Genomic DNA, 72,089 nt, shown 5'->3' on the forward strand with positions numbered 1-72,089 from the left:
AACAGGAACTTAAATAGCACCAAATTCTAACACTCAGTGGGAGCTTGACATTGACATATGTGACTTTGAGGAACCCTAGCCGGCTTCAGCATCCTTTCTTGCTCTGCTGATCGATTTGGAAAGCAGAACAGTAATACAGTTCCAAGTGTTTTATATAAGTGCAAGGGAGGTAATAGGAGGGAAATTAACCCGGTTAGTTGCACTGTTTGGGCGTGGGGCGCACTTCCCGCCTGGTCTGGAAGAGACCATATATATATGCACCAAATATGGCAATCGCTGCCCAGCCGCACATCTCAGTGGCTCGGGAGAGTGGGGCCCTTGACGTCCTTCGAAGTGCAGGGATTACTAAATTAGGGGACATGTAGCGAAACAGCACATCTTTTTTTTTATCTCTGACTGATTTTCAAGCCAGGCAATCATATAAAGCAATTCACGGTTTCATATATGCCAGGCTGCACGTGGCAGTGCACTCCATTTACCCGGACTTTCCTCATGAACCATATGGGTTAAAGGCATTACAAGCGGTACTAAAAGGGGGTGAAAGCAGAGGGATGATTACCAAAATATATGGTGCTTCTCAGCGAGAGAATGAATGGTCAGATTCTTCTACGGTAGATAAGTGGAATGCTTTCCTGTCGGTCCCCCTGTCCCGGGAAAACTGGGAGGTCTGCTGCAAATTCAATGGGCGCCTGACTGCCAATTGTAATCTCCGTATTATTCATTTTAAATTTCATCATCAGATATATTACACCCCGTGCAATTGTTGAAGTTTGGGTTGTGGGATGATGCGAGGTGTCCTGATGCCGGCAGGATGGAGCGGATTTCAGACACTAAGCATGGGGATGCCCTGCTATAACAAATTTCTGGCAGAGGATAGAGAGGACTCTTATAGAAATGACACTGGAAAGAATTGAATGCTCACCGGAGGTGTGTTTGTTGGGGTTTCTAAACAGAATCACACCATGTAACTGACGCGTAGTTGCTATGGCCACTCTGTCTGCTAAGCATGCTTTTGCTATGCACTGTAACACCAAGGCAGTACCAACCTTGGTCAAGTGTATTACAGATCTCGTTTTCTGTAAAGAACAAATGAATGTCTATGCCAAGGAGCTACCAGAGGCCTCCAGGCCTAAAGACTTTCGGGCACCACTCACCACATACTTTTTAGAGCACCCTGACCTAATATAAGTGTATGTAATAAAGTTAGTTGTTGGAGATAGAACACTATGATAAGATATGAAGTTGAATTGCTGTATACTGTTGAACATGTGTCATATTGCTTTTACTCCCTAGCGGATCTGCCATGGGGTTTTTGGGATATGGGAGGGGGAGGAGGGTCGGAGTTATAAAAAACAAAAACACAGCTGTATATTATGTGGTTTTGGTATCGCTGCTGTAATATGATTGTAAAGATTGCTACTGTATGAACATGGTGATACAATAAAAAAAAAGTAATACAGTTCCAAGGTAAAACCTTTGACCAGTATGAATGATCAGGCTTATCCAACTACAGCTCCTTTGTGGTTGGACTGAAATCATACCTTGGTACTGTTCTACGTTGATCATTGTCTTTGATTGAAACTTTTATTTTCTTTGTGCTTTTTTCATTAAACCCTTACAAAGCACAGTTTTCCCTAATATGTTTGTATCCATTGTTTGTCGTTGTTCTTTTTGCATTTTTTTTTTCACAATTTGTTTGGGAATTTTGGGGCACATGCATCAACATAGACAAAAGCGATTCTTTAAATGCGATTATTGAGGAATCACTATTAAAGAATCGCTATTGCCTATGCATGTAGGAATCGCATAGAATTTTGCGATTCCTAAAAATCCCTTAATTGCGACTCACAAATAAGGAATTGATTCCCATTCATTCCTATGGGCTCAGAGGCCCATAGGAATGAATGGGAATTGCATTCGCAATTTGCGAGTACCCAATAGATACCAGCAAATTGCGCATGCAATTTCAAGGGTGCAAGTGTTTCAAAAGGATACCCAGTTGCACCCCTGAAATTCCCCTTTTTCCACATTTTGCGCACACACATGCCCCAAGGGCATGTGTGTGTGTAACATGTGACTTTGAAAAATGCACTTTAGTGCATTTTTCAAAGAAATCGAAAATTACCATCAACTTTAGATTGATGATAATTTGTGATTCATATTGGCGAAATCGCGAATTTCTGATTCCTTAAATGCATTTGCAATTTAAGTAATTGCAAATTCAGCGATTCCTCAAAAAGCGATTTTTGTATTTGGGATGATGCATCCCAAATGCAAAAATACCAGTCGCAAAAGGGCAGATTCTGCGAATCTGCCTGTTTGCGGCCGGTTTTTAGGTTGATGCATGGGACCCTCTATGTGTTGTGTTCTTATCTTTAATTCTTAAATGCTGTTTAGTACTGTTTGAGTTTAACACACATTTTGCCACCTGCTTGTGCTACAGCTGCAAGGGCCCAAGCAGAGTTTCTCATTTAACAATGTTGGGATCCAGTTTATTAAAGTAGTAGGGTCATCTTCTCCGAAATTAATAAGCCCAGTCCTGTGAGGAAACTACTGATATTTGATTGCCAACATGAGTAGTTCTGGCAACTGATATATTTTCCCATACCAGTATATTATGAGATCTTTACCCAGAGCAGACTTTATACTTTCAGTCATATACTTTGGCACACTAAACCTTGCTCCCTTCCATGACATTAGCAGAGTATAAGGTTGGCAAAATTTGAAAAGCATTTCTTAATTGGGTTTTATACTTTGGATGATACTGATGAAGTAGGAGGTGTCAATTGGCATGCCTGACAACGCAAACAGGGTTGACATTGAGCAGATGTCCTGACTGCCAGTGCTTAAAAGGTGAAATCACTTGTAGTTGCTCTTATGTTGACTTAGTGGTGTTACTCTGTAGCAAATTACCTTTCCTCTGTGGTAACCACAGATTAATTGCCTTTTTCTGGACTCTATTTTTACTGGATTTAGACCTCTGTGCACTTATCCTCTGCTAAACAGGAGTAAAGTACCTGTGCCCCTCTTTAAATATGATTAAATTGGCTGACCCCTGATCTACTTATTTAACTTGGCTTTAATTCCTTAGTATGTGGTGTAGTAAAGACTCTAAGGTCCTCACAGTTAAATGTCATATGTGGACTGCAGCACCTATTGTCCATTTCGCAGACTAACCCTGTAAAACGTGGCTTCAGGCCTACCCTATGTTGCCTTGCTGCAGCAGCCTGAAACCTGCTCTACAAACCTGTTAAAATAACCATTAGTGACAGGCAGCAAATCTTGTTTTTAAATATTTATTATTCACCCCAATGTACACTTTGTTGCCCACAAGGTAGATCACTTGATATTTAAAACTAGCAAAAATAATATGTGCATGTTCCTCCAGTGACTAGACACCAAAAGGTATTTTCACTGGCAGGGCTGTGGGTGGGTCCTAGACAATGTTTAAGTACAGATTCTAAAGTTAAATCTATAAGTTTTGACAGGAACCGCTTACAAAAGTCACTCAGACACTATTTTTAATATTGAGCACAAATCCAATGCTTTGCAATGCAAAGTCAGATTCTTTCTTAATATTTAGGAAAAGTAACTTTTAGAAAGTTACTTTTTACCTGCCTGAACATGCAGTGGGCTAATTACCATTAACCTACTGACTGCTGGTATCCCAGTGCTTAAACTTAAAGAGGCATTAAATTGCTCCGAAAGGAGGGGTAATACCTTAGGTGTAGGGAGTTGTTTTTCTTCCCCTGCAGGAAGGGCAGTTGGGTTGTAACCAGGAGCGTCATTAACTTGTTAAGGAGCAAGGTGAGGCCTGCTATTTCACGAGTAACTTTAAACTAAAATCTGGTGTCAGGCAAGCCTTTTGTCCCTCAGGCCCTCACCAGCCAGGCTGGCTGGCTACAAACCCAATGGGAAGGAGGTTCCCCCCAAAAACTAGCTTGGAGTGGACACACGTGAGGGGTCAGCTCATTGCCTGGCCATACCTCTGGATGGACACAAAAGCTCTGTACAATGGAAGAAGGGTGTCCCAATCTTGATTTTAGGAATGAGGTACACTGCGGCATTGTTTGTAGTAGGGCACACGGGAATTGCTGAAAAAGTGGGTATTATGCCCCCTGGGAACTTTTACCCTATGGTTAAGGGAGGAGCCAGGAGTCATGCCCATCCACGGACTAGTACTAATCATAAATGTGGCACCACAAAAAACTTTATGGGCCTGTGGAAGATCAGTAAAAGACCAAACCCTGCTTGCTGTAACCTAAGAGGAGCTCTGAAGGACTGGATCTGCTCTCTCTTGTACTAGGGCAAAGAAGTGGAAAGCAAGGGTCAGTGGGTTGACTTCCTGTATGGCTACAGGGACACAACAGGTTGAAGTGCCACTTCTGCATGGAAGACTAGTTCCCCACTGACAACTGGACCTGCACGGGGTGCTTCACAGGGCCTTTGCCTGAACCAAGCCCTGAAGTCCTAACAGCCCCGCTGAAGCCTGGGACCCTTATGTCAAGAGATGAGGAAAAGGCAGATTACTGTTACAAAGTTTTGAACCTTGAAAAAATTATGACTTCTAGCAGCCGGAGGACCAGGACCAAGCAACAAAGGTGATCCAGCAGAGATGTGACCCCACCAGACTGAAGAAACAGGTTTGTCCTGAATGGAGCTTCTCCGCAGCAACAAATCAATTTCAATGGGCCTTTGGCAAGAACGAATTCCACCCTGTGGAACCCTCTTTGAACACAGCCTGACACCTTGTGCTACTCGAGAAAAATCTGATCTCCATTTCAGAGAATAAGGGGCCGATTACGATGGCGGACAGACTTGAGTCCGCCCGCCATCGTAGCGGGTACGGGACCATGGCGGTCGCATCCAGTGAGCTCACATTGCGGACGGTGCTGCTGGCTGCAGCGGTGTAACAAATCGCATGTTGTGCATTTCCCTGTACAACGTGGCGGCACCATGCGGTGTCTGCCACCTTGTGCATTGAAATGTAGGGAGGGACCCATCCCCCGAGTGCACATACACCCTCCCCCACACAGAGGGGGCCCGTAACGGGCCCCCAAACCCATCCTCCGCCAGCCTTGTAATTTGGTGGGTGGTGCCTGCTAGGCACCGCCACCATTTTACCCATGCTGACCTCTCCGCCAGGCAATCGTGATGACTGCCTGTGGCGGAAGCGTGGAGGGCAGTCTTTGTGACCCCAGAGGTCATAAAGCGATTCCACCCGCCATCCTAATGTGGCCAGGATAAATGGGAGTCAGATGGTGGAGGGACCGCCACCGAACGGCTGGCGGTGGCGACCCCTCCGCCATCATTATCGGCCCCTAAGTGCCTGATTTAGATTTTGGAAGACGGGTTACTCAGTCACAACAGTGATGGATATTCCATCTGGTGAAATATAAATCCCATAATATCCTATGGGATTTATATTTTGGCAGATGGGATAGCCGTCACTGTTGTGATGGAGCAACCCATCCACGGAAATCTTAATCAAGCCCTAAGCCCCAAGGTAGAAATCTTGTCTAGGTGAAGGCGGAAAGTATCCAACCAATGAGATAGGGGCCCTGGGAGTAAACATGACTTTCTCTTTCACACCCAAAGAGAATGAGATTTTTGTTTATTTTATCATAACTCATACTCCACTTCAATACCTTCTATACCATGAAGAGTGAAATGGCCCACATGTCATTCCGTCCCTATGCCAGGGTTTGCCTACTTTCCTTCAGGAGTATCTAAAAGAGAATAGAGAAGACACCTCACCTGTCATTCGATGGAATGCTTCATTATGGGTGCCTTCTCTCATCAGGGTAGGTGATTGGCTCTACCAAAAGAGTTTTGAGAGCTTGAGATAAATGATCTGTATAGGAAAATATGACTTTTCCCGCTTAGAGCTTTTTGTGCCTAAATTGAGGCTTCAGCAGGACCTTTTTCAATGCCTATCCTACTTTGTGATAGTCTTCCGGATACAGCCTGCAGCTTTGCTCCACTGAGAGATTCTGACTTTCATTTTACAGACTAAGGGGTCGATTCCAATCCGGGTCGGACAGCTCTCCGAAAGCTGTTCGTAGCCTTACCTTGCAACCGACTCGTACCCGGAGCCAGTCAGTCCTGGCGATGAAGTACGATGCGTATAACTGACAAAAATCCGACCGACACGTAGGCTGTGATTCAAGCTTCATTCTCCGTCCGAGCCGCACCTCCAAAAGCTGAACCGAGTCGCCCGGAAGCAGTATCCATAGCAGTTTCCGGCCGGACAATTACGATGCGCAAATCACACGCGCCGGATGGGTCGCCACGTACGGCACGTCACAGTATCCGGAAAAGAAGCATATCAGGTATGATTCACGCCAGAACTCAATCCACGGCTACGAGAAGGACCAGCTTGCAACGGGTACGAGACGGAGCAACAAGCACCGTGTACGAGACGAACACATCATGAATCCCATCCCGCAGGTCATACCAGTACTGTACATCTATGACCGGATCAGGAACCGACACGGACGGCGCAGACAGACACCCACCACACAAACAAACGACACGTACCCTCAAAATGTCACACACACACAGGGGATCCATATCCTGGCCACTAGCAACAGGCCACCATAGGGGTTGCATGGCCAGCACCACTACCACCCACACTCATAGGGATTATGTTGCCCATCACTACTGCCACCCCCACTCATAGGGGACCTGTTGCCCATCACTCCTGCCACCCCCACCCATAGGGCTTATGTTGCCCATCACTACTGCCACCCCCACCCATAGGAGACCTGTTGCCCATCACTCCTGCCACCCCCACCCATAGGGAACCTGTTGCCCATCACAACTGCCAACCCCACCCATAGGGCTTATGTTGCCCATCACTACTGCCACCCCCACTCATAGGGGACCTGTTGCCCATCACTCCTGCCACCCCCATCCATAGGGGACCTGTTGCCCAGCACTCCTGCCACCCACACCCATACGGGACCAGTTGCCTAGCACTCCTGCCACTCCCACCCATAGGGCTTATGTTGCCCATCACTACTGCCACCCCCACTCATAGGGCTTATGTTGCCCATCACTCCTGCCACCCCCACCCATAGGGGACCTGTTGCTCATCACTACTGCCCCCCCACCCATAGGGGACCTGTTGCCCATCACTCCTGCCACCCCCACCCATAGGGGACCTGTTGCCCATCACTCCTACCACCCCCACCCATAGGGGACCTGTTGCCCATCACTACTGCCACCCCCACCCATAGGGCTTATGTTGCCCATCACTACTGCCACCCCCACTCATAGGGGACCTGTTGCCCATGACTCCTGCCACCCCCACCCATAGAGGACCTGTTGCCCAGCACTCCTGCCACCCCCACCCATAGGGGACCTCCTGCCACCCCCACCCATAGGGCTTATGTTGCCATCACTACTGCCACCCCCACTCATAGGGCTTATGTTCCCCATCACTCCTGCCACCCCCACCCATAGGGGACCTGTTGCCCATCACTACTGCCACCCCCACCCATAGGGAACCTGTTGCCCAGCACTCCTGCCACCCCCACCCATAGGGGACCTTGTTGCCCAGCACTCCTGCCACCCCCATCCATAGGGCTTATGTTGCCCATCACTACTGCCACCCCCACTCATAGGGGACCTGTTGCCCATCACTATTGCCACTCCCGCCCATAGGGGACCTGTTGCCCATCACCCCTGCCACCCCCACCCATAGGACAGGTGATGTGCCACACATCCATCATACACCAACATTAGGTATGTCAGCAAAATACATCCCCCTAACATCATGACAACAGTGTGTAGTCTGTGACAAATGCCCACAACAGTGATTATGACTTCGAACATACACTGTAACTGGCCTAAACAAAGCAAGCATCACTATAGCATTGTGTCAATGTAAAAATAACACCCCCTCACTGTGTAGAACAAAAGTTAAGCGTGTGGTTCCAAACTGCAACACATGTTGAGCATTGTGGTGATGGGGTCCAAAACCCCCCTCATCACAGTGACCAAAAGGTAAGTGTCATCATGGTCAAAGCTGCAAATGCCAAACAGCATGTATGATTCCTGGTCCCAACACATGAAACACTTTTGGGGCAAAGTAGTGGTTGTGTCCCATACCCACAGAGATGTGGTGAGGCTAACAGTGCTGTGAAACCTAACATACTTTCGGCCATGTGCAGACAAGCACCACCCGAGAGGGCTGACGATGCATACAGTGTACAATGACACAAAAGCAGAAGTGACCATCACAAAGCATACACACATCTCGAAAATAGACACACAAATCAAAACATCCTGTGTAGACTGTAGGTGTCAGGTCACAAACTCCCATTCCATGCCAGCAATGGGACTTAACAACCAGGCTGAATGAGCAGAATGATGTGATATGACTCACAGGGACAGCAGGGTAAATCACAAAAATAACATCCAGACAATGGCCCACAACAGCAATACCAATGCACTGGTGCAGATGCACAAACACAAACAGGCAACCTCACACTGCACATCTGACACAACATGTGTGTGTGTGTCTCAGTAACCCCAGGCAACTACACAACACATGAGGGTGGCTGAACCATAGTGAGACACATGTGGACACAGTGCCATACAAAAGTAAACCATCAATGGGCCCATCTTAGTGAGCAATCAGGCATTGAGAGAAGAGAGGAAGCACAACAGACACGTGACACAAGCTGGAATGAACAGTAACTAACACAGCAAGAGACTAACACACAAGAGCACTACCCCCAGGGACCAGACATTGGGGTGACACAAACATTCATGATACGTCCACTGTGCTGACAAAGGTAGATGTCGTACAAACTGTGAAACCCAGACATGTGTCCTGTGCCACAAACGTACATCACACCTACACAAACACAAATCACTCAGCATGGCCCGTCATCCATGGACAAACGGGAGATAGGGTCCCATCCATACAAACATTTACATCAGTCCACCCTCAACACCACACACCCTGAACTGCACCAATGTGCATCTGTGAAGCCCACATGGACAGGTGACATTGCACATGCACCCATGACAAACACAGTAATGTTGGGAGGAACTAAGGTGCACAGACTCATCACACAATGACAGTTTACAACCCTGGTGAATGACAGACATACTGCACAGTATGCGGGACATGGCCATGACGTCAAAGCTCCCGTAACCTTCGGAATACCTGCCACAGTCCCAGGACAATGCAGAAGCCAAGGAGAACCACAAGGCACACATGCTGACACCTGCAAACATTGCAGCCCTGAACCGGACAAGTGGGAGCAGTCACACACACATACACATGTCTCAATCACTGAAAGGTACCACCTAGGGACAACTACATGATATTGCGAACAAACAAGTGCCTTGGGGACCCCTGACTGTGTCCCATCTGCGTCTGACCACATCATCACCACTCAGAACTGACAAATCCCGATGATGAAACACCAATTAACAGTAGTGTGTCATGCACCCCCACATCTGGTAGCCCATGGCAACGTAGTGGGATGAACACAGTACAACTCAGCAAGCATCAACAACAGGAACATATCAAGGGAACACTGCTTGTGTATGAAAAGGGACACACATGCTCACACAACACACACCATGGGCCCAGGCAATGTCATGGAACAACACACCTACTTGAGGGGACTCAACTCCTGTGGAAGCTCAGCTGTGCCAAACATAGTCCCAGCAGGTCTCAGTCATGTCAGCAGAACACATGGTCAGTCAGCCATCAGTTAGCACACAATGAAGGCTCTGGTCACATACAGGCTGGGTATGGGAGTGTCCCTTAAGTCATCTGCACATACTCAATACATATGTCCAGCAAGTTGCACAGAGGACCCAGTTGCTCCTACCCCAATGATGCCAACACTTACATGTCCAGTGGAGATGCGCCCACAGTCAGGGAAATAGACAAATTGGACAATGGGAAGCACATCATATGTGCATATGTGCAAGCCACAGATGTGACCACGCAAATGAAATGTTGACAGAGATGTCCACAAATTGTTAATCATGACACACCCAGTTAGCTGCAAAGGATGATATGGATAACGACCAGAATAAGATACATATCTTATGGACCACATGGAGTACCTCACATCAACACCTCAGTATTCAACATTGGAAATCCAGCATTACAACTGCAAGGTCATGTTAAACATCATCAACATAATGTACAGCTAAATCAAATTCAAAAGGATAAAGAAAAATGCTTTATTCAGCAATTTTAAAATGCAAAGTCCTTTCAAAACAAAGGCCAATGGCCAGTCCATATCCAAATGACAAAAATGTAACTTGAGTGTCAACTGTCACACGTTTCTTGCCTGCACTGGTAAGGACAGGGGACATCCACTCGGAAGAGCATACATGGGGGCAGGCCAGGCACCGCAGGGACAGGATCAGGGTGCAGCAGAAGGAGGCAGTGAAGGGGTGGTGGATGCAGGAGAGTCACTGGCAACTGCAGTGGAGCTGACTGAAGTAGTGGGTGCAGTCACAACTGTGGGGCACAAGTCAGATGTGGTGGGTGCCGGCACAACTGCAGTGGGCAGGTCAGATGGAGTGGACTGGGTTCCCACTGCAGTGCCCAAGTCAGACGGGGAGGTCGTGGACTCCACTGCAGTGCCTAACTCAACGGGAGCGGAATGGGGTTCAGGTGAGGTCGGCAGGACAGGGGGGGGACATGGTCCCCACATCAGTGGCACAAACTGTCTGACCGGGGGTGGAAGAGCAAGTGGTGGGGGGAGGGTCTCAGCAATTTGGGGATGGTGTATCTGTGGGTGGGGGAACCTGGGGCAGGGTGTGGCGGGGGAACCTGAGGAGTGGTGGCCTGGGGAATGGAGGACGGAGACTTCGTCGTGGAGCTGCGGGGCAGGGGTGGGGTCTTGCTCTTCCGGCTCCGGGGGGACTTGCGGTTGGGGGCCTCACTCTGACTGTGCCTGGGGGAGGGTGTCCGGATGTGAGGGGCACTCCCCTCTGTGTGTGGGGACTTACTCTTCCCCTTGTAAGCTGGATCTGCTGGGTCGGTGGGGAAGTGGCCAAGGTCACAGAAGAAGAGCTTCTGTGGAGATGGGGTTGCAGGTGAGGCAAGGGAAGGGCTCTGGGAGGGAGAGGTATTGGAGGACTGCGGAGTGGTTGTGGATGACTGTGAGTGTGTCTGCAAACCAACCCCCTGTGAGTGTGGTATCAGTCCCCTGCGCTTGCTTGTTTGCCCGACTAGCCCTTCGTTTGGGTGTTTGTGTGCTGCCCGTGTCTGTGGGTTTGTGAGAATGTGCAGGTGTGTGTGCGCCTGGGACAGGTAGGCTGCTAGGAATTGTGGGTGGTGCAGGGGTAGGAGGGGTGCGGGACTGTTGAAGGAGGAACACTGCTGCTGTCAGGGAGGAGGCCACGGATTGATTGGTCCTTTGTAGGGCAGGCATGCCTGATGAAATTCCCTCCATGAACGACACCAGTTGTGTCAACAGACTGGTGTGTGCATGGAGGACACTCAGAATTGATGTCTGCCCTACATGGATCTGTCGAAGCAAGTCCACAGACTCCTCACTCAGGGCAGCAGCGGACACAGGGGCAGGGGGTGCGGTACCTGGCACAAAGGAGACATTCTCCCGAACACGGAGCCTCCACGGACCTCTGGGATGGGAGCCGATGGGAGTGCGGTGATGGTGGGGGTGGTGGCGGTGGCGGGGACAGCCTCACTAGCTGGGGTTTGGTGGCTGCTGACACCCGCCTCCACAAGGGAGTCATCCTACGAACTGCTGTGGCCCTCAGCTGGGGTGGATGTTGCTGAGGACTCCTCGGTGTGGCTCGACTCGCCCTCCGTGCCACTGGGTCCCTCCGACTCCTCGCCTTCTCTCCCAGTCAGGCTCTGTGGCTCCTCCTGGTCCGTGGAGCTGTCCTCTCCTGTGGCCGTGAATGTATCTGGATAGAATTAGGAAAAAGAGAACAACATCAGTCACCTGCACTGACTGCACACACCACAGTGAGTACATCACATCACAGGGCAAGCCCTGGCATCATCAGCTGAACACTGCTCAAAGTGCTCACACTGTTTAGAATAAGCCAATTGTCAGTCTCACCATCAACCATGGCACTCATATCCCTCCTGGACTTGCACCCATATGTCTGTTGCATGTTAGATGCTAATACCCCAATGTGATGACGTGCACCACTTACACATTTGTTGGACATGCAAGTGAACATGTAGGAGTATGTCACTATACACACATCACATCTCTTGCCACTGACTCAGTACAGGTGTCAGGATGAAGGGATGGCCAGAGTCTCATTTCACATGCTTGTGATGCATGCCAGCAACACACACTATGATGTTCTCATGTCCTGATAGTCAATGCCACAATGGGGTGCATGGAGCACATATGAACACAATGCAGGACCACTCATAGCAAGTTAAATGCCATGGCACTGGCATACCTGGAAAGTCAGTCAACACTGTCTCCTGTCACAGGGGCAGGGCATCCAGACAACAACATTATGCACTGTGTCACAATCATAGCTCATGGGTAAAGCAAACTCTGCAGCTGACAAGTGCACTTGCCCATCCCCTGCAAAGAACATATCCTGGACCCAGAAGACCCCACATCATACAAAACAGACGTATGAGTCTCGGCGAACACAACTCCCTGTACATTATCACATCACATTCTGCTGTGCATGTAACTCTGCTGCCTTAAGTGCACAGTTGCATACATCATTGTGCACTGTCAAGTGATCACACACCTATATGTCACACAGGTATTGTCTCTCATAGTCACATCTCAGATGTCCTGCTGACCCTCAAACTCATGAACGCCACAGTTGTACGGAAAAGGAAGCCACACCACAATGACGCACAGGCAGACACCTGAAGGCACATGTCACTAAGCACAACCTGTAAGTTGATACACAGGAGTGGGATTACAGAGTGTTTCTAAATGCCCTTGAGTAGGCATGACTGCCCAGGTGTACGTGAAACAGTGTATAGCCCTGGACAGCAGTCAGGTGGCTAAGCAAGTGTGACACACTTGATATACATACTCCTGAGGCACACAAATTGGAGTCCCCAGCTGCATGTGTTTGTTTGAAATACCCCAGCCACATGTGGCGAGTCAGACCAGCAATTGTAACACATATCAAGGGCACACACAGATCACATGTCAGATCTCAGGTATTGTGTAAACAATTGACCCACCCATGAAACACACAACAGAGTCATGGCAACAGATGCTGTCCGGAACCTGAAGCATAGCTGACTGCAGGGACACAGTGCCCTAGTGACACAAGCAACAGACTGTAGGGTCCACACCTGTGGATCAGATGAGGAGGGTGCATCACTCAACTGAGGGACCTGAATATTGGACTACAAGACCTACGTAATGTGGAAGTGTGACCAGGCCAAAAGACTGCAATTAGCATGTCAGACATAGTACACAGATTAGGCATGGACTTACCCCCTCCTTGCTGCTGTCTGGCCTTCAGCTGCCAATCCAGGTCCGGGAAGACCACCGCCAGGATCCTGAGCATGTGGGGGTCAGGGTCCAGTGCCCGCCCCTCCTGCGAGGAGGCGACAGCTTCAGCTGGACCCTTGCGATCCTCCGGGTCCAGCCCCGAAGGTCCTGCCACCTCTTCTGGCAGTTGTGGATCCGGCGCTTGTAGACCCCCACCGATCGAACTGCCCGGGCGATGGTCAGCCATATCTCCTGCTTCTGGTGGGCATCAACCTGTGAGGATGACAAAGTTAAAAGTCCATTAACACACATGGGCCATATTTGCGCTGCACACAGTTGGATATACATGTCATCATCACAAAGGGAAATGAGTTACACAGGTAGTGCACCCATGGAAAAGGACAAATGCCATGAATGTCTGACATGTTAACAATGCCTGGGAAGTTTAAGCTTGCACAAATGCACTTTAGCTGCAGAACACCTCTTCATTACATGTACCTACACACTTTGGGGGATGAAAGTACTCAGTGAGTATGCTTGCCACTGGTGTACGCACTGCTAGTACTGCTAGTCAGACAACATGCACAATTAGGAAGGCAGTGGACTGCACACTCACCTGCTCCCCTGGTTTCCCATACAGCTTGCTGTACTGTGGAAGGAGCCCATCCAGCAGGGCCTGGTTCTCCTCCTCTGAAGGCTTTGGCCCGCTCCAGAGTACGTGCCATAGCAGTAGCCAGAGGATGCAGAGACAGCAGCAGTGGTAGCAGGGATATGGTACAGTAGCATGTAGTGCAGGCAAGTGAGCTCCCTGGGGGCCAGCCAGCCTTATATCTGTGCTGCAGAGGCAGAATCTGTGCCATGTGTCCTAAGTGATAGGTCCAACACGGTTGCATTCTATGAATCTGGCCAATCCATGGAAATGTAGGACTCGTACACGTTTTCCGCATCGTTCAAATCTTCACCTTCATAAAACCCTAGGAATTGCAACATTGTTGTAGGCATCCAACTGAATTTCCAGTGCACGACTCGTACAAGTTTTGAATCTGCATCCGTCTCCATGACAGTCCAGAGCCAATGGGTGCGCCCGGCTCAGTCAACTGACTGTACAACGCGTATTTTGAAATTACACACGCACCCGTCTCCATACGATTCAATGGCCAAGGCGAACGCCGTCTCGGACCATGCCTGCCCGACGTGTATGCATGATAGTCCCCCGCATCGGGCCTCATTGCAGTGAATGGCTTAGAGTACGCACGGCTCGGTCCTGAACTGTGCAATGCATACGCATAGTTACCCGCGTCGGACCTCATTGCAGTCAATGGCTAAGTGTACGCACGGCTCGGTCCTGAACTGTGCAATGCGTACGCATAGTCACCCGCGTCAGACCTCATTGCAGTCAATGGCTAAGCGTACTCACGGCTCAGTCATGAACTGTGCAATGTGTACGCATAGTCACCCGCATCGGACCTCATTGCAGTGACTATTTGACGGCTTCAACACACAATTACTTGCCAGGGACTCAGGTGCCCACCTACCACACTACAGCATTGGCCACACAGTGTCCCATGGCATGTAAGGCTGCATTACCTGTGTGTTTGGGGGGGCAACATTTGGTTTGTTGTGTGGCACTTTTGTGCAGCCACTCCCAGGCTGTGCACATGTTCATGGGGACAGAATCCTTTGTGTGTTGTGCACATTACCACTGTGATGTGCAACTGTACAGTTATGGGCATGAGTCATGGACACAGTTTCAGGTTGGATATGTTTAGGACATGTCACATACACCCTGAGTCCTGGGGGTGATGGTATGTACGTCACAGTGAGACCTATAGCCACAATTCTGATGTACACCCACAGTCTGTGTGCATGTTATGTCTCAGATGTGTCTGATCAAATGTGCCCAATGTGAGACAGTCTCCACATCCATGTGGTTTGTGCATCAACATTGATGTTGTGTGTGTGTCTAAGAGACGTACATGTAGGGCCTGCAGAGACAACAGTGGCCACTACCTGTGGGACTCACGGTTGCCTTGTGGCGTGTACATGATACGCCATGTCATGCCAGTGTCCATGTGGCAATACAGGGACCCTGGGTATCTGCACGGCAAAGATCTGTGATGCCTGGGTGACATCAGGCCCCACTTGTCACTGTGGTGTGTGTTTGTAACGTCACAGCAGTACATAGGTAGTGTGACACAGCCCAATGATTGTTCAGTGCACTACATGGGACTTATGTGGACATGTGGACTTGAGATGTGAGGTGATGGGCATGTAGGTAACATATGTGTCCAGGCCCAACAGAACACACCTCAGTACATTGTGTATTGTCATGATGTATCATGTGATATTTTGCTTGGTCATAGCCACATGGGTGGATGAATCGACAATCTCCCTTTGTTCATCTCTGTTCTGCAGGGCACCAGCTGTCCATAGACCTTTCCCAGACCTTGAAACCATGCAGGAACGCGACTGCATCCGACGGTACCGCTTCACCAGGCCTCTGATTGAGGAGTTGGCAGAGCAGTTGGCACCACATCTGCTACCTGGCCGGACATACCCTACAGCACTGACCCCAGAGGTGAAGGTGATGGCAGCCCTGCACCACTTTGCTTCCAGTACACTGTGGCTACTGCTGGTGGTATGTTGCAAACTATGTTCAGTCGTGTGCAACGAGATGTCTTGGAGGGGATGTTGCATTTCCTTGACCTGTACATCAAGTTTCCTAGCCCAGGTCAACTCACTGAAATAAAGGATGCTTTTTATACACTGGGGAGGATTCGGATGCCGAATGTCATCGGATCTATTGATGGTACTCATGTGGCCCTGATACCATCACAGGCACATGAGCAGGCATACCGGAACAGGAAAAATTTCCACTCCATCAATGCTCTGGTAGTATGTCTTGCAGACATGTGTATCACACATGTGTGTGCACGTTTCCCCGGTTCTGCGCACGATGCCTACATCATGAAGAGTAGTCGCATTGCAACGCTGATGTCACAGATGCCAGACCAGCATGCCTGGCTTGTCGGTGTGTACTGACTGTTTACCATTGTGTGTGTTTGGCAATGTTGTATTCCACCCTCCTTCAAAACTCTGCTAATTGTTCAATTGTTTGTGTGTAGGTGACTCCGGATATCCCAACATGCCGTGGTTGCTGACAACCCTCAGGAACCCTGTGACACCAGCCTAGATGCTCTACAATGAGGCACATGTTCGGAGCAGGAGGGTGATTGAGCGGACATTTGGTCTCCTGAAAAGCCACTTCCGCTGCCTGGACAAGGCCGGAGGGGCCCTCCCATATGAGCCTGCAAAGGTGTGCAAAATTATCCATGTATGCTGCATGCTACACAACATGGCAGTGCGGAAGAAGTTGCCTCTCATCCAGGATGACGATGACGCCACCTGTGGAGGATCCAGGCCTGGGCCACGATGCCAGTGATGATGATGATGAGGATGACGTCCGCACACAGCTCATCAACAACTTCTTCACCTGAATGTGAGTTTACAGGGTTGTTATGTCAATGTATTGAGTTTGCCTGAAATGTGTTGGGGCTGCTCTGTTGCTGTTTGAGTGTGTCTGTGTGCCACTTGACTGGATGCGTGCAGTGATGTGTCCTTTCAGGTGGACTGTACTCCACAATAGGTCGAACTGCTACCTTGTTTCTGTGTAGGTTTATTTTGACATGTTTTGTGCATGTGTATTGCATTTCGCTCCTGTTCTGCTGTGCTTTTGACTGTGTCTTGTGTCTGTCCTTCCCAGGGTACTTTGACTGTTGTTTGGTCAACACTGACCCCCAACACCCAGAATCCAACACCAGGGTGGAAGTTGTCAATTCCCATCAACTGATGTGCCACACACCCACTTTGTGACCGTGTGTTCACTGTAACGTAAAATTACCTTGATACTATTGTGGAATAAACATTTTGCTGATGTGTAATAAACCTGTGCTACGCTTTGTTAGGTGAATTGTCTGTCTTCCCACATCTGACTGACATTTGCTTACCTCACCTGTGGACTTGTTACCACTGACTGTGGATAGGTGTTGTGTCTGTGCATACCAATGTATTTCAGGTCAACATCATTGTGTGGGATGAGTTACATGGACATGGTGAGTATGTGTTGTGGTGCCATAGTGGTGTGTCTCCCTCACACATGTTTCACATCACCATGACTCACATAACGGTGGTCACATTGATGTAGTATTTGGCATGCACTGTGTTGGTTAGCAGATCAACATCTCCATGACACATGACAAGTTGGAATCACAACAGAGGCAATGATGGTGTACTGGTGAGTTTATTTACAAACATGTGTGAGGATAGTGCACAGGATGGTGGGTGCTGTACATTGGGTTTTGAATCCAAAGTTCACAGTAGAGTTGGAAGTGTTGGTAGCTGAAATGTCCAGAGTAAAGTCCACAGTCATCTGCTGCATTGGACCAACATGAACCCTCCATGTCAAGTAGACGAGTTGTGTCAGATACGACAAGGTGAACGGGTTGCGCACAAAGAACATTGTCCTGCACAGGGTTAGAGGCCCTGGGGGATGTGCAGGGACATCAGCGCCTCACTTGTCCTTCTTCGGACGACCCCTCTTCTTCTTCGGGGGGATCCTCAGGTGCAGGCGTCTGCGATGCAGGGGACTCTCCACCAGAGTCATCCTCCCTCCCTGTGGCACTGGCAGATGGTGTGGCAACAGATGTTGTGGCCACACATGGAGGTGTGGACATGTTTGTGCTGATCTGGCAGAAGCATAGGAGTATGTCCCAATGCACCACAGTGAGTGCATCCCACTTTGCCTCCATGCAGGCATGGTGGGCTGCCTGCTCCTGTTGAATGTCCTTGAGGATCCCCACTACCTGGCCAAATCCTCCGGTGCTATCCTGGTACGCATCGATGATGCGTGCCAGTTGGGGGTCATCATGCAGTCCAGACCCCTCTGCAAGGCGCGCCCTCTGCCTACCACCCCTCCCAGCAACCCTATCCACACGGGCAGGACCTGCGGCAGCACGCACAGGTGACACTGGGACCCCTTGGGTGTTGATGCTGGTGGTGTTGTCTGTAGCTTCCTGGGGGTCCTGTGTCCCTGTGCTGTCGGTGTTCTGTGGCCTTGGTCTGTCCGTGTTGGCGCCCTGTCTGTTTCCAGATGCTGGAGGGGTGGGTACAGGGGGTGCAGATGTTGGTACTGATGGTGCTGCATGATGACTCACACCGGAGGTGGCAGGTTGTTCGTCATCATGCGAAGAGGACAGAGACGGATCCACACAAGAGAGCTGAGGGTCCACCAGAGTCTGGGACAGGGACTCCTCTTCATTTGGTGCTGTGTCCCCAGCACCACCTGTGTTTGGAAGAGACACACAATGTAAGTTATGTTTCTACAGGCATCAATGGTTCACATACATGATATTTTCTACTGTATGTCCGGATGCGTGCCTGTACACTGCTTTGTCCAAGGTTGTCACGGACAGAGATTGATAATGTTGTGGCACATTGCCCAGCCAAAATGACACATTTCAATGTGCATGTCGAAGTGTGTGTATGCCCAGCTCATGTATAGATTTGTCTGTACATGACCATTACTACTCAAGGGCCATCACGTTGCTGACACAGGTGTGTCATCCCTGTACACATGGGAGCATTAACAAGGACATACGTGCAATTCCACTGAGGATATGTTGTAAGATTGGTGCATGTGTGGTAGCAGATTTTGCTAGTCTTTGTGTGCCACATTGGTGTATTGGTACGACATGGTCACAGTCCGGTATGCCTGTGATCTCTTTGGAGAAAGTGTTTTTTTACAGTGTTCCTAGTTCCCATCTCATTTCATACAAGTGATGATGTCACCATTGTTAATGAGTCTGCTGCTGAGTTTTGTACGTGTCAAAGTTCTCCATGGTGACATGGATTGGGCAAGGTAGCACTCTGGCTTTTCAATGCACATGACAGTGAGGGCTGGTGGTGTGTGTGTTGCAGTTTGGCTGCTGTGAGTAGCATGTCTCCTCCAATGCAGTCCAGGTTAGACCTTGTGTCTACAGTGTCTATGTCAGTGAGTGGTGTGTTGTGTGAAGGATGCATATGTTGCAGCACGATGTAGGAGTGGAATGCAGCTCACAACAGCCCCGAGGGGGAATGAGACCATGCTATGTTGTCAGCTATATTGGTGTGTCCATTCCATTCACTGTCAGATGTCCCCTGTCAATGATGTATATGTGAGTTCCTGTGTGTTTTGTGCAATGTACCATATATGGCTCTCCACACTTGTCATCTGCAAGACACACCTCCCCAGCCAGGCCAGGGGGCACCCCTGGACACTGCATCCCCAGACAATGAGTTTGAACATATGGTTGCAATGGCTGTGTGTGCGACCGTGTTTTGTTTGGCCAGTGCATATGTGTGATTTTCAGCCACATCATTTCTCAGGCCCATGTGTCAGACATCTTGCCCGGGCATCATCTTTGTGAGTGACTGGTACCACGTGTGCAATGTGTTTTAGCATAGAAGGTGTGTGTATGGCCAGCATCGGTGTTATTTGTTTACAAGTCAGGCCCTCCTTCTCCCCCAGGCCAGTTAACCCATCATGAAGCGTGCCAACATTGCTGTGGGTGCAGGTTAACTTTCAGGATATCAGGCAGTGCAGTCCTGGTGTTTGTTGGTGCCCAGTTCCCAGCATGGCCTTGTGCTCCCCATAACAGAGCCCAGTGTCAGACATCTTGTCAATCCATTCCCACTCCCGGTGAGGCGAGCATGGTTCAGTGTGAGCTTGCTGGGCCATGTGGGTGGGTGGGGAATGTCTATGACTGCAACTCCCATCATGCTCTTGGCTACACCCCCTACCCAGCATACCCATACTTCCTTCCTTTTGACTCTGCTTCTCTGTGAGGGGATGTGACAGCAATGGCAAGATGGCTGACTGTGCAGTCCTGGTGTTTGTTGGTGCCCAGTTCCCAGCATGGCCTTGTGCTCCCCACAACAGAGCCCAGTGTCAGACATCTTGTCAGTCCACTCCCACTCCCTGTGAGGCGAGCATGGTTCAGTGTGAGCTTGCTGGGCCATGTGGGTGGGTGGGGAATGTCTATGACTGCAACTCCCATCATGCTCTTGGCTTCACCCCCTTCCCAGCATGCCCATACTTCCTTCCTTTTGACTCTGCTTCCCTGTGAGGGGGTGTGACAGCAATGGCAAGATGGCTGACTGTGCAGTCCTGGTGTTTGTTGGTGCCCAGTTCCCAGCATGGCCTTGTGCTCCCCACAACAGAGCCCAGTGTCAGACATCTTGTCAGTCCATTCCCACTCCCTGTGAGGTGAGCATGGTTCAGTGTGAGCTTGCTGGGCCGTGTGGGTGGGTGGGGAATGTCTATGACTGCAACTCCCATCATGCTGTTGGCTACACCCCCCTTCCCAGTATGCCCATACTTCCTTCCTTTAGACTCGGCTTCCCTGTGAGGGGGTGTGACAGCAATGGCAAGATGGCTGACTGTGCAGTCCTGGTGTTTGTTGGTGCCCAGTTCCCAGTATGGCCTTGTGCTCCCCACAACAGAGCCCAGTGTCAGACATCTTGTCAGTCCATTACCACTCCCTGTGAGGCAAGCATGGTTCAGTGTGAGCTTGCTGGGCCATGTGGGTGGGTGGGGAATGTCTATGACTGCAACTCCCATCATGCTCTTGGCTACACCCAGCTTCCCAGCATGCCCATAATCCTTCCTTTTGAGTCTGCTTCCTTGTGAGGGGGTGTGACAGCAATGGCAAGATAGCTGACTGTGCAGTCCTGGTGTTTGTTGGTGCCCAATACCCAGCATGGCCTTATGCTCCCCACAACAGAGCCCAGTGTCAGACATCTTGTCAGTCCATTCCCACTCCATGTGAGGCGAGCATGGTTCAGTGTGAGCTTGCTGGGCCATGTGGGTGGGTGGGGAATGTCTATGACTGCAACTCCCATCATGCTCTTGGCTACACCCCCCTTTCCAGCATGCCCATACTTCCTTCCTTTTGACTCTGCTTCCCTGTGTGGGGGTGTGACAGCAATAACAAGATGGCTTACTGTGCAGTCCTGGTGTTTGTTGGTGCCCAGTTCCCAGCATGGCCTTGTGCTACCCACAAACGAGCCCAGTGTCAGACATCTTGTCAGTCCACTCCCACTCCCTGTGAGGCAAGCATGGTTCAGTGTGAGCTTGCTGGGCCATGTGGGTGGGTGGGGAATGTCTATGACTGCAACTCCCATCATGCTCTTGGCTACACCCCCTTCCCTGCATGCCCATACTTCCTTCCTTTTGACTCTGCTTCCCTGTGATGGGGGGTGACAGCAATTGCAAGATGGCTTACTGTGCAGTCCTGGTGTTTGTTGGTGCCCAGTTCCCAGCATGGCCTTGTGCTCCCCACAACAGAGTCCAGTGTCAGACATCTTGTCAGTCCATTCCCACTCCCTGTGAGGCGAACATGGTTCAGTGTGAGCTTGCTGGGCCATGTGGGTGGGTGGGGAATGTCTATGACTGCAACTCCCATCATGCTCTTGGCAAACCCCCCTTCCCAACATGCCCATACTTCCTTCCTTTTGATTCTGCTTCCCTGTGAGGGGGTGTGACAGCCATGGCAAGATGGCTGACTGTGCAGTCCTGGTGTGTGTTGGTGCCCAGTTCCCAGCATGGCCTTGTGCTCCCCACAACAGAGCCCAGTGTCAGACATCTTGTCAGTCCATTCTCACTCCCTGTGAGGCAAGCATGGTTCAGTGTGAGCTTGCTGGGCCATGTGGGTGGGTGGGGAATGTCTATGACTGCTACTCCCTTCATGCTCTTGGCTACACCCCCCTTCCCAGCATGCCCATACTTCCTTCCTTTTGACTCTGCTTCCCTGTGAGGGGGGTGTGACAGCAATGACAAGATAGCTGACTGTGAGGTCCTTGTGTTTGTTTGGCTACAAGTCCAAAGAGAGCCCCTGTGCTTCACACAGCAGCACCCGGCACGGTGTATCTTTGGTTGATATTTCACTACGGTGTGAGTCAATGCATTCTAACCGGTGAGTTGTGTGGAGTTTGTGATGAGGGGTGTGTGTGTCTCCACATGCTGGTAAGTATGGTCAGAGCAGTCAGTCCTCCTTCCCACCCTGCCAGACATCTCACCATGAAACGTGCTTCCATTGGAGGGTGTGCAAGTTGTCTTTCAGGATGTCAGTCAGTGGTGTTCTGCTTCTGATTGGCACACAACCCCTACCAGGGCATTGTGCTCCACACAGCAGGACCCAGTGTCAGCCATCTTGTCATTAATTTTCCACTCCCTGTGATGTGGGCATGGTTCAGAGAGGTCTTGATGGGCCAATTTTGAGTGGGAGCATTATCTGTGACTACAAACCCCATCATACTTTTGGATACACTCACTTCACCTGCATAACCACTATTCCTTCCTGTCAGTCAGCGGCACTGTGAGGTAGTGAGTTTGTGGTGGCAAACTGTCTGACAGAGTTTATTTGGCGTTGTGCCACTACCTTGCTCTATTTGTTTGTAGGTTGGTACATGTCATGACACAGTTCCAAGTTACTATGAGATGGCAGGTATTGTGTTTGTCTGACTAGCATACACATCTTGGGATGATCATCTATTGGTTACTGTGGCTTTGCTAACGGTGCATGGTTTCACTGCCCCCTTGCCACACAATATTGAGTATGTTGGTTGTGTACTCACCAGGCTCTGGTATGTCTGCTAGACCATGGACGCTCTCTGGTGGTAGGATGTCCCGCACCTTCTCCTCCCAGGTCCTGAAGTATACTGGTTTGGCAGGAGGGCCACCGCCAGTGCGCTGACTCAAGGCGTGATCTTTCTCGATGAGTTTCTTGACCCTCCCGCGCACGTCATACCACCTGTTCTGGATATCGTCCTTTGTGCGCAACGTTGGTGCTTGTGCGTTCACCTTGTCCACAATCCTCGCCCACATCTTTGTTTTCTGTGACATGGGGGTCCTTTGAACCAATGTACCAAACAAATGTGGCTCTACTCTGATGATCTTGTCTACCAGCACTTCTAACTCACCATCTCTGAACTTTGGATTCTTCTTTGGGGGCATGGTGATGGGTGGTGGTGGTAAGTGATGTGTGTGTGAGGGTGCAAGTAAGGGTAGGTTAGTGTCGTTTTTGCTATCTGTATGTGTGGGTGCTTTTGGTGAGGTGCTAATGGTGTGAAAGATGTGTAATGGGTGAGTTGTGAGTGTGTCTGTGGTTGGTGTGTGATGGTGTTTTCTGCTGGCTGTTGTCTCCTATTTGCAAAGGATCATGGTAGTGATTGATGTCCTTTATATAGGTGCAGTTGTGGGTGTGTCTTTTTTCCAGGTTTTTTTGGGGGATATTTATTGACTTTGTCATTGCTTCTTTGGTCCTTTTTTGTATTTTTTCCTTTGGGTTTTCTAGGCATGAAGGAGACGTTCTTCTGACCGAGACAGACGCTGATGTTGGCTCGTGCGGGCTTCTCTGGCTCGTTCATGCTGACTTTCTTCTGTGTTTCATACGCGTCGGTCGCGGAGATCTCTTTTGCTGGAGGTCCCTGTTTTCTGTGCGTGTCGGTCATGCGGCTTGGGCTCCGTGCAAGTCGGTCTGGGTTTACACGCATTGTATCGTACTGCGCGGATCGGACATCGCGGGTACGTGTCGGTCAGGTTATTTCCTGGTACATGTCAGTCGGTGCAAATCACGTCCGTTTTCCGGGCAAATCACTGTTTTCCATACGGCTCGGTCGTACGGCTTGTATTCCGTACATGTCGGTTGTAATTCACATGCGTTGCATCGTACTGCACCGGTCCGTGTCGGTCGGTCTCCATTCCGGGTCCGTGTCGGTCGGTACGTTTTGCGGCCGGAACCGGAATCGGCCCCAGAGGGGCATATTTATGAAATAGTGGTGCAGTGCAGCGCAGCTATTCACCTTGCTGTGCTGCACTGCGTCACTGGTAAAGGGCAGAAATGTGCTGTATTTAAGGCATATGGCTCATTCCTGACTTTTCCCCCCTCGTTTGCCCCACAATTGGCAGCCTAGTGCTAATGCAGGCACCCTTACAACATGGTACAAGGGTGCCTGCATTGCATGCAGGATTGTTTTTGTGCAGGAAGTGACACCTTCCTGCACAAAAACAGTCCTGAGATGCATATTCTCTATCTATGTGTGATGCAAAATGCAGCACACATGGAAAAAGAAAGTAACAAGGAGAAATAAAGATATTTACACTCATTACACCTCTCCTGGGAGGCATATCTTTTTGGTGCATTCCCAGGTTTACAAGGCCTTGTGTATCTGAGAGTGCATCAAAAACTATGGGAGTTGCATGAGAATACCCACACAATGCCCGTGGAATGCCTTCCCAGAGCAGAGTAATGCAATGCAGTGATTTGTGCTGCATTGCGTTACTCCAAATTTTTGGAGCCGTTCAGAGCCACGCAAAGTGGCATTGCATGGCTACAAAAATATGACTTAAGGTTTGCGTCACAAGGTTTGCGTCGCTCTTGCACCAATTTGCCTGGTAGAAGAGCGACGCAAACCAGGTCATAAATATGGATTTTAGATGAAGGTAAAATCATTGACTGGGCTGTCTGCTTGGTGTTTTGACCTCGGGATCCATCAGGGTCTGCCTCAAATTGCACCTAGGTCCCGGTCTACTACAATCATGGACTATCATTGACAATTAGGGGGTGATTATGATGGCGTGCGGATCGCCACTGCCGGCCCGGTGGTGGCAATCCGCACGCCAACAAGATGTGATTTACCCTCCGCCATAGTAGGTTGGCGGTGGGAATCACTATTGTTTCGCCGCAGTCAGAAAGACCGACTGCCACAGTCCCGCAAGGTGGTCCTTTTCCGCCCATCTTGCGGAACCCGGAACCCCCCTCCCCTCCACCGACTACATCCTCCTCGGGGACCTAAACTTCCACCTGGAGAACAACAACAACCGCAACACCACCGCCCTGCTGGACAACCTCGCCAACCTCGGACTCAAGCAACTGGTCAACACCCCCACCCACTACGCCGGCCACACGCTCGATCCCGTCTTCTCATCCAGCAAGCACATCACCTTCAGCCACTCCACTGGACTTCACTGGACTGACCACAGCTGCGTCCACTTCAGCTTCAGAAAGAACACGATCCACCACCACCCTAAGCAGGTTCCCCACAGAAACTGGAGCAAGATCACCGCCGACCAGCTCGTCACCTCCCTCGGCCAGAGCCCACCTGTCAGGACAACGGACCCCAACACAGCATCCCGCAACCTCACGCAGTGGCTGACCTCCTGCGCCGACGACCTCGCCCCACTGAAGAACCCACTCACCAGGCCCAGAAGCAAGAAGGCCCCCTGGTTCACCGACGAACTCAAGGACTCCAAGAAGGCCTGCCGCACCCTCGAGAAAGCCTGGCTCCTCGACAAGACCGCCGACAACATGACCGCTCTCAAACTCGCCACCCGCAGACATCACCAGCTCATCCGCACCACCAAGAAGAAATCTCTGAAGGAACGACTAGACAACAACGCCCATGACAGCAAGGAGCTCTTCAACATCGTCAAGGAGTTCTCCAACACCAGCACCGGCAACAACGACATCACTCCTTCACAGGACCTCTGCGACTCCCTCGCCTCGTACTTCCACCGCAAGATTGCCGACATCCACAACAGTTTCGGCGCTCCACCCCCGCACCCATCGGTCGAACCTACGCACCCCGCCGCCACCCTCCAGACATGGGCCAAGGTGACCCCCGAAGACACGGCCCGCATGATGAACACCATCCACTCCGGATCTCCGACCGACCCGTGCCCCCACCATGTCTTCAACAAGGCAACCTCCACCATCGCAACCCACCTCCGAGTCATCATCAACACCTCCTTCGACACAGCCACCTTCCCGGAAAGCTGGAAGCATGCCGAGCTCAGCGCACTGCTGAAGAAACCAACAACGGACCCGACCGACCTCAAGAACTTCCGCCCCATCTCGCTCCTTCCTTTCCCTGCCAAAGTCATCGAGAAGGTAGTCAACAAGCAACTGGCCGCCTTCCTCGAGACATACGGATCCCTCGACCCATCGCAATCCGGATTCAGAACCAACCACAGCACCGAGACCGCCCTCATCGCAGCAACCAACGACATCCGGGCCCTGCTCGACAACGGTGAAACAGCGGCACTCATCCTCCTAGACCTCTCCGCAGCATTTGACACTGTCTGCCACCGCACCCTAGTCCAACGCCTCAACGACACCGGCATCCAAGGGAAGGCTCTTGAATGGATCACCTCATACCTCGCCGGCAGAACACAGAGAGTACGCCTCCCTCCGTTCCGTTCTGAGGCCACCGAAGTCATCTACGGCGTCCCGCAAGGATCGTCGCTCAGCCCCACCCTCTTCAACGTCTACATGAAACCCCTCGCTGCCATCGCACGCCAACACAACCTCAACATCCTCTCCTACGCCGACGACACCCAGCTGATCCTCTCCCTCACCAGAGACCCCGACACCGCCAAAGCCAGCCTACACGAAGGGATGAAAGACGTCGCCGAATGGATGAACATCAGCCACCTGAAACTGAACACGGACAAGACAGAAGTCCTCATCCTTGGACCATCACCCTCCGCATGGGACGACTCCTGGTGGCCCCCGGCTCTAGGCACCGCACCCAAGCCAACGGACCACGCACGCAACTTGGGCTTCATCCTGGACTCCTCCCTATCGATGACCAGACAAGTCAACGCCGTCTCCTCATCATGCTTCCACACCCTCCGCATGCTCCGCAAGATCTTCCGATGGATCCCGACCGAAACCAGGAAAACTGTCACCCAGGCCCTTGTCACCAGCAGACTGGACTACGGAAATACCCTCTACGCCGGAACAACAGCCAAGCTTCAGAAAAGACTCATCCTGGACGTCCCCCGACGCAGCCACATCTCGGGCCACCTGAGAGACCTGCACTGGCTCCCTGTCGACAAGAGGATCACGTTCAGACTCCTCACCCACGCACACAAATCCCTCCACGACCGGGCCCAAGGTACCTCAACGGCCGCCTGACCTTCTACACGCCCACCCGCCAGCTACGATCCGCGTACCTCGCCCTCGCCGCCGTTCCTCGCATCCAGAGAGCCACCGCCGGTGGAAGATCCTTCTCCTACCTGGCGGCTAAGACATGGAACTCCCTGCCCATCCACCTGCGGCTGACCCAGGACCACCTCGCCTTCAGGAAACAGCTCAAGACCTGGCTGTTCGAGCAGTAGCAGACCCCTTCCCCCAAGCGCCTTGAGACCCTTCCGGGTGAGTAGTGCGCGATATAAATGATTGATTGATTGATTGATTGATTGAACCAGGCAATCATTGTGGCGGTGCCGTGCAGACACCGCTGTAGTGATTACCATGGGCCTCTCCGCCTGCCTTTTTGCGGCGGATTCTCCACTTCAAAAAGGCAGGCGGATACTGGCTTTGGGGGCCTGTTGCGAGCCCCCGGGAGAGTGGGGAGGTCAGCTGTGCACTGGGCATTGCCATGTACAAGGTGGCAGGCACCGCTCGGTGCCTGCCACCTTGTGCATGGCAATGCACAACATGCCTCTTTGGCATTGCAGCGGGTGCTGCCTACAGCAGCACCGTCCGCAATGTAAAAGATGCAGAATGCGACCGCCAGGGTGGCAGTCACATACTAATCAGTGGTGCGGGACCGCCGCACCGCTGGCAGACGGTCCGAGAACTGCTAGGGTGGCGGACGGCCGAAAGTCCGCACACAATCCTAATCGCAACAAGATTTACCACCGCCATATTATAATGGCGAGGGGTATCGCGGCGGACGCAAAGTGCCTCCGCCGCTTGTCTGCCGGTCGGCAATCGTTCCGATTGCCCTCCTGGGGGACTTGGCCACCAATATGGTGGAGGTGCCAAGCAGGCACCGCCATCCATAATAGTATGTGCGGTTTCTAAGGCCTTTCCATGGCAGTGATGCCACCATGGAAAGGCTGGCGGTGAATTGCTTTGGGGGCCCGTTGCGGGCAGTGGGGGGCTGCACCTATGGAACCCCTCTACATTGCAATGCACAACATGCTTACAGCAGCACCCGCCGCAGTGTCAAACATGCGGAATGGGACCGCCAGGTCGCATCCTAATTAGCGGTGCGTGACCGCCGCACGTCTGCCGGCTGGTCCCAGTCCCGCTAGGGTGGCGGACGGACTAAAGTCCACCCGGCAGCTTAATAACCCTCTTAGTGCTTTTTGGCACTATTTTCACTTAACATTTTTTAAACTGATATCTCTGTTTGCCCTAATTGGAATTTTGTCATTTTGGTGTAATTTTTATTATTATAATTTACTCTGTGTTTCTGATTCACTTTGGGATGTTTATTGTTTGGTGTTTTTACTTCATTACTGTTTTGGTATTGCATATACTTTACATAATGCCCTAAATTAAGTCTGCCTGTTCTACGTCATAGCTACAAGGGCGTTAAGCTCAAGTTAATATAGTGACTTTTAGGGTTCACCCTGACAGGAAAGTGTTTTTATTTCTGGTTTTATTCCTTGAGGTGGGAGTCCACCCTCCCCAAATAATAATCCACTTTCTTACATACTGAAACTGCCATCAGTATGTATCTGCAGGTGTTGAGACAGAATAAAAAGTTGGAAATGTCGACCTACACAAATATCAAGTAGGAAATATCTCGATTCAGAAAAATCGACAGCAAGAATATCAGGGTCAAGAATATCGAATTTAAGGTAAGAAGTATCATTTTTAAAAATATATAAGTCATTGATATTGTTTGAAAAAAAATTGTTGTTTAAAATATCGATTTTTTAATTAGTGTTATGTATTTTATTTTATATTTTAAATGTATGTGATGTATTTTTTTTGTATAAGTATTGTTTATGTCTTTTAATTTATGTGTAACATTTTTAGTAGTTATCAATTTTATTTTAACTAAATTTTGTGTTTTTTAGTTCTGTAGCAGGTTGTGGGTTTATAGGGGAATAAGGTGGGAAGTAATTTAATTATAATAAATGAATGATTATTTTTCATATATTTAATTCAGACTTTATAGTGTTAATTGTGGGCAGTAATGTATTTGTAATTAATTATTAATTGGTTGTTAATTAATATTAATTAATTAATTGATAATTAATTATGGTAATTGTGTAATTCATTTTACGTGTGGTTTGTGGGGTTTATAGGGGTAAAGGAATTTATTTTTGTTTAATTAATCATTAGTTGTGAATGTATATTAATTAATTGATTGAAAATTAATTATGGAAATTGTGTAATTAATGTTCGGTGCCAGTTGTGGGGTTTATACTGGTAAAGGGTGGGAAGTAATTTATTTTTAATTAATTAATAATTAGTTGTTAATTTATATCAATCAATTAATTGCTAATTAATGATGGTAATTGTGTGATTTTTTTAGGTGTGGGTTGTGGGGTTAATGGGGTGAAGGGTGGGAAGTAATTTACTTCTAATTATTTAATAATTAGTTCTTAATGTTGAGTAATTAATTGAAAATTAAATATGGAATGTCTGTAATTAATTTTAGTTGTGGGTGATGGGGTTTTTAGGGGTAAAGTGTGGGAAGTAATTTATATTTAATTAATTATTAATTGGTTGATCATTGATTTTAATTATTTAATATTGCTGGGGTAGCTGTTGCGCTCTACCAAATCTAGAAAATTTAATTAGAGTAGTTGTTTATTTTTTTTGTGTGTGGGTTTTAGTTTTTTAGGGGTAAAGGATGGGGAGTAAATTTATTTTTTTTACTTTATAATATACTATTATTTTTTTAATTGGAAATACGTTATAATTGTGTAAATAATTTTTGACAGTTTAATTTTACCAGTGGTTTGTGGGGGATTATAGGGGTAAAGTGTGGAAAGTTTGTTAATTTTTATGAATTTTGATTTGTTTTTTGATTAATAATATTTCTTTAATTGGTAATTAATTATGGTAATTACGTAAGTACATATTTATAAATAAAATGTAGATGTGGGTTGTGAATTGTGTGGTGTTATAGAGTAGGAAATAAAAAAAGTAAATTTATGTAATAATTAATGTTTTTGATTCTAAATAATTTCTAATGAAAAATATGTATTTGTTTGGAAAAGGAAGATGGCGGATTGAAGCCGCGCACACGAGGATGCTATTTGTGCTCCTCCCGCTAAACCTCCCGCTATGCCTCCATTGAGCTCATCTTGAACTACAGTTACAGACGAATACCCTCCCTCTTCCCGGCAAAGTTCTGGTCGCAGTAAGGGATCCTGTATGGAACTATCAGTGAAACTTACCCTCCCTGGACTGAATTAGTGGCGTGAACAGATGTGTGTTATCATCACGGCCAAATCGAGGATTTGTTTGACCCGTGCTGCGAGGGGGTCTGCCCGGGCAGCTCCACTGAATGCACTTCGGACTTTCCAGGCAGCTAGTGCGTGGGTGCTAGCATCGGCACCGGTAGTGGTCAAGAGTTCTAGTCGCACCCGCGCTCTCAGAGACAGAGACAGAAAGCGCTCGGGTGAGTGCAGTGAGCTGAGGATCGAAATGGCCCCGCCACGCACTAAAGGTCGGCGTAATGAAGCTCTGGTTCCAGCCCTTGTCTCTGCTTCTGACTCTCCTCCAGCTCCAGCTGCTTGTAAAACGGCAAGTAAAACTACCGCTTTTCCTGACAAGAAGAAACATACAGGGACCCATGCTAATACTCTGCTAACAAGTGAGCTGAGTGAGCCAGAGCTGCTAAATATGTCTGCACACATTCTTTTTGCTGATGGTGATACAATCGCCGGGTCCAGAGTGGATCCTGGGTCTGAAAAACAGACTGGGCTCGGGAAACAGATTGGGAAGCCTATTATGAAATTGCTGCAATCGGGGAGGTCAACTGAATTACTCCAGCTGTGTGGATCTGAGAACTTTATTCCTGGTTTTGAGATGGCCGAAGTGCTCAATGCTGCAGTACAGAAGAGTAGGGAGAGTGAGGCTGGTGCTGTGAGCAGTGATAATACTCACAATACTGTGAGGGCAGAGAATATTGAGAACAATGAGAACGAAAATGCACCTTCTACTGTTATTGTTGAGGTCAGCCCTACTGGATTTATTCCTGAAAAACCTAATAACTCTACCGAGGTCATGGCTGAGACTACTGCCTCTGCTGAGCCTTTAAACGAAAGTAATAATGTAGTGGATATCATAGTAGATGCCGAGTATGCTCAATCTTCGAATAGCTCGGATACAGAGTGGTTTAGTCCAGTTAAGGGGGTAGAGAGCAACCAACGTAATAACCCTGTTGGAGGGAAGGGCGCAAAAACCAAAAACCCCAAAACAGCTAAAACGATTAAAGGAGGCAAGGGTCGAGGCCAGGGTGTAAAGCCAACAGGTACGGACGCAGCAGGGCACGCTAAGGGGGCTTTAGCCAAGGTTGGATCTGGTATTAGCCCGCTGCACAACTGGGTATCCCAAAAAGGCGAAATGAAAAATATTATCCTGAGACTGTCAAATGCCAGTAGTGCAGCAAATACCTCCACAGAAATGCTAGAGAGGGAGGGAGATGGAGTAGATAGGGATCAGCAAGGATTAATTGAAACCTCAGAGAAGCCATCACCAGTTGCTGCATGCTCTTCGTCAACATCTTTAGTTGTCTCCCCCACCTTAAGCCCTGCAGTATTGTCACTATCATTATCGGGAGCTGGGGCTTTGGCTGTTCAACAAGAAGTGACGGATGAGGAAACCTCGCTGGCTAGTATTATGCAAGCATTGAGTACTGAGAGCACAGAAGCTCAGGAATACTATCAACAGGCTGATGCCGACAGCAGCAAAATTAAACAAGCATTGAAGGAGGTAACATCTAAGGTCGGTCAGCTCTTTTCCAAACTTACTGACCTACAACAACAAGTTGCTGCCGTTGAAGAATCTAACATATACACAGTTAATTTTGCGAAGGCACATAACTCTCAAATGATGGCAATGCAATCTAAGATCGAAGATCTTGAAAATCGTCAGAGGAGGCAAAATCTCCGCATCTTTGCCATTCCAGAAGGAAGGGAGGGTACTGACCCACGGGCTTTTGTTGTAGATCTTTTTCAAAAAGCCTTTCCGGATCTAGTTGATTGGCATATGGACGGGCACACAGACTGCCATTATCACTGTCAACCACTTATGGTGGCCAGTCTAAATCTAATTTTGCTAGGCAAATCCTTGTGTTTTTGGGTAATTTTTTATTGCGTCAAGCTATATATTTCAAGGCACACCCAACTGGGCCGGTCAAGGTGGACTCTATGTCTATTTTTGTGCGCTCTGACCTATGTAAAGCAACTATGGACAAACGGTGGAAACTCCGACAACTGATGGACCCTTTCAAATCTGTTTGTTCGCAAGTGTTTTTGCAGGAACCGGCATGTTTCAAGATTTTAAAGGATGGTCAGCAGCATTTCTTCTTTAATTAACAGGATGCCAAACAAGCATTATTAAGATGGCAAACAGCTGGCAAGGAATGAACCAAAGTTCTGAAACAACAAATACTGTTCTATGAGGGGCTACGAGGACATGAGGTTATACATAAGGACTGGAAAATGGGGGTATTCTTTTTTTGCATAGGCACAGGAGATAGTAGGAATATTGGATACATTGTTGAGTATGGGTTATGGTTGGGGTTGGTGTGGGGAGTTCAGAACAGGCGTCTTCGGGGTATAAAAAGCCACAACATAGTCAAATTAAGTTTGGCAAAAAATTAAAGTGGGGCGCACGTAAATATGACACTGACGACTGATGATTGGATCGAGTTAACAAGGTTTTTGTAATGCTAGAATTTATTTGTATGTGTTGGAAGAGTTACGAGTATTTAAACCTCATATCCTGGGGCTCGCGGAAACGCATATTGCATACAAGGATAGAGCATTGTTAAAACAATTGGGATATGATGTTGTTGTATGTACATCACAAGCGATTTCTATTCGAGGGGTGGCTATATTAAAATCTAGTAGATGCCCAGCTTTTGTCCTTAGGTCACTTGCTGATTCTAAAGGTAGATGGGTAATTTCTCAAATGATGATTTATGGGCAGATGTATACAGTATGCATGGTATACGGGCCGAATACTGACTGTCTGGATGTTATTTTCAATTAAGTTCCGAGCTTTCGGAATGGTCTGGTGAGATGATTGTCATGGGAGATTTTAATTGTATTCTGGATCAAAAAATTGATACTACAAATGCTACTACCCGTGTTACAATGTGTAGGTCTAGAGCTGCAATTGTAGAACTGCTTCACCTGCATCAGTTAGAAGATTCTTGGAGGAGGTTATTTCCAAATCTACCAGGCTATACTTTCTATTCATTTCCGCATAAACACTATTCTAGGGTCGATATGATTTTTGCTCATAATACTATTTTAGAGAACGCACTTGTGGCAGTATGCACAAAAATTACATCTGACCACAACCCAGTCATGCTAACAGTGCAGTTGCAGTTAAAAGCTCAGAAATTGATCAAGGATTTTACTTTTCCTAGACATCTCCTTAACAATCCAGACTATGTGGAGTTTATGCGTATGGTACTCAAGGATTACATAGATAACAATTTGGGTTCAACAGGTATAGCAATAGTATGAGACTGTTTAAAAGCTTGCGTTAGAGAGGCTATGTTACAATATATCATCAAACAAAATTGGCAAGGCCACTGCCAGATGGAGCAGGAACAAAAGCTGTGTTTGGAATTGGAGCGGCAACATGCTATAGCTATTGCCACTCAAAACATGGATGTGCAATTGATTTATCAACAGGTAGTTGAGGCAAGGGCTAAATTAAAAAGAGGGTTGAGGGATAAAATTGCAAACAATTTTCAAAAGTATAGAGCCAAACAATATGAATACGGTGAAAGGGTGGGCAGATTGTTGGCTAATCAAATTGCAGACCAAAGGGCTAAATCACAGGTCAAACAAATTAATGGCATAGATGGCCTGGTCTATACCAGGACCAGGGATATAGTAGATAAATGTAAGTTATTTTATGCTGATTTGTATAGCGACCCGGTAGGCTTTGATTCACAAATCGCGGCAGATTATATACAAGAGTTTACAATGCCAGCATTAGACTCAATGCTTTCTGAGGCTATGCAAAAAGACGTCTGTTTGAGGGAAGTTGAGGAAGCAGTCAATGCTTTGCCTAATGGCAAGGCTGTTGGCGAGGATAAGATTCCACTTGAATTTTATAAGATCTTTAAAAATAAACTGACCCCGATTTATTTAGAGCTATGTCACGCAAGGAGAAGAAGTTCCCCCTTCCTGGAATGTAACTAATATTGCTGTCTTCACGGAAAAAGGGGAAACCTATAGCCGATATGAGCTCTTATCGACCGATAGCGTTGATCAATGCTGATGCAAAACCTTTCTCTAAAATCCTCGCTTTACGATTGGCTCCGGTGATACATCTATTAGTGTCAAAGCAACAACATGGTTTCGTTACCGGAAGAGATACTGCTGCACATATCAATACGGCGATTGCTGCATTTGATGTTTCAGGGGAATTAGGTTCGCAGCTTGGGATGCTGATGTTGGATGCCGAGAAGGCCTTTGACCGAGTGACCTAGGGTACCTTATGGGTTACAATGTCTTCAACGGGCCTCGGTCAAAGGTTTATCTCAGCGATACAGAAATTATATAAGAACCCAATAGCGGCTATTAAGCTTAACAGGCATTCCTCTTCCTTTTTTCGGTCCATAGGGGTACGCTGCAGGGGTGTCCGCTTTCCCCGTTATTGTTTGCTATCTACATTGAGTCTTTTATCAAACATTTACTACTGAATACTGATATCTCTCCAGTTAATTTAAATGGGATGGACCTAAAATTAACAGCGTACGCGGACGATATTGCTGTTTTCTCGACAACACCAGTTAATGCTTTAGTTGCAATTATTACAAAGCACAGCGATTTGGTCACTTCTCTGGCTATAAACTGAACCTTAATAAGACACAGATAATACTGAATTTTCAACTTGAGAGGCCCCCACCTGCTTTAGGGGTCACAAATACGGCAGTTTATTTAGGAGTTTGTCTTAGTAGTCAAATTAAGGATATTATTGCATTAAATTATGAACCACTATTGACAAATGTAGTGACAAAACTGCGCAGTTGGCATCGGCTACCCCTTAGTATATATGGGAGATGCAACATTATTAAAATGAATGTTCTTCCAAAGTTTTTGTATTATTTCCGCACAATTCCATTGAAAGTCCCATTAACTTTTTTTAAACGTTTGGATAGTGCCGTCTGTAGTTTTGTCTGGGGATACCGGCGGGCCAGTTGAGCTATTCGCTATTTAAAACTACTGTATAAGCAAGGCGGTTTTAAACTTCCAGGGGCATATTATCAAGAACGGCGTTAAAATTATCGCCACTTTAGCGGCAGGAAACTGCCGCTAAAGCGGCGATAATGTGCTTGATAATATGCCATTGAGAATTCCAATAGAAGCCCATGTTCTGGTGTGAACCTGGGCTTTTTATTAGAATTCTCTAGGGTATATTATCAAGCCCATTATCGCTGCTTTAGCGGCAGTTTCCTGCCGCTAAAGCGGCGATAATTTCAACGCCGTTCTTGATAATATGCCCCCCAGACTTTAGAATATACTTTTGGGCTGCATTCACTGGGCAAATACAGAGTCTAATTAGTGGGCTTTCAAATGACGATAGTTAGTTTCTTTACCAACTGGCTGAACGGCACAGTATTGGGTTTTTATTGTACAAAACACTCGACCTTAACTATTACAAGCGAGTAAGATTTAACCTCTTCAGTGCCCCGCCCTTTCCCCGCCCTGTGCCGGGCGTTGCATTAGCGGGCGGGGTTCATGACGAGATAGTCTCGTCATGGGCACAGCGCAACCACGCTCCATGACCAGACTATCTCGTCATGGGCACTGAAGGGGTTAAGGTAATTAGGGATGTTACTAACATTTGGCGTGAAATACGAAAAATGTATGCAATACCGGATTTACATGCATATGTTGTAGTGTGGGGGAACCCTATGCTCCCTAGTATATTTCATGAGCGTGTCGGGCAGGAATGGCAAGGTCAAGGCATGACGCGGTTGGGTCAATTATATGACGGGCAGGGATTCAGATCTTTTACATCATTGAAAGAAGAATTTAGTCTGTCGCATACTCACTTTTTTAAGTACCTACAGGTGAGGGACCACTTTACCCGCGGACGGGGGTTATTAGAGCTGAATAGTCCATCTGAGATTTTGTCTATTTTTTTCAATACTACCGGACAGGGGATTATAGGCAAAACCTACCAAAAGCTTATAGATGTCGAAGGCAATGATGGTCTACAAACTGCTGCTAAACTTAGTCGGATTTTTAACTGTAATATAACAGTAGAAGAGATACAGGAATCCTTAGAAACTATTCACACAGCCGTAACCTCAGTTAATTTGAAATTATAGCATTATAGAACCATATTCATGCTTTATTATACTCCAGAGCGAATTTCAAAATGGGGTAACAACGTCATCACTGATAAATTATTTTGCCCGAAATGTCAAGAATATGCTGCAGATCTAAATCAAATGTTTGCTGCATGTCCAATGTTGAAGGAATTCTGGTCCAATATATCTCTTGTTCTGGAGACCTGAGTTGGATACAATAATTATTTTTCTATCTCCGGGAAAGAGTTGATATTGGGAATAGTTGGGTCATCTTACGAAACCTTTTACTTCTATTGTTTCAGCCTGTGCACGACTATGGGGCCGATTCCGATCCTGGAAAAATTTCCCCCTTCCGAATTGAATCCGGATTTTTTTCCGTACGAATCGTACAAGTAGCGTACAAACTGCCAAGTACGATTCGCATGGGAAAAACTCCATACGAATCACATCAGGAAAATTTCCCCACACGTCCTCGGGTCGGAAATTGTGTCCGACACATCCCCGGACGATTTACCGTACGAATCGGAAAAATGAAGTCCGACCACGCAAGTACGATCACTCCCGTCCTTTCGATTTCACAGCTGTATGGAAAAAACACCGTACGGACCGAACTCCCATAGCAACCATGGAGACATGTGCCCGCATACGCGCCGAACACCCCACCACAGACCCCGCATGTACGCGCAAAACGCCCCCCGGCCGCTGATGTATGCGCCGAACCCCCACCAGTGTATGCATGGAGCGTACCCCCACCCATGTAAGCATGGAGCGTACCAACTCCCCACCCGTGTATGTATGGACCGTACCCACACCCCACTCATGTATGTACGGACCGTACCCCCACCCGTGTATGTACGGACCGTACCCCCACCCCACCCGTGTATGTATGGACCGTACCCACACCCCACCCGTGTATGTACGGACTGTACCCCCACCCCACCCGTGTATGTACGGACCGTACCCCCACCCCACCCGTGTATGTACAGACCGTACCCCCACCCGTGTATGTACGGACTGTATCCCCACCCCACCAGTGTATGTACGGACCGTACCCCCACCCGTGTATGCATGGAACATACCAACTCCCCACCCGTGTATGTACGGACCGTACCCCCACCCCACCAGTGTATGTACGGACCGTACCCACACCCCACCTGTGTATGTACGGACCGTACCCCCACCCGTGTATGTACGGACCGTACCCCCACCCCACCCGTGTATGTACGGACCGTACCCCCACCTGTGTATGTACGGACCGTACCCCCACCCCACCAGTGTATGTACGGACCGTACCCCCACCAGTGTATGTACGGACCGTACCCCCACCCATGTATGCATGGAGCGTACCAACTCCCCACCCGTGTATGTACGGACCGTACCCCCACCCCACCAGTGTATGAACGGACCGTACCCACACCCCACCCGTGTATGTACGTACCGTACCCCCACCCCACCCATGTATGTACGGACCGTACCCCCACCCGTGTATGCATGGAGCGTACCAACTCCCCACCCATGTATGTATGGACCGTACACCCAGCCCCCCCTGTATGTACGGTGCGAAACACCACCACCGATGGACAGTGCGGACCAACACCCTGCCCGTGTTCGTACGCACCCTATCCCAGGCCCACACACCAGCACCCTCACCCAACATCGCGCATGTACGAGTCGTACTAAGCCATAGCAAAGGACAGCACTGTACAACAACATGGCCCATGTACGCACCGTACAGACGCAAAAAACACTCGTACTGAACCAGGACAAACCAAAAAAACACAAGGAGAGTCAATTCGAGGCACACAACACCACAAAACATATCTAACAAGGCCAAATACATCCTATACACTAACCTGCAACTGACAAACAGCTAAACAGAGGCCCAAACCACTACCACTCCTTATAACACACCCACCCAAAGTTCAAACACAGCCACACCCACAAATGGACCAATAAAAAGGCCCAGCACACACAAACCATGATCCTTTGCAACAGATCCCCTACTGCCAGACCACAGAGACAACGCACTGCACCATACTACGTTCATCAATACACCTTACACCTGCACTCCTTCACACAACCACCATCACAAACACACCCTCATCACATTCACACACACACACCTGCACAACCACACTCACACACCCACACCCATCCACACCCACACCCCCACAACCATCCACACCCACACCCCACACCATGCCCACTAACAAGAATCCAAAGTTCACAAAGGAGGAGCTTGAGGTCCTTGTCGACGAAATCGTCAGAGTCGAGCCACAGCTCTTTGGAACATTGGTCAGACGGACCAGAATATCCGAAAAATCTGCCATGTGGGAGAGGATAGTCAATTCCGTGAATGCTGTTGGGGCCACCAGGAGGACCAGGCATGAGTGCCAAGCCAGGTGGTACGATCTGCGGAGAACGGTCCGCCGCAAAATGACGGAGGACCACAACCAGGCCAACATCACTGGAGGAGGTCCGTCCCGCAGACCGGTACACTACCATCCCTGGGAGGAGAAGGTGATGGCCACGCTGCCGCCGGTGGGAGTAGACGGACTACAAGGAGTCCGAGAGCCTGGTGAGTACAAAAACAACTCACCTCACATGGGGGGAACGCCATATACAACCCAAATACCAATCATGCACGCAACCCCCCCAAAGCCAGCACCGTACACAACCACACTCCAAAAACACACACATGCCACTAGCGCCTCCATGCCCCATGCCCCAAGCAAGGCCATGCCAAATCACAGGCCACACAAAACACCAACACAAGACAGGATGTCCCCGATGCCGGGAGGGTGGGCCTCAAAACTAACATAGAGCCACTCTGAAGCACACAACAATGCCCTCAGCCCATATGGCTTAGGGCACAGCCATACAAACAGTGTGTCCCCACACAGTACTGTTTTGCCTGCTAATGGTGGCCGCGTTGCAGGACGACATGGGTATGAAGGCACAATTTGCACATAACAGCAGCTAATGAAGACGCATCACACTGAAAGAGTGTCAGCACACACCGCCACAGCAGCAGCGCAGACTCAGACACTCCGCCCAATGGGTGCCGGCAGAGAAGAAACAAACCCACATGAACAAGCCAATGGCCTTTGAAAGACCTGCAAACTGTGTGTGCCCAGGAAGCTGGGCTGAGGTGACAGAGGGTGACACACAGAGGGAGGGAGAGGGGCAGACAGAGGGACAGAGGCAGAGGTGGACACAGGGAGACGGACAGAGGGAGGAGGCTGATAGAGGGAGGGAGAAAGGGAGACAGAGGGAGACAGACAGAGGGAGGAGGCTGACAGAGGGAGGGAGAAAGGGAGACGGACAGAGGGAGGGGGCTGACAGAGGGAGGGAGAAAGGGAGACGGACAGAGGGAGGAGGCTGACAGAGGGAGGGAGAAAGGGAGCAGGACAGAGGGAGGAGGCTGACAGAGGGAGGGAGAAAGGGAGACGGACAGAGGGAGGAGGCTGACAGAGGGAGGGAGAAAGGGAGACAGACAGAGGGAGGAGGCTGACAGAGGGAGGGAGAAAGGGAGACGGACAGAGGGAGGGAGAAAGGGAGACAGAGGGAGACGGACAGAGGGAGGAGGCTGACAGAGGGAGGGAGAAAGGGAGACAGAGGGAGACCAAATCACCCTTGGGTGATGTGGCCATGTCCGCTCGTCAGCAGGTGGACTGTGTGCATGTAGACAAGGTTTGGCACTGCGTGAACCCCCCCTTCAACCTTTGATAAACACTGGGCCATGTGTCAATCTGTGCACGAGTACATCCGTGCTGCAGGCACAAACAGAACCTTACACCCAGTATACCCACCCACTGTGTTTGTCAGAACCCTGTCACAAATTGTTAAGTTACCTACCTGCATTCTCAAATAGCATGGAAAAAACACCATTTGGCCACGTACAGTGCAACATGTAAGGCGGCTCTGCATGGCTTGCTACGCCCGCTCACTACACAGCTGAATGCGTTCACAAAAGATGCATCAAGTAAGATTGTGTCACACATAGGTAAAGTGTCGAAAGCTGTGCACTGTGCGAGGAATGCTCGCCAAATCCAACCACCCAGAGGAACTGTGCCTAATCAAAAATGAATGAACATGGATGTCGCATGTAACACAATTAACACTGTCTCTCTCACACACAGGTCAACGTTGTCGATCTCACAGGACCAGGCTCTGCGTGAAGAGGACCCCACCAGCAGCGACGACTCTCACCACTCTGTGGATGACCCAGACCAACCTGGCCCCTCTGGTGTCCAACCACCTGCAGCACCTGCGTCAGGTACAACTGTGCCAACCACCACCCCCATTCCTGCCACATCCCAGGAGACACCCAGGAGCCCTGCCCGCACACAACAACACAGCCAGTCTGTCCACGAGGGACAAGGTTCTCCGGGCACCCAGAAGGAGGCAGGCGACACCGCAAATGCCATCCCTCAGGGGTCCCGGAGACCCGATATGCCCACAACGGCAGGCCAGGCGCAAGTGGGCAGGGGTGGTGGGAGTGGAGGACGGCGGAGGCGCGAACCTGACCAGTTGGCTCAGGAACCGGTAATGTCACACGTCAGCAACATCCTCGACTCATACCGGCGTGATGTCAGGGGCATGGTCCAGATTGCGTCCACCCTCACAGACATCAAGGGGACTCTCAAGGAGGTGAAGACCCTGCAGGCCGAGCAACATGCCTGTCAACAGCGACACCAAGGACGGATGGAGGCAAGACAGGCTGAGCTCGTGGCGGTGCAAACGGAAATGACCCGTGTACTCCGTCGGATTGCCGAAAACATGGCCAACCCTCCCTGTGCCACCAGGCAAAGAACATCACCACCCACAGGGAGGGATCAGGAGGAGGAGGATTCATCCGACGGAGCATCACAAGCATCGTCACGGCCTGCTTCTGAGGGTCCCCACAGGAGGGTGGGTCGTCCACGCAAAAGACCGTGAGAGTCAGCGGAACATCACCATCTCCCAGGTCACCTGGCCTGGCACCTGGCCCTCTGGCCCAACAGCAGCACATCAGCAAATGACATTCTCTTCCACATGGCCTTGCTGGTCACTGTCTGACCAATGTAGACAAAGACTGTGGCATAGACTCTGATGACTTTCAATGGCAAGGATAACTTTGGATTCTACACTCCCGCCAAGCACCTCTTGTCACCCCCAAACACGTGCCCCACCACAAATAAAAATCTTCACAATCACCAGATGATGCCGTCATTTAGCATTATTCCACTACATGTGTGTGTTGTAAAGTCAAACCATGCCTGATTTCAGTAGTAACTCCAACCATCCATACCCTGGGGTCTGAGTCTGGCACAGGACACACATGGGTCACAATGTATCATCCAAGACAGACATGGAGCACCATACTCACCCGTGATGGGCCCAACCAGCTGAGGGGGTGCCCGCACAACTGTGCCTACAGACCTATTTAGAAGAGAAACAGTCATGCGCAGAGGTCAGGGATCATGTGGAGTGTCCTGGGGTGGGAGTCCCAGGTATGTGTAGACACGTGGCAGAACCATGTCCTGCATGCTTGAGTCAGGTGGATGTGGAGAATGGTGGGCCGGACAAGGTTGGATGCATGGAGATGGCACAATTGGGCGTTGGATCACAGTCCCACAAGGTTGTGTTGTGGTTGTGGGCTGCATCCTGAGTGTGTGCGTGGATTGAGAAGGTCATCCTGCAGCTGGCAGTGATCCACTCCCCCATCTCCGTTGGACGTTGATGTGGCCTGGTCGCCGGATGTAGTAGCAGAGCTGTGCAGATGCATCCTGGATGTGGACAAGTATCATGGGATTTCTAACGCACATGTCTGTAGAGTGCAGGGTAGGATTAGACACGGATGTCGTAGTTGACCTGGGGGATGGTCTCCCTCTTGCCTTGAGGTTGATGGAACTAGGGATCTTGTGCACAATGCAGAGTGTGCTGCCGCATGAGGCACAGATGCTGCAGATCAGCATAGCACATGTCAGCAAGCAATCCATGATGAACACCAGCTCGTTTGCGTGGACCCTGGGTGCCCTTGCTGCAGGGCCTGCAGCAGCATGCGCCATGTCAAGAAAACAATGCCACAAGTAGCACACAAAGACAAGGATCTCAGGAAGGAACTATGCAAAAGGTGTATGTCAAGGAAGGAATGTCTGGTTCAACATGGCACACACACACACAATGGATTCACATGCAGCACAGTGGCCGTCGTGGAGACTGAGATGCCACAATACCTACACAGCCATGGACATCATGCACAATACAGAATCTAATCCCTGACAATCAGCTTGCATCTTGCTACTCTACACATAGACTCATATGCACCATCTCTGAGAACAATGCCAGACATGCCGCATGCACAGTGGCAACAGACCACCATTGACAGAGATGAGACACCTTGGAGGCAGAGGGACACCTTTATTAGTCATGTGTGTCGGAATGCTAATGCAACTCTGTCAACACATACACAGGTCATGTGGATGAACACGTGGGACCAACACTGGCACCCCCCTTTGCACCACAGATGCTGGAAATCCATAGCACTGGCACACAAGTGACGGGTTACAGCTAAACACCCCCTGCTGCTCACGGAGAGGCTGCTATACACCATTGAGCCCGTAATGGGGAATTCACACACCATGTCAACCCGGTGCAACCCGTATGTTTCCGAGGGCAGTGTTACACACATTGATGGCTTCATCACAATCCACAATCCCATTACAGATGACTGTCACCAAGTCTGACCATTAATTCAGGTGAATTCAGCTCCATGTCATGTTCCCCATGGTGATTCTACATGTATGTAAAGTATCCAAACATGAACAGGAGCAGTGCACACACATTCAAAACAAATACCACTCCCAAAAAGCCGTGCTGCATCCCTTACCCTAAGGAGATTTTCAAACTTGTCCGTGCATGTAACGCTGATTCAGCACATGTTGCTGTGTTCATGAGGAATAGCAGGAGCACAACAATGCCACCAGCAGACAGCATGTGCAAGTACCTGTGGATGAGAGACACACCAGAAGTCAACCAAAAGAAGCACATCCGCATGCATGTGCATGTACTCGACACGTATAAGGTTGTCAACATGCTAGGTGACAATGATGACTCTGGAAAAACATTCTTCTATTGCACCATCACTCGAGTGACACATCCAAACACACCTCTGACTCACTTGGCAGGCATGCAGATGGACACACACATTGCAACACATGCCACACACGGCCCAATGCATGCACACTCAGACACTGGAACTCACCACTAAGCAAAGAAGTTGCATATGAGCCGACTCTGCATGTCCTCTACCGCCTCCTCCTCCTCCACATCACTTGCCTCGTGACCAAGCCCTTCATCCTCCACGGGTGGATAGTCCTGCTCATCTGGATCCAGGATGAGTGGCACAGCTTTCTCCACTGCCATGTTGTGCAGCATGCAGCACACGAGGAATATCTTGCAGACCTTCACCGGTGCATATGGGAGTGCGCCACCGGTCTTGTGGAGGCAACGGAATCGGCTCTTCAGGAGGCCAACCGTCCTCTCTATCACTCGCCTGGTCCGCCCATGTGCGTTGTTGTAGCGGTGATCGGCAGCCGTGCTGGGGTTGCGGAGAGGCGTGATCAGCCATGGCATGTTGGGATAGCCAGCGTCCCCTACATGGAAACATCATGGACAACAGTGGGTCAGGAGAAGCAGTAAGACAGGAAGATGACGTTAAATACAGGACTGCCAGAGTATACCCACCAACAATACATGCTCGTTCGTTGCGCAGCTGCAGCATCATTTCAGGCACCCTGCTACGCCTCATGATGTAGGCATCGTGTGCTGATCCTGGAAAACGAGCACAGACATGTGAAATCACCATGTTGGCAAGACACACCACTAGGGCATTAATGGAGTGGTAATGCTTGCGGTTCCTATACGCTACCTCCTGTGCCTGTGGTGGTACCAAAGCCACATGTGTTCCATCTATGGACCCAATGACATGGGGCATCCCTCCCAGGGCATAGAACTCACGCTTGACACCTGTCAACTGCTCAGGAGTTGGGAATTTTATGAACTCATCCAGGTGATCCAACATGGCCTCTAAAAAATCATGCAGAACACGGCTGCACATGGTTTGGGACATGCCACCGACATGGGCAATGGTATGTTGAAAGGTACCCGTGGCAAAGAAATGTAGGGCTGCCATCACCTTCATCTTGGGTGTCAGTGCAGTAGGATACCTGTGTAGCGGTTGGAGGTGTGGTGCCAGCCGTGTCGTCAAGTCCTCAATCAAACGTTGGGGGAAGCGGTAGCGGCGTATACAGACATGTTCCCTCAGGTCAGCCAAGTCCGGAATTGCTCGAGGGAGAGGCGGAGCCCTGCAGTGAATTAGAAGGGACAACGAAGAGTGAGTACAGTACACCACCAATGTCAATGTACTGAGCACATGCTGAACAGGTAATACACATATGCTACATACAGAGTCAGGTCTGTGCAATATGCCCTGGACACGTATGCCAGGCGTGTGACACTCCTACCAAGAGCCAGCTACAAACGTTGATTCTCAACCTCAATATGCCATGCCATGAAACCAGCTAGGGGCCAGTGTAAGTGAGCAGGCAGACGCATTACAGGAGTTACAGACATCCAAATATGTGCAGAAGAAGGATGTTTATTGTACAGACAGGTTGCGGAACACTAGAGGCACAGGTCACATGTCATAGAAAAAGGACAGACCACACACTTTGCCATGAAGGATTACATGTCAAGACTGATCACACATACATTGAGAGTATGCAGATATGTCCTTGTTTTGAAACTCCGTGTCGATGCATACATACACACCTTACGTCGGATTACACATGTGTGCTGGTGTGCGTAACAGTGTGCCATGCCCATCTACACACAGACACATGTTGGTTGCAGCAACTGCAGATGCATTTGACCAAACACCTACAGCAAACCTATGGGAACACATGACACACACATGACATAGTTACAGCGTGCAAGGCGGGCATTCACTTGTCAGGGGTAACATTCCGTGTACCTGGCATCAGGGGACATTTGCGGGTGTCGGTGACTGTGCCATGCCAGTGACGCATGGCTCACCAAGTCTGTACTACATGCACACATGTCAAAGGAGTGAAGGGGATGTGTGGCACATAGGGCACCATCACACGTGACATGTGTACACAGCTCATCATACTTTAATTAGCTTCACACCTCGGGAGTATAGTGCCACATCACAGCCTGACCCACCTGTGCCCGACACATGTAGTACTGCACAGACAATGCCTTGATGTCCAGCCTTGGCCAGGTATGACAGCTCAATTCCTTCCTGTGTGCCGCCTGTCACCACTGTCAGGTGTGAAACGCACCGTACATACGCTCTGAGGGCGTGTGTAGGGTCCCTATCAATATGGGAGTGCTGGCGTATGCGTACGCCTCAGTGATACGGACCGTACAGGCGTGTGTAGGGTCCCTATCACTATGGGAGTGCTGGCGTATGCGTACGCCACAGTGATACGGACCGTACACGCATGTGTAGGGTCCCTATCACTATGGGAGTGCTGGCGTATGCGTACGCCACAGTGATACGGACCGTACACGCGTGTGTAGGATCCCTATCACTATGGGAGTGCTGGCGTATGCGTACGCCACAGTGATACGGACCGTACACGCGTGTGTAGGGTCCCTATCACTATGGGAGTGCTGGCGAATGCCTACGCCACAGTGATACGGACCGTACAGGCGTGTGTAGGGTCCCTATCACTATGGGAGTGCTGGCGTATGCATACGCCACAGTGATACGGACCGTACACGCGTGTGTAGGGTCCCTATCACTATGGGAGTGCTGGCAAATGCCTACACCACAGTGATACGGACCGTACACGCGTGTGTACGGTCCCTATCACTATGGGGGTGCTCGCGTACGTGTACGCAATAGTAGTTCGGACCGTACACACGCGTGTGTACGGTCCCTATCACTATGGTGGTGCTCGCGTACGTGTACGTCATAGTAGTTCGGACCGTACACACACGTGTGTACGGTCCCTATCACTATGGTGGTGCTCGCGTACATGTACGCCATAGTAGTTCGGACCGTACACACGCGTGTGTAGGGTCGGTCCGTATCACTATGGCGTACGCATACGCCAGCACTCCCATAGTAATAGGGACCCTACACACGCGTGTACGGTCCGTATCACTGTGGCGTACGCATACGCGAGCACTCCCATAGTGATGGGGACCGTACACACGCGTGTACGGTCCGTTGCAATGCATTTGGGGTGCCCTAGGGCTGTGGAACGCACCGTACCTGTGTTTTAACATAGGATTGACATAGGGGACACATGAGGGACAAGTGTAGGGGCCTAAATGCATGCTGGTTGTCATGGAGACCGAGTTTCATGTTTGAATTTTGCATCATGTGGCCAGCAGAAGTCGGTTGGAGACAATATACTTTGTTGCAATGTGGTTGTTGACATTACATCATGCTCAATTTTTAAACCATGCAAAGCCTGTCACTGGGGTATTTTAAAGTGATTGGAGGACACGTAGGATGCAAATGTGACTGAGCCAATCACTCTGTACTCCTGTAAATGAAACAGGCCAGCAAGGAAGATATAAGGCAGCCAGGTCCCTTGAGAGAGCACTTGCCTGCACATCCTTTCATTCCACAACACTGCTGCTGCTTGTGATTCCTCTGGCACCATGTCCAGGTCTGTGGAGAGGGCCCAGCCATTCACCATGGAGGAGAATATGGTGTTGGTGGATGTGATCCTCCCACAGTACACCATGCTGTATGGTCGACCAGGGGAGCAGGTGAGGGCAGACTCCACTAGCTTAAACTGTGCCCCTTTTAGTGACTGTGACTTCTGGCATTGTGTCCAGGTGTGACAGACATGCAGGGTTCTTCATAGTGGGTCCCAGGGGGGGGAAGGGCTCATGTCTCCCATGCAGAGCATGCTGTAGTTCCTGTGTGCACAACGCACTTGCATAGTGCTTACTGTGACGATCACTGCATGGTGCATGCCGCTTTCAGACTGCCTAATCCTCCTGGAAATGTTGTTTCTACAGTCCTGATGTGAGTCTGTGCTCCCCCCAGGGTGACAGGTGCCAGTACCCACAGATGTGTGTCTGTTCAGTGTACCTGTGGTGAGAGTGTCCAAATGATGTGGTCGTCCCCTATACATTGGTGTGTGTGTGTGAGTCCCCTGTCATGTGGGTGTGTGCATATGTGGAGTGTTGCACCCCAGCTGCATGTGGGATGGATATACCCTGCCCATCTGATGTGAGCAGGGAGCTGTGCTGGATGTCTGCCGTGCTGAGACAGCCCCACATCTGTGACACCCCCAGTCTAGTGGCACATGTGCAGAGTGAGGTTTGTAGCGGCAGTTGCCAATGCCAGGTGATTGTTCAGTGCCTGTGTGTGTCTGTGTACTCTGCTGAGGTAGCGTAAGTGGGCTGGGGCATGTGACTGCTTAGGGGTACTGTTCAGATTCCTGGTGTAGCTTGGGATGCACAGTGTGAGCCTGCATCATTGATTGTGTTGCACCCCTCATGCCACCTGTGTACTTTCAATGGCACCTACTGCATTTGCCCATTCCCAGGAGGATGATGTCACTATGACAAAGGTGCAATGAGTTGGCTGCATACTATGGCCAGTTCAAACATGAATAATTTGTAATATGTGTGTCTCTGTATCATTGAAAAGGTGGATTGATGTATTGTCACTTTTGCATCCTCACAGGTAGGCGTCTGTGACAAGGGGGAGATCTGGAAGCAAGCCGTCAGTGCCGTGAGGAGGACGGAGGGTCGGAAGCCGCGCCTAGCCCAGGTGAGGAAACGCTGGCAGGATATCCGGTGCTGGACGCGGAGGATCGCACGGGTCCTGCTGGGGGACTCATCTGAGAGCCACAAAAACCGTGGGCGCCGGCGTCTGACCCACATCCATAAGCGTGTGCTGGCGGTGGTCTTCCCCGACTTGGACAGGCGCTTACTGGAGACATGTGTGTTTGTTGTGTGTGACCAGCTTTTGGAAGTGCGCAGTTGCATGGATACACTGCCAGGGTTTAAATGTGCAGTACATATCCTGTTCCCCAAAGTAAAGCGGTGCTGTTCTTCCTCCCTTCCCCTCCTTGCCATGTGTTCCCTGGTCTGTGTGGAGTCACTCTTGCACAAGGTTATCTAGGCTGGCAGTTAATCCAAGTGCCCAATGCTTGCAGCATCATGTGTGGGGGTGGTGTGTAACAGGTTTTTGGACGTTGCCTGTGCCCTGGCCAGTTCTGTCATTGTGGGGTCCATGTTAGTTGGCACTGATGCTGAGTCCCGACATGGGAGTGTGTGTTTCATGTGTACTGCCTTACTGCCTGCATGTCGAATGTTGTGCCCTCTGACATGATGTGCTTGAGTGTGAGATATGCATAGTGCAGGGATGGTGGCTTGTGTTCCAGTCATATCCATCCAGGGCCATGGAGTAGTGTGGCCACTACAGTCTCCTGGGGCACCTTTTCCTAGGTATCATGTGTGTCATCAGACAATGTGGACATTCTCTGTGTCTTCAGCATAGTTTGGGCCCTGTGGCATAGTACCCTGGCCTCATTTGTATTCACGTATACTGTGCTACATGTGTCCACTGTACAGGGTGACCTAAGTTAGCTGGTGCATACTCACACGGGCCAGTGCCTGTGTGTCTTGGTACAACTATCTGATGATGGTTGTTTGTCAGTGATATATGTGGACAGGCGCACCAGGGGTAGTTTGTGTACGATCAGGATTTATTGCAGGCCATGTGTTTTCATCCCAGACTAAGAGGTGTAAGTACTTCCTCTGTCTCAATCACATTGTCTCAGGTAGGGGGGGGGGTTGGTGCGGGCAAGGCCTACATGTCCAAACCTGAAGTCTCCTTGCTCGGTCTGGCCAGTGTGTGATGTTTGTGTGGACCAACACTCAAGGTGCAGTGACCCAGTCATGTTGGCCATGGTTTTCAGTATTACCTTTGCAGCATGTCCCAAGAGTTGATAGACATGGTTCCTGCTCATCCCTTTCTTGGCTACGCTGTGTGTCGCAGATGCTGTGCTAGATTGTCCCCAGAGCCTGGCTCCTCTGTACAATTTGATATCAAGTTATTTGCTATTGTGTCATGCTCTCCATATTTTAACAGTGGCATGGTGGGTCAACAAACTGTGTGTTGCAGGGACTACATATGTACCTTGTATTGTAGATGTTACTCTTTTTGCTTTTCAGGCTATGAACTGTGACCTATGTAGAGTTGACTCATGTGACATATGTATACAGGTGTCTGATTACTCCTGTCTCTTCACCTTGCCCACAGCATCGTCGGGGGACTACGAGGGAGACACTGGCACGGACCGTGAGGAGGGAGCAAGCACCAGTGCCAGCAGTGCTGAGTTGGCTGGCACATCGAGTGGCACAGAGGCCGACGGGAGTGCAGCGGAGGACCTGTCCAGTCAAACCACCACCGACTATGACGCTGACGGGTCCGAGGCTGAGCTCTCCGAGGGGGCGGAGGCTGCTCCCACAGCTGACAGCAGCACTCCATCACTACCCGCCCCCTCCATTCCGATCACCGGCCTCCCACTTGCTCGTGTCCCTTCCCGCCGTGCTAGGTCACCACGTGTCTCCTTCTTGCCAGGCACCGCACCCCCTGCCCCTGTCTCCACTGCTGCCACCAATGCCGAGTCTGTGGACATCCTGCGGCAGTTGCAGGTTGGTCAGACTGCGATGCTTAATGTCTTCCATGGCCACAGCCGAGTGTTCAACCAGATGGAGGCATACATGGAGGGCATTTCAGCTGCGCAGTCTGACCAACGCAACTTGCTGAGGTCCATAGACTCGACACTGACTGCAGCAGTGGGTCTCCTGCAGCACTACGTCCCCCCTACCCCTGAACCATCCACACTTCCCACTCCCATGCCTGTCCAAAGCACACCCAGACGTCCCCATGCACGCATCCCACCAGACACAGGCACCACACCACCAGGGAAGGCAAAGCGCACACCTCCTGGCACGCACACACAGGGTGAAGTAGGCACACCCACTGGGTCGGGGGGAAACGGAAGATATGCAGCCAGAGTGGGAGTCCACATTCCTCATGACCACCACCCTCCAAATCCACTCCCCTCAGCTCTCCTGGCCAAGAGTCGGACACAGGGTCAGTCCTGCCCAGTGTGTCCATCAGCCCCAGTGTGGCACCACCCCGCAAGCGGTGGAGGCAGGACACCGGCAGGGGAGTTGAGTCCCCCCCCCTGTCCACACCCTCCACCAGTAGCGCTGCGACCCATCCCTCCGACCCCCCCCCTCCTTGGGGCCTGTGGTTCCTTCGGGTGCAGGGGAGACGCTGGACGACCTGGCAGTAGTGTGCAGCGCCGTGCTCGAATCCACCTTTGGCGCTGCCCACCCCCTGTGTTGGAGTCGTCCGTCCCTGCACCCACAACACCTACCCTTGCCCCTCCTGTCCCTGTGGTGCCTGGTCCTTCCCCCCCACATGATGCCCCCCCCCTCTGTGGATGACAAGGTAGTCTGAACTGTGCAGGCAAGCTAGGGGACAGCCATCCCGATGTGTCCCCCACCTGGATTGGAACTATGGACTGCCCTATGGGCCTTGTGCATATGGAAATTTTCATACAATACATTTTAGAACATTGCTGAATAAAGCTATTTTATTTTCCTTGGCACACTACTGCTTTTCTGGCATTGCTGTTGGTGGTGCTGCTCCATGATTTGGGGTGGCGATAATGTGTTAGGTGTCTGGGATATGTTGTAGTGTGCTGGTCGTGGGGTGGACCCTGTTATCTGTGTGCCATCACACGGTATTTGCTATCAAACTTTGCTCATGTAAGCTGTTACTGCATGGTGACATTGTCCCAAGGTGTGTACCTTCCTCTGTGGACCCTGACATCTTCCCTGCAGGGTGTTGTGAAGACATTTGTGCAGTGCTGTGTCTACATTTGCTGGGTGTGTGACGGACCCCTTCAACTTTGGCCATGCATGCTGGGCAAGGTCTCCACCTGCATCATTTGTGGCATCCTTGGGGGTCACTGTACTTGTGACTTTAGTAAATTGACATGACTTCATGTGTACATGTTACCTTTTCCGCACTATGCATGTGTGTACTCCCAGCCTCGCACACATGTGTTTCGTGTTCTGCTGGGTCTTTGAGCACCTGACTGACAATTGTGGGCATTGTATCTGTGGGTACTCCACCCCTTTCTTTCCATGGGCACAGCTGGGAGGACTCTGCACCCACCCCTACTATGTCTGGGCACTGCTGGGGGGACTCTGCACCCACCCCTCCTATGTCTGGGCACTGCTGGGAGGACTCTCACCCACCCCTCCTGTGTCTGGGCACTGCTGGGAGTGATAGGCACCCACCCCTCCTATGTCTGGGCACTGCTGGGGGGACTCTGTACCCACCCCTCCTATGTCTGGGCACTGCTGGGGGGACTCTGCACCCACCCCTCCTATGTCTGGGCACTGCTGGGGGGACTCTGCACCCACCCCTCCTATGTCTGGGCACTTCTGGGGGGACTCTGCACCCACCCCTCCTATGTCTGGGCACTGCTGGGAGGACTCTCACCCACCCCTCCTGTGTCTGGGCACTGCTGGGAGTGATAGGCACCCACCCCTCCTATGTCTGGGCACTGCTGGGGGGACTCTGCACCCACCCCTCCTATGTCTGGGAACTGCTGGGAGGACTCTCACCTACCCCTCCTGTGTCTGGGCACTGCTGGGAGTGATAGGCACCCACCCCTCCTATGTCTGGGCACTGCTGGGGGGACTCTGCACCCACCCCTCCTGTGTCTGGGTACTGCTGGGGGGACTCTGCACCCACCCCTCCTGTGTCTGGGCACTGCTGTGGGGACTCTGCACCCACCCCTCCTGTGTCTGGGCACTGCTGGGAGGACTCTGCACCCACCCCTCCTATGTCTGGGCACTGCTGGGAGGACTCTCACCCACCCCTCCTGTGTCTGGGCACTGCTGGGAGTGATAGGCACCCACCACTCCTATGTCTGGGCACTGCTGGGGAGACTCTGCACCCACCCCTCCTGTGTCTGGGCACTGCTGGCAGTGATAGGCACCCACCCCTCCTATGTCTGGGCACTGCTGGGGGGACTCTGCACCCACTCCTCCTATGTCTGGGCACTGCTGGGGGGACTCTGCACCCACCCCTCCTATGTCTGGGCACTGCTGGGAGTGATAGGCACCCACCCCTCCTATGTCTGGGCACTGCTGGGAGGACTCTGCACCCACCCCTCCTATGACTGGGCACTGCTGGGAGTGATAGGCACCCACCCCTCCTATGTCTGGGCACTGCTGGGAGTGATAGGCACCCACCCCTCCTATGTCTGGGCACTGCTGGGAGGACTCTGCACCCACCCCTCCTATGTCTGGGCACTGCTGGGAGGACTCTCACCCAACCCTCCTGTGTCTGGGCACTGCTGGGAGTGATAGGCACCCACCCCTTCTATGTCTGGGCACTGCTGGGGGGACTCTGCACCCACCCCTCCTGTGTCTGGGCACTGCTGGGGGACTCTGCACCCACCCCTCCTGTGTCTGGGCACTGCTGGGGGGACTCTGCACCCACCCCTCCTATGTCTGGGCACTGCTGGGAGGACTCTCACCCACCCCTCCTGTGTCTGGGCACTGCTGGGAGTGATAGGCACCCACCCCTCCTATGTCTGGGCACTGCTGGGGGGACTCTGCACCCACCCCTCCTATGTCTGGGCACTGCTGGGAGGACTCTGCACCCACCCCTCCTATGTCTGGGCACTGCTGGGAGGACTCTCACCCACCCCTCCTGTGTCTGGGCACTGCTGGGAGTGATAGGCACCCACCCCTCCTATGTCTGGGCACTGCTGGGGGGACTCTGCACCCACCCCTCCTGTGTCTGGGCACTGCTGGGAGTGATAGGCACCCACCCCTCCTGTGTCTGGGCACTGCTGGGGGGGACTCTGCACCCACCCCTCCTATGTCTGGGAAGGTACACACCTTGGGACAATGTCACCATGCAGTAACAGCGTACATGAGCAAAGTTTGATAGCAAATACCGTGTGATGGCACACAGATAACAGGGTCCACCCCACGGCCAGCACACTACAACATATCCCAGACACCTAACACATTATCGCCACCCCAAATCATGGAGCAGCACCACCAACAGCAATGCCAGAAAACCAGTAGTTTGCCAAGGAAAATAAAATAGCTTTATTCAGCAATGTTCTAAAATGTATTGTATGAAAATTTCCATATGCACAAGGCCCATAGGGCAGTCCATAGTTCCAATCCAGGTGGGGGACACATCGGGATGGCTGTCCCCTAGCTTGCCTGCACAGTTCAGACTACCTTGTCATCCACAGGGGGGGGCATCATGTGGGGGGGAAGGACCAGGCACCACAGGGACAGGAGGGGCAAGGGTAGGTGTTGTGGGTGCAGGGACGGACGACTCCAACACAGGGGGTGGGGCAGCGCTAAAGGTGGATTCGAGCACGGCGCTGCACACTACTGCCAGGTCGCCCAGCGTCTCCCCAGCACCCGAAGGAACCACAGGCCCCAAGGAGGGGGGGGTCGGAGGGATGGGTCGCAGCGCTACTGGTGGAGGGTGTGGACAGGGGGGGGACTCAATTCCCCTGCCGGTGTCCTGCCTCCACCGCTTGCGGGGTGGTGCCACACTGGGGCTGATGGACACACTGGGCAGGACTGACCCTGTGTCCGACTCTTGGCCAGGAGAGCTGAGGGGAGTGGATTTGGAGGGTGGTGGTCGTGAGGAATGTGGACTCCCACACTGGCTGCATATCTTCCGTTTCCCCCCGACCCAGTGGGTGTGCCTACTTCACCCTGTGTGTGCGTGCCAGGAGGTGTGCGCTTTGCCTTCCCTGGTGGTGTGGTGCCTGTGTCTGGTGGGGTGCGTGCATGGGGACGTCTGGGTGTGCTTTGGACAGGCATGGGAGTGGGAAGTGTGGATGGTTCAGGGGTAGGGGGGGACGTAGTGCTGCAGGAGACCCACTGCTGCAGTCAGTGTCGAGTCTATGGACCTCAGCAAGTTGCGTTGGTCAGACTGCGCAGCTGAAATGCCCTCCATGTATGCCTCCATCTGGTTGAGCACTCGGCTGTGGCCATGGAAGACATTAAGCATCGCAGTCTGACCAACCTGCAACTGCCGCAGGATGTCCACAGACTCGGCATTGGTGGCAGCAGTGGAGACAGGGGCAGGGGGTGCGGTGCCTGGCAAGAAGGAGACACGTGGTGACCTAGCACGGCGGGAAGGGACACGAGCAAGTGGGAGGCCGGTGATCGGAAAGGAGGGGGCGGGTAGTGATGGAGTGCTGCTGTCAGCTGTGGGAGCAGCCTCCGCCCCCTCGGAGAGCTTAGCCTCGGACCCGTCAGCGTCATAGTCGGTGGTGGTTTGACTGGACAGGTCCTCCGCTGCACTCCCGTCGGCCTCCGTGCCACTCGATGTGCCAGCCAACTCAGCACTACTGGCACTGGTGCTTGCTCCCTCCTCACGGTCCGTGCCAGTGTCTCCCTCGTAGTCCCCCGACGATGCTGTGGGCAACGTGAAGAGACAGGAGAAATCAGACACCTGTATACATATGTCACATGAGTCAACTCTACATAGGTCACAGTGCATAGCCTGAAAAGCAAAAAGAGTAACATCTACAATACAAAGTACATATGTAGTCCCTGCAACACACTGTCAGGGTTTGAGGGCCAGGGCGCCTACAAAGTTGCGCGGAGAAATTCCAGCGGAACTACACGTCCCAGCAACCCTAGCCCAGGGGGCGAGGCGAATGACTTTATTTACACGAACAACGCGTGAGGACGTTGTTCGTGATTCTGAATCTTGGGCGTAGTAGTCAGCGTCCGAACGGCGTGCAGTCGAGCTGCTCTTCTGGATCGGGAGAGGGCTCCGTGAGCCGGTAATCTTCCTGGGACGGCCGGAGTTGATCTTCCTGGGACGGCCAGAGTCAAAGGAGGGTGTCGCCGGGCTGGTCTTGGTGGCGTTTCGTTTCCGCGAGGCAGAGTCGGCGAGGTGACTCAGGTGCTTCCTTCGCGGGCACCTTAACCCCGCCGTGAGCGCTGCCCGCAGCGGACCTCCGCATTATCGGCAGGTAACACTGGTGTGAGAACACGGCAGCCCAGATGGTTGTCGGGGTTTGAGTTTGTTCGAGACATAACTTTGATTTCCTGTTTTGTTGAAACACGGTCCACGGCCTCCTGGCAGCCATGTGGGTGGAGCCGGCCTCGGACCGTGTTTATTGATTTTGATACATCGGCCCTCTGGCAGCCAATGTGGTGGAGCCGGGCCCTACGTTTGGGGAGTTCGAGACTTTTACTGTTAAACGTGTCCTTCACTGCCAATCAGAAGAACCTTGACTATAAGGGTTCTCCCGTTTTCTTTTCTTTGTTTGGGAACTTTCCTTCCTTCTGCAGTTACTGCTTCTATGCGAGTGGGAAAGAAGTGGGTACGTATGAGTGCAGGAGAGAAAGGAGGCATTTGATATGACTGGTGCAGTTGGCCCGAGTTACCTCTTTTGTACTTGTTGTTTTGGCACAGATCCAGGTGCCGCAGTCTCCGAGAGACAACGTGTGTGTACTAGTGGAACGATTGACAGGGATACGCCTTGGCAGGTATGAGGAAGAACTAGTGAGACCACCTGAGAGTAGACAGGATCTGAGAAGATATTAATTGTATGTGTTTTGTCTTCCAGGTGTCCCTTCCCACGCTGCCCCTACCCTATCCTTCCCTCGCCTGATCGCCACAACACTCTGTGATATTTGAACCGGAGTTTGGGGAGGTCGGGAGGGGGACCCCTTCTTGGCATCGCCCCGATCCTGAGGAGAACCGGACGGCCGTGACAGAATCACGAACCCACGTTATCTTCTCCTCCCGGTCGGGGCGATTCATTAAGATGGCTACGCTCGAGGAGGTGCTGCAGGCCTTAGCCGCGGTACAGCAAGAGTTGGTGGCATCTCGAGTGGAGACAGCAGCATTGCGGGAGAGGGTGGATAGACAAGCCAGGAATCCCTTCGATGCGGGGGTAGGTCCACCCCAAATACAGGTCACCGTACCTCCGCCTATTCCCTTGGCTAGCCCTGAAAGGTATGCGGGTGACCCATTAAAAATTCAGACGTTCCTAACCCAGATCACGCGTCACTTCTCGTGTCGTCCGGCATCATTCCCCACTAATCTATTGAGGGTGGCTTTTGCGATCTCTTACCTGACCGGTGATGCCGCCGATTGGGCGGTTCCGCTGGTCAGGAACGATGACCCTCTACTGACCGACTGGAACGCCTTCCGAAAGGTATTTGAAAGAGTATTCGACCGCCGGGCTACCACGCTAAGCGCAGATAGGGAACTGCTTGAATTACGACAGGGCAAGAACGACCTGGTGACGTATATGACTACGTTCAACCGGCTGGTGGTCGAGACAGCCTGGCCCGAAGAAAAGCGAATGGCCCTGTATTATCAAGGTTTGAAGGACGATCTTAAAGATGTGCTGGCGCGGATAGACCCCCAGCCTACAACCTGCACAGATTTAATCAATCTCACATTACGCCTTGATCACAGGTTATCAGAGAGGGGGAGTGATCGGAGAAAAGGCGAGAGGTCAGGATTCGGAGGGGAGCAGGACAACCGCCCCCCGAATGTAGCGCGGGAGACAGGTCCCGAACCTATGGAAGTGGGGGCAGTTCGACCTCCGCTGTCGAAAACCGAGAGAGAAAACCGCAGAGTCCTGGGACTCTGCATGTATTGCGGGAAAAAGGGGCACTATGTGAGGGAGTGTCCCCTAAAGCCCAAGAAACGAGCAACGGGATTCATGGGGAAGAGGGTGGCCATCACCGCAGTGGAAACTACCGCCGCGGGAGACGCTCCTCGAAACAACGCAGTGGAAACCGAGGTACGTGCGACGGAATGGAGATTACCGTCACGGGCAGGGGGCAAGGCGTCCGCAACAGAATCCCATATAATACTTCCCATGTTCCTTAAGAACGGTACAGACACACATCCGGTGCTCGTAATGGTTGATTCAGGAGCCACTGGCAACTTTATGGATGAGGGGCTGGTGCAAAGGTTGGGGTTGGTAAGGGTCCCAGTGACTAAGCCGGAGTCTGTGTTGGCTGTGGATGGGAAACCGCTGACCTCCGGTCCTATCACGGAGCAGACGGAGGTGGTGGAATTGGTGCTCCATGGAGAGAACCAGGACCACGTGGAAGATATCTCCCTGAAAATAATTGAAGCCCCCCAGTACGAGATCATCTTGGGGATGCCATGGTTGCGTAGGCATAACCCTACCATAGATTGGAGGCAGAAAACCATATGTTTCACCTCCAAAGAATGTATGGAGCAGTGTATGACCGACAGGGGATCCGTCGCCCTCGCCCTCACGCTCGCCCAAGCTCCGATGTGGCAGGTGGCCACGGCGGCCGAAAAAGAAGTAGAGCTCCCACCCGAATACGCTAGGTATCGGGGAGTATTTTGTGAAAAAGAAGCTGAAACCCTGCCGCCCCATCGCGAGTATGATTGTAGAATCGACCTAGTGGATGAGGCGGTGATGCCAACCTGCTGGGTGTACGCCTTATCCGAGCCCGAGACCAGACATCTGCGGAAATACCTAGATACCTTCTGTGCCTTGGGGTTTATTTGCCCCTCCCGCTCTCCGGCAGCCTCTCCCCTGTTCTTTATCGCCAAGGCGAACGGCGATCTTCGAACGTGCATAGATTATCGCATGTTAAATAAAAACACCATCAGGAATAGGTACCCTCTGCCGCTCATCCCCGTGTTGCTGGACCAGGTGAAGGAGGCCAACATTTACACGCGACTCGATTTACGAGGGGCCTATCATCTGGTCCGAGTACGCAAGGGGGATGAATGGAAAACGGCGTTCAAAACCCGATTCGGTCTCTTTGAATATTTGGTGATGCCGTTCGGGCTTTGTAACGCCCCGGCGGCGTTTCAATATTTTTTGAACGACGTGCTAAAAGATTACATCGACAGGTTTGTCATCGTCTACATCGATGACATCCTGGTCTTCTCTGCCTCCCCGGAACAAAATGTGGGCCACGTCCTAATGATTTTGAAAAGATTACAAGAACAGCACTTATACTGCAAGCTTAGTAAGTGCGAGTTTGGGGTCACCGAGGTGGAGTTCCTGGGAGTTATCCTGAGTCCCTGGGGGTTTAGGATGGCTGAGAGAAAGGTGAAAGCGGTACAGGACTGGCCGGTGCCCCGCTGTGTGAGAGATGTACAGTGTTTTCTGGGCTTCTCCAATTATTATCGGAGGTTCATCTCTCACTTTTCTCAACTAGCCTCTCCCATCACTAGGTTGTTGAGAAAGGGGGCCGTCTTCTTATGGACCCCCGAAGCCATGGACGCTTTCCTCCTTCTAAAAAAGGCTTTCTGTTCCGCCCCCATCTTGCGACACCCGCAACCCGACATCCCGTTCATCCACGAGGCTGATGCCTCCAACATCGCGGTGGGGGCGGTGTTGTCTCAACGAGACAAACAGACCGGACAGCTACACCCAGTGGCTTTCTTGTCCAAGAAACTGAACCCGGCAGAACTCAATTACTCAGTCCCCGAAAAAGATCTGTTGGCAATCAAGAAAGCCTTCCAGGAGTGGAGGCACTATTTATGGGGGGCCCTCCATCCGGTCACCGTGTACACGGATCACAAAAACCTTCAATACATGAAGACCGCGAGACTCCTCTCGCAGAGACAGATGAGATGGATGATATTCTTCGCGGAATACGAGTTCGTTGTCACGTTTCGCCCAGGCTCAGAGAACCGGAAGGCCGACTCGTTGTCAAGATTAGGAGAAAGTGACAGCACCCAACAGCCTCATCTGGAAGCTATCGTCCATCCTGAGAAGGTCCTGTGCGTCATCACAGCGGACAAGTTCGTGGACCTGGTCAAAGACAGCCGCTCGATGAGGCGGTGGCAGCAGTGGGCGAAACAAGACCCTTGTCGGGTCCTGAAACACGGCATTCCTCTCCACAACAACAAGTTGTTTCTGCCCACGCAAGAGCTTCGAGTACAGGCGTTCAACTGGTGTCACAATACTGTGCTAGCAGGGCACCCTGGAAACCAGAAGACCCTCCATCTAGTGCAACGGTATTTCTGGTGGGACGGCATGTTCGCCGATGTAAAGAGATGGGTATCGCACTGCGAGACCTGTGCTCGGGCGAAAGGAGAACATGGCAAGGCTAGAGGACATCTGCTGCCGTTGCCAACGCCGCCACAACCCTGGCACACGATAAGTTTGGATTTCGTTCTCGGCCTACCTTTGGACCAAGGCTTCAATGCCATCTTAGTGGTGGTGGATAGCCTAACGAAAATGGGGCACTTTGTACCCTGCAAAAACCTTCCCACGGCAGGGCAGAGAGCTCAGATGCTCTTGACGCAGGTGGTGCGTTTACACGGTCTCCCCAGGATTATCGTTTCCGACAGGGGCCCGCAATTCGTGGCCCGCTTTTGGCGCATGTGGTGCAAGGCTCTTCAGGTGACTGCCGCTCTGTCCACCAGCTTTCACCCCCAGACTGATGGGCAGACCGAGCGTTTAAATCAAACACTGAAAAAATATCTGCGCTGCTTTTCTGAGGAGGCCAAGGACTCTTGGGTTTCTTTGTTATGGTTAGCAGAACTGTCATACAATAACACCTGGCATAGCTCCATTAACGAAACACCGTTCAGAGCCAACCACGGCTTTCATGCTTCTACCCTGCCCTTGGTCGTTCCTAGAGAGATCCAAAACCAACCCACAGTGATGGAACAAGTCAACCGCCTATTGCAACTCCATACGAAATTACAGGTCAATCTGCAGCGAGCCAAGCAGCAGTACAAGAAATGGGCCGATCGCCACAGGCAAGAAGGGCCTAGTTACCAGGTGGGAGATCGAGTATGGCTCTCTACAAAGAACATCCGCTTTCGATGGCGTAGCATATTCCATCCCAGATACATCGGGCCCTATACGGTGGTGCGAAAAATCAACCCAGTGGTTTATCAGTTGAAACTGCCAGCCTCCTTGCGAATACATCCCGTGTTCCACTGCGGTCTTCTGAAACCGGCCAGGCCGGTCAGATGCCGAGCCACGCCGCCCATAGAGAGGGACGGCCAGCTAGAATACGAAGTAAGACGAATTGTGGATTCCAAATGGAGACAAGGAAAACTGTGGTACCTGATTTCCTGGAAGGGGTACCCGACCGAAGACGACTCGTGGGAACCCAGCGCAAATGTCCACGCCCCGAGGGCGATTCGCCTGTTCCACGCCCGTAACCCGGGGAAACCAGGGCCAAGGAGGCGCTGGGGAGGGGGGCGTACTGTCAGGGTTTGAGGGCCAGGGCGCCTACAAAGTTGCGCGGAGAAATTCCAGCGGAACTACACGTCCCAGCAACCCTAGCCCAGGGGGCGGGGCGAATGACTTTATTTACAGCAACAACGCGTGAGGACGTTGTTCGTGATTCTGAATCTTGGGCGCAGTAGTCAGCGTCCAAACGGCGTGCAGTCGAGCTGCTCTTCTGGATCGGGAGAGAGCTCCGTGAGCCTGGGACGGCTGGAGTTGATCTTCCTGGGACGGCCGGAGTCAAAGGAGGGTGTCGCCGGGCTGGTCTTGGTGGCGTTTCGTTTCCACGAGGCAGAGTCGGCGAGGTGACTCAGGTGCTTCCTTCGCGGGCACCTTAACCCCGCCGCGAGCACTGCCCGCAGCGGGCCTCCGCATTATCGGCAGGTAACACTGGTGTGAGAACACGGCAGCCCAGATGGTTGTCGGGGTTTGAGTTTGTTCGAGACATAACTTTGATTTCCTGTTTTGTTGAAACGCGGTCCACGGCCTCCTGGCAGCCAGGTGGGTGGAGCCGGCCTCGGACCGTGTTTATTGATTTTGATACATCGGCCCTCTGGCAGCCAATGTGGTGGAGCCGGGCCCTACGTTTGGGGAGTTCGAGACTTTTACTGTTAAACGTGTCCTTCACTGCCAAGCAGAAGAACCTTGACTATAAGGGTTCTCCCGTTTTCTTTTCTTTGTTTGGGGACTTTCCTTCCTTCTGCAGTTACTGCTTCTATGCGAGTGGGAAAGAAGTGGGTACGTATGAGTGCAGGAGAGAAAGGAGGCATTTGATATGACTGGTGCAGTTGGCCCGAGTTACCTCTTTTGTACTTGTTGTTTTGGCACAGATCTAGGTGCCGCAGTCTCCGAGAGACAACGTGTGTGTACTAGTGGAACGATTGACAGGGATACGCCTTGGCAGGTATGAGGAAGAACTAGTGAGACCACCTGAGAGTAGACAGGATCTGAGAAGATATTAATTGTATGTGTCTTGTCTTCCAGGTGTCCCTTCCCACGTTGCCCCTACCCTATCCTTCCCTCGCCTGATCGCCACAACACTCTGTGATATTTGAACCGGAGTTTGGGGAGGTCGGGAGGGGGACCCCTTCTTGGCATCGCCCCGATCCTGAGGAGAACCGGACGGCCGTGACACACACAGTTTGTTGACCCACCATGCCACTGTTAAAATATGGAGAGCATGACACAATAGCAAATAACTTGATATCAAATTGTACAGAGGAGCCAGGCTCTGGGGACAATCTAGCACAGCATCTGCAACACACAGCGTAGCCAAGAAAGGGATGAGCAGGAACCATGTCTATCAACTCTTGGGACATGCTGCAAAGGTAATACTGAAAACCATGGCCAACATGACTGGGTCACTGCACCTTGAGTGTTGGTCCACACAAACATCACACACTGGCCAGACCGAGCAAGGAGACTTCAGGTTTGGACATGGAGGCCTTGCCCGCACCAACCCCCCCCCCTACCTGAGACAATGTGATTGAGACAGAGGAAGTACTTACACCTCTTAGTCTGGGATGAAAACACATGGCCTGCAATAAATCCTGATCGTACACAAACTACCCCTGGTGCGCCTGTCCACATATATCACTGACAAACAACCATCATCAGATAGTTGTACCAAGACACACAGGCACTGGCCCCTGTGAGTATGCACCAGCTAACTTAGGTCACCCTGTACAGTGGACACATGTAGCACAGTATACGTGAATACAAATGAGGCCAGGGTACTATGCCACAGGGCCCAAACTATGCTGAAGACACAGAGAATGTCCACATTGTCTGATGACACACATGATACCTAGGAAAAGGTGCCCCAGGGGACTGTAGTGGCCACACTACTCCATGGCCCTGGATGAATATGACTGGAACACAAGCCACCATCCCTGCACTATGCATATCTCACACTCAAGCACATCATGTCAGAGGGCACAACATTCGACATGCAGGCAGTAGCAACAGTAGGGAAAGTGTTGGATTGCGTAGGGGTAAAAATTACTATTCCCACTCCAATGAGTGCAACAGTAGGAAAAGTGTTGGATAGCGGAGGGGTAAAATTTACTATACCCACTCCAGTCAGTGCAACAGTAGGGAAACTTGTTGGATAGCGGAGGGGTAAAAATTACTATTCCCACTTGAGTGAGTGCAACAGTAGGGAAAGTGTTGAATTGCGTAGGGGTAAAACTTACTATTCCCACTCCAGTGAGTGCAACAGTAGGGAAAGTGATTGATTGCGTAGGGGTAAAAATTACTATTCCCACTCCAATGAGTGCAAACGTAGGGAAAGTGTTGGATAGCGGAGGGGTAAAACGTACTATTCCCTCTCCAGTGAGTTCAACAGTAGGGAAAGTATTGGATAGTGGCAGGATAAAATTTACTATTTCCCCTCCAATCAGTGCAACAGAAGGGAAAGCTTTGGATAGCGGAGGGGTAAAACTTACTATTCCCACTCCAGTGAGTGCACCAATAGGTAAAGTGTTGAATAGTGGCAAGATAACATTTACTATTCCCACTCCAATCAGTGCAACAGTAGGGAAAGTGTTGGATTGCAAAAGGGTATTAATTAATATCCTCACTCAAGCCAGTTCAAAAGAAAAAACAAAAAAAATATTAACAACATAAATATTTAAAAAAAACAAAATAAATAAAAACATTTATAAATATATTAAAATTTTAAATACAAATACATTAATTTTTTATAGCCACAAACATAGGTACTTTGCAAAAGAACTACAAAAATAGACCACTATGATAATCTTCAACATAAACATAGGTAGGGCACATACAAGACATTGGAAAAAAAGACAACCATATTGTCTAAGAAAAATCAAGAAAAAATACATTAAATCCCTAATCCCATTGGAGACAAGACCATATCCTGTTGAATCTTTGCCGGGACCGATAGCCTCAAGCTTTAACTAATGTCATCTCCATTCCATAAATTTCCCTTAACAGTATCCAAAATTCATTAATACTTGGACCCGTACTTTGAATCCAAGAGCGGGCAACACATAGGTGCCGATTCGGATCCTGGAGAAACCGGGTACGAACTGTCGGTCGGAGCGTTTTCTCCATCCGACTCGTACCCGGTTAAAAAACATTATAAAACATGCAAGTACGATTCGCACGGAAACACCATTCCCGTACGAATCGTAAAAAACACCGACCGACGAAAAAATACATACCAATGTGATCCGAGACAGCGCCGACGTGACGTCGGGACGCATTCAGCCTGCGGTCCACGAACCAGGAAGTACGATCCGCACCGACGTCACCCCGCACGGATTATATTTTCCGGCTGCCAAAAACTGCCGGGAAATCAGGACAACACGCACAAGGAGCACCTGTACGCGACGGACAGCCATGGACCCCGAACCTACGTGTCATCCCGGCCCTCATAGCAGTCCACCTGCTCTACAGGTACCGACGCAGACGCCGCAGAAGGTCAGAACCACACCCAGGGGCAAAGGGGGAGGGGCAGGGGCAGGAAACCAAACCCCCCCCCCATGTCACAAGTCATACATGCCCTGCACATACCTGACCTCCAGGGCCTGCTCACCTCGAGGGGTTGGGGGCGTGTCCAGCAACGCCAGCGTCCGCCACAACGGAAGTGGGTGATGACGCGAAGCGCCAACACAACAAATCCGGTACATACCGTACACATGCCTTAAGAGCGTGGGTACGGGCCGTACCACGCACACACCTATGTCACCCCAACAATGGCGGTACGACCTGTACCCACGTTCGAAAGGCCTGGGTACGGGCCGTACCAGCATTGTTGGGGTGATGTAGGGGTACGCGTGGTCCGACCCGTACCCACGCCCAGAAGGCCTGGGTACGGTGCGCACCCCTACGGCACCCCATTGGGGTCCGCACCGTACCCATGCTTGAAGAGCGTGGGTACGGTGCGGACCCCCATGCTTGAAGAGCGTGGGTACGGTGCGGACCCCCAATGTTGGGGTGTCGTAGGGGTCCGCACCATACCCATGCTTGAAGAGCGTGGGTACGGTGCGGACCCCCAATGTTGGGGTGCCGTAGGGGTCCGCGCCGTACCCAGGCCTTCAGAGCGTGGGCACGGGTCGGACCACGCGTACCCCTACATCTCCCAAACAATGCTGGTACTGCCCGTACCCAGGCCTTCCGAACGTGGGTACGGGTCGTACCGCCATTGTTGGGGTGACGTAGGTGTGTGCGTGGTACGGCCCGTACCCACGCTCTGAAGTGCTGGGTACGGCGCGGTGCGGATCGTACTTCCTGGTTCGTGGACCGCAGGCTGAATGCGTCCCGACGTCACGTCGGCGCTGTCTCGGATCACATTGGTATGTATTTTTTCGTCGGTCGGTGTTTTTTACGATTCGTACGGGAATGGTGTTTCCGTGCGAATCGTACTTGCATGTTTTATAATGTTTTTTAACCGGGTACGAGTCGGACGGAGAAAACGCTCCGACCGACGGTTCGTACCCGGTTTCTCCAGGATCCGAATCGGCACCTATGTGTTGCCCGCTCTTGGATTCAAAGTACGGGTCCAAGTATTAATGAATTTTGGATACTGTTAAGGGAAATTTATGAAATGGAGATGACATTAGTTAAAGCTTGAGGCCATCGGTCCCGGCAAAGATTCAACAGGATATGGTCTTGTCTCCAATGGGATTAGGGATTTAATGTATTTTTTCTTGATTTTTCTTAGACAATATGGTTGTCTTTTTTTCCAATGTCTTGTATGTGCCCTACCTATGTTTATGTTGAAGATTATCATAGTGGTCTATTTTTGTAGTTCTTTTGCAAAGTACCTATGTTTGTGGCTATAAAAAATTAATGTATTTGTATTTAAAATTTTTATATATTTATATATGTTTTTATTTATTTTGTTTTTTTAAATATTTATGTTGTTAATATTTTTTTTGTTTTTTCTTTTGAACTGGCTTGAGTGAGAATATTAATTAATACCCTTTTGCAATCCAACATTTTCCCTACTGTTGCACTGATTGGAGTGGGAATAGTAAATGTTATCTTGCCACTATTCAACACTTTACCTATTGGTGCACTCACTGGAGTGGGAATAGTAAGTTTTACCCCTCCGCTATCCAAAGCTTTCCCTTCTGTTGCACTGATTGGAGGGGAAATAGTAAATTTTATCCTGCCACTATCCAATACTTTCCCTACTGTTGAACTCACTGGAGAGGGAATAGTACGTTTTACCCCTCCGCTATCCAACACTTTCCCTACGTTTGCACTCATTGGAGTGGGAATAGTAATTTTTACCCCTACGCAATCAATCACTTTCCCTACTGTTGCACTCACTGGAGTGGGAATAGTAAGTTTTACCCCTACGCAATTCAACACTTTCCCTACTGTTGCACTCACTCAAGTGGGAATAGTAATTTTTACCCCTCCGCTATCCAACAAGTTTCCCTAATGTTGCACTGACTGGAGCGGGTATAGTAAATTTTACCCCTCCGCTATCCAACACTTTCCCTACTGTTGCACTCATTGGAGTGGGAATAGTAAGCTTTACCCATTCGCTATCCAACACTTTCCCTACTGCTGCACTCACTGGAGTGGGAATAGTAATTTTTACCTCTCCGCAATCCAACACTTTCCCTACTGTTGCACTCACTCAAGTGGGAATAGTAATTTTTACCCCTCCGCTATCCAACAAGTTTCCCTACTGTTGCACTGACTGGAGTGGGTATAGTAAATTTTACCCCTCCGCTATCCAACACTTTCCCTACTGTTGCACTCATTGGAGTGGGAATAGTAATTTTTACCCCTACGCAATCCAACACTTTCCCTACTGTTGCACTGACTGGAGTGGGAATAGTTAGTTTTCCCTCTCCGCTATCCAACACTTTCCCTACTGTTTCACTCATTGGAGTGGGAATAATAATTGTTACCCCTCAGCTATCCAACACTGTTCCTACTGTTGCACTGACTGGAGTGGTAAATTTAAGTTTAAAGATTTTCAAATAGTTTAATGTTTTAATTTATAATAGAATGTTTTTTTAAATAGATTTTATGTACTTGTGTATATATATATATTTATATATATAAACATATATATACATGCTATGTATATATATATTATCTACTGGCGGTCGCCAGTAGATAGTTATAGTTAGGACCGTGTTTCCATAGGAAATCCGCAACATTCCATTTGGAATAACTTTGGCGCCGGTTGACGAATCCTCGCAAAATTTTCAAAATAGGTGGGGCGCTCCGCTCCGCTCCTACCCTGAAAGTCTTGGGGAGATTCGTCAAGCGGGGGCTGAGAAAAAAGGGGGGTCCCAAAATGCGTTTTCCCCATGCAATTTTCCATAGGGACCTTTAGTCCAAGGTACAGCCCGAACGGCTGAACAGAATTACTTGAAATTTGGCAGAGAGGTAGTCCTCAGCTCAGGGAAGTGCCTTTTGCAGGTCTGGTGTCAATTTGGTCAGTAGTTCCTGAGTAAAACAAAAGTAAAATCATATATATATGTGGGCGGAGCCTAACCACACATCTCATCCTGAGATCTGATTGGCTGTCAGCACTTCATCCAAGAAGTGTTGGCAGCCATCTTGGGACCAATATACATGATAGCACCTCATTAAAAAGCATTGCAGTTAATAGAAGGTTTTAAGACTTTAGTTACATTATAAATCATTTTTTGATGGTACCATACTCATTTTAGGAATTGTGGTATGTTCTAAGGTGATTTCACCATGTGAAAAAGCCTTCTGCTGGGATATCATGATTGAGAGAAAAATATTTTCTCATGCTTTTCCCACAGAGGTTTGGAAGGTGATTTTTAAGCTAAACTGAGAGCTTATTTTCTGTAAATTCACATTATCTTTCTCAGTCATGTGAGAATGAAGTCTGACATTCTCAGTAAAACATGTACATCCAACAAGGGCAGAGACTGTCAGTTGATTCCTTTGTGTTCTACTGCAGCTTCCCAGAGTGTTCCAAAGAACAACTAGAGCGCTAACAGTCCTACTTATGATAAACGTATGGCACACCTGAAGCCATCTTGCTTGGATTAAAGTGGTAACTCTTAAAACATTTAATTTAAAAAGGAACAAAATGAGGGGGTTCATTTTTCCATAACAAGTATGATTAGTGCTGCAGAAAGAAAAACTAGGGCACATTTTGATTTCTGAAATCCTCTTTTATTTCATTAAAAAATTCTGACATGCAGACTGAAACATGCACTTTCAATACCAGCAGCAGTTTACCCTGGTGAGCAGTAGCGTTACTACAGTGATCTAATGAGCAAAAAGAGCGCTAACATTCTGAATTTATGGCAAAAGTGTGACACATCTGAATGCCTTCTTGATGGAATCAAAGTAAAAAACTGAAAGTAGTTCCTACTGAGGAGACTGCAGTAAATGAGGAAATTAGGAAACTTCATAACAAATAAGTCTCCCAAGATGGCCACCAGAGACAAAAGAGCCCAAATGTAGCCCAAATATCACCCAGATGTAGCCCAAGTATAGCCCAATGACAGATGTCCCAGAGTGTTCTTAAAAACAACTAGAGCGCTTACTGTCTTCATTATGACAAAAGTATGGCACACCTGAAGCCATCTTGATTGGAATAAACTGGTAACACTTAAACATTTAATTTAAAAAGGAACACAATGAGGGGGTTCATTTTGCCATAGAAATTATGATTAATGCTGAAGAAAGAAAATGAGGGCACATTTTGAGTGACTTCTCAAATCCTCTTCTATTTCATTAAAAAATTCTGACATGCAGACTGAAACATGCACTTTTAATACCAGGAGCAGACTTCCACGGTGAACAGTAGTTTTACTACAGTGATCTAATGAGCAACTAGAGTGCTAACTTTCAGAATTTATGGCAAATGTGTGACATATCTGAATACCTTCATGATGGAATCAAAGTAAAAAGCTGAAAGCATTTCCTTCTGAGGAGACTGCAGTACATGAGGAAATTAGGAAACTTCATAACAAATAAATCTCCCAAAATGGCCACCGGAGACAAAAGAGCCCAAATGTAGCCCAAAATCACCCAGATGTAGCCCAAATATAGCCCAATGACAGAAGTGTGCAAAACAATTATTATTTTGTGTTTTTGCAGTGTTATATAGTGCAGACTTGTCAGGTATTGGAGTGCTTTACATGAGCATTAGTTACATCACACAAGAACAAATTCATTTTGGTTGTAGACATGGGGAGACTAAGTGATTTGACCAGAATCACAGAATGTCGAGCTGAACAGAAACTCCAACCTGGTTCCCCAGTTGCAAAGTCTGCAGTTCTAGAAGTAACACCACATCCTCTCCCCTAAGTGCAACATTTAATCAAGTGGTCAACTGGATAAAAAAACATAAAGATAACAAATAATTTAAAAGTGCTTTGTCGCTATTTGAAAACTCAGAAAATATGTCCTTATTTTAGTCTTTTAGAGCACTAACCATAATTTTGATGCCAATAAGACCCTCTCATATATGTAATTTCTAAAGGAAATGCTCTAGGTATTACAGTTTTGACTACATCAAGATGACGTCAGGCGTTCCACACTTTTGTAATAAATATAGAATGTTAGCAATCTAGTTGTTCATTAGGATACTGTTGAGAGGCAGAGGCCAGGGGCACGGACTCTGAAAATTGAAGGCAGGTAGGAGGGTGCAAAGGCAACAATTTAACCACACTGAGCAGGCAGGAAGGGCCGTGGCAGCACAACAGACTATGGAGTGCAGTGGAAAGGGGGGCAGGGGCAACAAACCAACAATACAGGACTTGCAAGAGAGGCTGCGGCAATGTAATAGACCATTGTGGGCAGAAGGAAGAGGCAATGGTAGTACAACCATACATGCCAACAGACCCGATTCACCCAGGAAACGTCCAATGTTTTTAAGCTCAAATGGGCTTTATTTGATCTGTCTCCTGTCTACAATCGCCTCTTTTTCAATGTAACTCAAAGGGGAAAATCAATACCCCAGTTTTTTTCAAAATCTCCCTCTTACCAAGTTCAAAATGTTCGCAAGTATGGTACATTGGATCATGGAAGGAAATGGGGTAGGGACATGGACTTGGATAACAGAGGACAGGAGGGACATGGAGAGGTGCACCAAACTGACCCTGCAGGGCAGGCATCAGGGTTTGCAGCAGCACAATACACCACACAGGGCATGCAGGACGGGAGTGCAGCACAACAATCCATAGAAAGCAAGAGGAAGGGGACAGGACCATGCACATGGACAACAGAGAACAGAGGGGCAAGAGGCAATGGTAGCTAGCTGACCATAATGGACAGACAGGAGAGAAAGCTGCAGCATAACAGACCATAAAGGGCAGGAGGGACGGATCAGGGGCATTACAATGGAACAGACAAGCCAGGAGGGAGGGAGTAGGGGTCTGCACATGTAAACAGAGGGCTGGGGGCAAGGGGGCAGGGCAGGAGCAGCAAGATAGCCATGGAGGTCAGGCAGGATGGGCACTAGAAGCAAGACACACCATGAAGAGCAACAGTGAGACTGTGATGGCAGACACACAGACCATGGAGGGAAGGTGGGAGGGGGTCAGGGGCAGCTAACTGACCACACAGGGAAGGTGGGAGGGGCCATGGCAGCACAGAAGACCATGCATGGCAAGTGGGAGGGTTGGTGGCAGCACAATGGCTATGATGGGCAAGAAGGAGGGTGCAGGGGCATGCACAAAGGACGATGGAGGATAGAAGGGAGGGTCAGGACCTGTGCACAGACAAGAAAGTTCAGGGGAAGGGGCCTCACAACAGACCGCACGGGGCAGGCAGGAGGAGCAGTTCCAGCACAACAGACCAGGGAGGGCAGAAGGGTGTGGCAGTACAATGGGCCATGTAGGACAGGAGGAAGAGGATAGGGGCATGGCATGTGGACAGGCAGGGTGGAGGTGGCAGGGACAGGTTACAGTCATCTGACAATGCTAGGCAGGTGGGAGGGGAGTGGCAGCTCAACAGAACACTCAGAGTAGATAGGAGTAGCAGGTCCATGGAACATGGTGGGCAAAAAGGATGGAGCAGGGGCATGCACAAAGATATCGGAGGGCAGGGGGAAGGAGAATAGGGGCAGCAAGCTAAGCACAGAGTTTAAGCAGGAGGTCAATGATGGGGCATAGAATTGGGCAATGGAGGGCAGGAGGAGGGGACTGGTACATCATACTAAATTGAGGACAGTGGCAGCACATCAGACCATGCATGGCAGGAGGGAGGAGGCTAGTCCATGGATTCACACAACAGAGGATAGGGAGGAGGGGGATGGGGCAGCAAGCTAACTGTTCAGAGAAGGCGGGTATTAGGAACTTTATTGTTTTTAAAACGTGTGTCTGTGCGAACTACTTAAAATATGAACAAGTATGCAGCATAATCTCACTTTTATTCAGGAAGAAGAGGACGTTTGTGACTGTGACTCCGGGCTCACTTGGCAGAAACACCCCCTGACCCTCCACCCCCTATCGCAAAATGTAATGCCCGTGAAAAGGGTAGGTGAACACAGTGTTATATAGAACATAGTCCTGAGAGCACGATTGAAAATGAAAACTAGATATAGTGTGGTATAAACTATGCACCAAAAAGTGTGATATAAGATGAACCGGGCGTGAAATATAATGTGCAATACATTGTGCGCAATGACAGATTCATTGGAGAGCGCGAGATAGCACAGGCACTAGCGCGTGCTATGCGATGTGCGCCTTGGAGTGTAATATGCACAGGGCAGTGTTGTGTAACCTAACTAGTCTCTAAAGTTGTAATATAAAATATGTGCTGGGGATTGTAACGTTGCATATGCACTGTGACAAAGATATGGATCCCAGATTGTAATATGTATGGCATAGCACTGTGCGTTATAACATAGGCATCGAGGAAGGCACGTTAGATGGGGCAATATAACCCGTGCGAAGACAAGTGTGGCATGACATATTCACGGGGTGGTGTTACAGTGCACATGGGCTAGAGAGTG

This window comes from Triturus cristatus, chromosome 2_1 (genome assembly GCF_964204655.1).
Source record: "Triturus cristatus chromosome 2_1, aTriCri1.1, whole genome shotgun sequence".
NCBI classification, from domain to species: domain Eukaryota; kingdom Metazoa; phylum Chordata; class Amphibia; order Caudata; family Salamandridae; genus Triturus; species Triturus cristatus.